The sequence below is a fragment of the Trachypithecus francoisi genome, unplaced genomic scaffold, assembly GCF_009764315.1.
Source record: "Trachypithecus francoisi isolate TF-2019V2 unplaced genomic scaffold, Tfra_2.0 Lachesis_group19, whole genome shotgun sequence".
Taxonomy (NCBI): Eukaryota; Metazoa; Chordata; class Mammalia; order Primates; family Cercopithecidae; genus Trachypithecus; species Trachypithecus francoisi.
This window is the reverse complement of record NW_022681464.1, coordinates 31,290,936-31,363,024: the sequence shown is the minus strand read 5'-3', so window position 1 is coordinate 31,363,024 and position 72,089 is coordinate 31,290,936. Positions and strand designations below refer to the sequence as shown.

Below are 72,089 nucleotides of genomic sequence, written 5' to 3'. Positions count from 1 at the left end.
TCTATGCATTTTACATATATCTACGTGTTTGTGAATCTAATAATATATATACACACTTAAAATTTTTTATACAAAGTCTTTTAACCTCTCTTTCATATTTTCCTTCTTGTTGACTCTGTCTGCTGCATTCTTGGTAATGTATTCATCTTGCTTTTCAAATTTCCATATTTTCTCTTCAGTCATTTTTAAGCTACACTTTTACCTATCTATTGATTTTTTTTTTTCAATTCCAATTCTATCTTTTGGAAACTCTACCTAGATCTTATAGAAATCTTTTGGTAATCTTTGATAATATCTTAATCATTGTAATTTTGAAAACATTAACAATGTTCTTTAAACACATACAACACCTTTAATTTCTTGTCACTGTCTTACTATTCCAATATCTGCAGGCTTGTGGGTCTGATCTATGGCTGCTGTTTCTGCTGTCTCTCACTGGTGGTAGCTTGTTTTCTTGTGTGTCTAGTGATTATGAACTCATGTTCCTTGCAATTTTATTTGTTCTTTGAGGTCTAAACTGTGTTTTTCCAGAGTCGATTTGTGAGTTCACCAACCAAGATTCTTCGAAGTAAATTTATAGCTGGATTTTTTTGGGTCCCAGCAGTATTGAATTGCAGCTCCAAATACGCATGAAAATGAGCTTATGGTTAGAAATTATTGGGGTGAGAATTTTCTTTTTCATGCTCTAACCAGACACAAGGCTGAGATATGGAAGTGTTCCCACCAGCCCCCTCTCAGAAACCTTTTTAAAAAATACATCCATCATGACCAACAGAGTGAAACCCCGTCTCTACTAAAAATACAAAAACTAGCCAATTGTGGTGGTGGGCACCTGTAATCCCAGCTACTCAGGAGGCTGAGGCAGGAGAATTGCTTGAACCTGGGAGATGGAGGTTGCAGTGAGCTGAGATCATGCCATTGCACTCCAGCCTGGGCAACAAGAGTGAAAGTCATTCTCAAAAAACCTCCCCCCAAACCCCCCAAAAAGCAAACAAACAAAAAAGCCCCCCAAAACACACCCATCAAGGGTACCACTTTTTCAGTCTTGACTTTAATATTGTCATGATATGACCTCTGTCTTGTCGGACTCCAGATGTTATTTCCTTTCTCACCACCTGTGAGTGGATAACCTCCCCAAGATTTAAATATCCGGCAATTGACATGCACCCACGAGGCAGACAGTGGTCTCAAGTTTGGTTTTCTCTTTGGATTTGGGATTTCCCATCATATATGGTTTTAAGAATTTCCCCTTCTTTCTCCCAGCTTAGCCATGCATTTAAAAGATGCTTTTTATTACAGCAAAATGTAAAATGTTGGGCACCAAATGACACCAGCAGCAGAATGAAAGACAATTCTTGGAATGGGAGAAAATATATAAATCACATATCTGAAAAGTGATTAATATTCAGAATATATAAAGAATTCCTAGAATTCAAGAACAACAAAACCCCAATATCACTCAAAAATGGGCAAAGGACTTGAATATTTTTCCAAAGAAGATATAGAAATGGCCAATAAGCATATGAAAAGATACCCAACATCAATAATCATTAGGAAATGCAAATCAAAACCATTGTGAGATACCACTTCATACCCATTAGGATGGCTAATAAGGAAACCCCAATAAATCACAAGTGTTGGTGAGGGTATGGAGAAATCAGAAACCAGTGTTGGCTAGAATGTAAAAGGATGCAGCTGCTATGGGAAATTTAATGGTGGTTCCTCAAAAAACAAAACATTACCATATGATCCAGCAATTCTACTTCGGGTTATATAACCAAAATAATTGAAAGCAAGGTCTCCAGCAGCTCTTGGTACACCCATGTTCATAGCAGCATTGTTCACAACAGCCAAAAGGTGGAAGTAACCCAGGTGTCCATCAACAGATGAATGGATAAATAAAATGACGTCTACGTTTACACAGTGAAATATTATTCGGTTTTGAGAAGGCAGAAAATTCTGTTGTATGCTACAACATGGATGAACCTTGAAAACACTATGCTAAGTGCCATAAACCACATAAACCAGTCACAAAAGGACAAATATGATTAGATTCCACATATGTGAGGTACCTAGAGTAATCAAATTCATAGAAATGGAAAGTAAAGTGGTGGCTGCCAGGGAAAGAGGAGGTAGGATATTGGGAGTTATTGTTTAATGCACACAGGGTTTCAATCTTGGATGATGAAAAAAGTTGTGGAGATCGACAGTGGCGATGGTTGCACAACAATGTAAATGTACTTAATGTCACTGAACAGTACATGAAAAAATAGTTAAAACAGTGAATTTTATTTTGCATGTATAAAAGAAAATCAGTGTTTGTTTGTTTGTTTGTTTTTGAGACAGAGTCTTGCTCTGTCACCCAGGCTAGAGAGCAGCGGTACAATCTTGGGTCACTACAATCTCTGCCTCCCGGGTTCAAGCGACTCTCGTCCCTCAGCCTCCCGAGTAGCTGAGACTACAGGTGTAATACCACCATGCCCAACTAACTTTTGTATTTTTTGGTGGAGATGGGGTTTCACTGTGTTGGTCAGGCTGGTCTCAAACTCCTTGCCTCAAGTGATCCACCTGCCTTGGCCTTTCAAAGTGCTGGGATTACAGGGATGAGGCATCATGCCCAGCCTCACTTTTCACTGTTCTGTTCTGAGACGTCTAGGAGTCCACAATGCTGGGATTAGAAATCCTCCTGGGACTCATTTGTCATTCACATCACGATGTCTACTGGGCAGTGAACTTCAGCTACATATGAATACCCAGCCAGATTCCAAGATTGTGGAAACCAAGATGACAGCCTAGGAATTCAATGTCCTGCATCACTGAGCAGCCCACGTTGTTCCTTTTCTTCAGTGACTATCCTAAATTAGTTATTTATTTTACATCGCATTATTTATAGGTTCCATTATGATCTTTGATAGCAGCAACAATCCAATTCTTCTTTGAGGAATAGATACACATTTCATGTCAGAAGAGCATGGATAAGCTTGTCAGAATAATTTGACTTGGAATTTTATCACCGTGTGTATGTGTGTATGTGTGTGTGTATATGTGTGTGTATGTGTGTGTGTGTTGGTGTGTGTGTATGTGCGTATGTGCGTGTGTGTATGTGTGTATGGTTGTGTGTGGGTGTGTGTGTATGTGTGCATGTGTGTATGGGGGTGTGTGGGTTTGGGTGTGTGTATGTGTGTGTGGGTGTGTGTATGTGTGTGGGTGTATGTGGGTGTGTGTGTCTGTGTGTATGTTGGGGGTGTGTGTGTATGTGTGTGGGTGTGTGTGGGTGTGTGTGGGGGTGTGTGTGTATGTGTGTGGGTGTATGTGGGTGTGTGTATGTATGTGTGTATGTGTGTGGATGTGTCTGTGTGTGTATGTATGTGTGTGGAGGTGTGTGTGGGGATGTGTGGGTGTGTCTGTGTGGGTGTGTATGTTGGGGGTGTGTGTGTATGGGTGTGTGTGTGGGGGTGGGTGTATGTGTGTGGGTGTGTGGGTGTGTGTGTCTGTGTATGTGTGTGTATGTTGGGGGTGTGTGTGTGTATGTGCATACGTGTGTGTATGGGAGTGTGTGGGGGTGTGTGTGGCGGTGTGGGTGTGTGTGGGTATGTGTGGGTGTGGGTGTGTGGGTGTATGTGTGTGGGTGTATGTGTGCGTGTGTGTGTGTATGTGTGTGGGTGTGTGGGTGTGGGTGTGTATGTGTGTGTGGATGTGTGTGGGTGTATGTGTGCGTGTGTGTGTGGGTGTGTGGGTGTATATGTGCGTGTGTGTGTGGGTGTGTGTGTGTGTGTATGTGTGGGGTGTGTGTGTATGTGTGTGTGTGTATGTGCGTGTGTGTGTGTGTGTGTGTGTGGGTGTGTGGGTGTGGGTGTGTGTATGTGTGTGTGGGTGTATGTGTGTGGGTGTATGCGTGTGTGTGTGTGTGTGTGGGTGTGTGGGTGTGTGGGTGTGGGTGTGTGTATGTGTGTGTGGGTGTATGTGTGTGGGGGTGTGTGTATGTGTGGGTGTGTGTATGTGTGTGTATGTGTGTGGGTGTGTGTGTATGTGTGTGGGTGTGTGTCTGTGTGTGTATGTGTGTGTGTATGTGTGTCTGTGTGTGTGTATGTTGGGTGGTGTGTGTGTATGGGTGGGTGCTTTATTCGTTCATTCAGTCATTGGTTTGTTCCACAAATATTTACTGTTATGTATTACACACTGTCTAGACATTGGGGACACAGAGGTGAATAAGACAAATTTTCTGCCCAAATTCTAATGGGGGAAGAGACGGGTACCTACATCAGCAAATAGATAAACAAGGTAGTATCAGGTAATAAGTCTGCAAAGAATACAAAACAGGATAATGAGACACAGTGTTTCGTGAGGAGGGGCTGTGTTGGCTAGGAGGTGCTCGGGAAAGGAGTCCCTGGGGATAATATTGAAACAGGAGCGTTCCCTGATCCCCCTCGCAGGACATACGACAGTGGTGTGGCTCGCCTATTTGACTGCTGCTGCTCAAAACCCCACAGAGGAGCGTGCAGACGGACAGGTGAAGGAGCTCAAGTGGGCGTGTGTTACAGTATGACCTTTTAGCTTTGCTGTCCGCGGATATCTTGAGGGTAAACCAGCTTAATGGACCCTGTGCCTTTCTGCAAGGGTAGAGGGCCAGTGTGACAGCTTTCTGTATCCCAAGCTCTTGTCCAGCATCCTGGAAAAATCGGGTCACACACGAACTTGAAGGATGAATGCAGGAGTTTTATTGAGTGGTGTGGGTGGTTCTCATCAGGATGGCTAGGGCCCAGAAGTTGGGAATGGAGTGGGAAGATAATATTCCCCTGGTGCCTGGCCATTCGGCTGCCGAACTCCTCTCCAACTGCCCCCAGCCGAATTCCTCTGGGTGTTCAGACGTTCCTCCTCCTCTCTCTTTCTCTGCCACGTCGCTCTGCCGTCCGTCTGCTTGTCTCCTCATCTCCTTGCCTGCTGGTCTGCTCTGGAGCCTGGGGTTCAGGGTTTATATGGGCATAGGATAGGGGGCATGGAGGGCCAAAAGGCAACTTTTTGGGAGTGAAAACAGGAATACCTGTTCTCATTCAGGGCAGTGGGTATCCAGGCTTGAGGGTGGGGCCTTTGCCTGGGAACGACCCTCTTCTACCCAGTATTTCCCTGTCTCCTGGCTGTATCAATATTTAGGTTGAGAGCTGACATGGATGACAAGGAAACTGAAAATAGCTGGGGAAAGAGCTTTTCACAAAGGGGGAATATCAAGGGCCCTGAATCTACCTGAGTTAGAATTAATTATCTAAATCTTATCAGAGATAACAAAAATCCGAGCGGGTAAGGACTAGATTGGTGAATATTACCCTTACTGTATGTGACTTCTTAAAAAATGTATTTCTGAAATGAAAATAGCCAGACATTCATTTAAATCAGTAGCAACTACCTTTCAACACTGAAATTAGGCAGCATCTCTGCCCCTCCCACCCCCGACCATTTCAGCAATGGGAGAATATTATTTTCACTACTTGCTCTATTGTGCGTATATTTAATAGGTAAACTATGAGGGTGATAACAGTTTTGCTTAGGACTTCATAGTAACGACTAAGAAAAACAACAGCATAGCTTTGTGTATGGATGATACAGCATTATAGCCTCTTTGCATAATTCAGGCTTTTTGAATTGTTGATGGGCTTGAACGTCCCAGTTTGGGTATAGCAATCAAATTTTCCATTTAATTGCAAAGTGTCACCTCTTTGTACGCTTTATAGACAAAAGTCACAGGTATAATCATACAGATAGCATATAGAAGCGTCAATCAACTTGCCCGTGCAGCTTTTCTTTCATTGGGGAACAATAGTAAACCTCGAATATGCTTGCAGTTTGGATTTCTGATTTATACACCACCCGATAGTACCCCATTTAATCTGTTCACCTGTGGTTGCTTTGTTCTGAATTTCATCGCTCTGTTGTTTTACACCCTCTCTTGCATACATTTTCAGAGAGAGGCTGAGGATTGCAAACCGTTGGTTTTGGGGAAGTTGGAATGCTGCCACTGTCTGAATTGCCTGAATAAAGAAAAGTAGGTCCTGTAATTATTTTATTTTCTCCCCAGCATGTGATTTGTGATTGATGACACATGCATAGGGAGCTTTCGCCATAGGCTGACTGATCCCTCTACTATGACATTAATGTCACTGTCACTGTGCTGGAAGTTATAGTTTGTTAGGGCAACTCTGGCATGGGGAAAGGAGCATGGACTTTTGAATGTGTTTGAAATAGCTACATGCTGACAGATGTCCCCACGTGCTTGCTGATGTCATCACTGGGGCTCCTAGAAAGCCCGGGAAATGAAAAGAAAGAAGAAAATGTTAGTTGAGGCTCCAGAAGGAGAGATGATGGAGGCATACAATAGAACATTTTGCAAAAAAGAAAATCCACGAATCTCTACAAATTTCCTTCAGGTCTAACTCCTGCCCCTCCCACCCCGCCCACCCCATACAGAAGCATTCAAGACACGAATTATTTAAATCTGAAGAAATTCGGTATTAAGAGAGCTATCCTTCCATGGTGCTCGTTTGAAAAGCAAAACAAATATACACACAAAAAACCCAAAGTAAATTAAGGTGGTCTTTTCCTTTCTTTTCATTAAAAAACGCATATCGCAGTGTTTACTTGGTAGACCAATTATTTTAAAAACTGGGTTTCAAGGAAAAAGTCACTTTCTGAGAGAGGCCATACATGACAGGTTCCGTTCCGCAGTGGATTAAAATGGTTTGTGAGGAGATGCTAACATAACTTCAACTACGGCAGTGTGAACACACCACTGTAATAATTCATTTAGAATGATGACACCTGAGACCTAATTTAAAAGTCCTAGATGAATACCAGTCTCACATTCAACCCTGAGGGCTGCCGCAAACATACGTAAGAAAGTCTAAGAACCATAGTGAGTCTAATTGAATTGGACTTAAACGGACCATTGAGATGGCCTCACTGAGCTCAGGGGAATTCACATTGTCTATACTGTATCAGAATCACAGCTTGAACTGAATAACTGGTTACATTCAATCATGTTACTGTAACTCATGCTTGAGGTAAAGGGGAAACCTTTTGCTATCAGCCAGGCTGGATGGAAAACAATTTCAAATCACTTTAAACCCAGTTGGCAACTACTTTGCCAATTATGGAATCCAGTGGGAAAGGTGTGTTCCAGGGCTCAGGACTAAATGATTTATGTCAGGCATCTGGGCCTCCCGAGGAATGCGGGAGAGTGTGCGGAGGAGGGGTGTGTGGCTAATTATTTCTCCTAAGAATACTTTAGTGAGGTAATTTGTGCCCGCAGATGAGCCACACTGCAGGCTGGATAAAAGGCAAGGTAAGCACAGACATTCCTAAGATCCCATTTAGAGATTGATAAAGAGGGAGCCTAAAGATTCAAATACACTTTCTCATCTCTTCGCTCTGAAACATTTGGAGATAAAAAATAGAAAGAGCAAACTTAGTTCTCGGCTCTAACAGGCAAGTTGTGATCAAAGTCTGTAATTTGTACTGCAGGTATTGCATTGGCTGCTTTCAAATGCTGACTTACTGGCACAGATGACATGCTATAATGCATCAGATGGATGAGTGTGAATCTGGGGTCCTTTATAATGACCCTGAGAAATGCCTTTTTTTGCTCCTAATTTATTTTAGATGACTGTGGCTGCAGAGATAAGAATTTCTATCCTACTCAATGCCTTCTAAAGAAGGATGTCGCCATTCTCTGGGATTCATGTATGAAGGTCTCCAGCTGAGAGATGATCCTGAAAGTTATCCCAAGAGTAATGAGTTCTCCTATCCCAACTCAAACAAATAAAAAGGATCATAGAATTCCACTATAGAAACTTACAGTAGAGGCGGATAGGTTTCTTGAGTAGTCTTTTCAGATCCTTTCATCATTGAACACATTTTAAAGGTATTTTGAGTAATCTGGAGGAGATTATGAGTGCTGTAATGATATTAAATCCAGCACTGGGGGGTCTATTTGAAACCTCATGCGAGTGTGTCTGTACAAGGCTGGCACTCCTGCTTTCTCGTCTTTCCTCTCTTCCAGCAGCTGCCTGCCATCATTACAGCTAATAGAGTGGGTTAAACTTTTGGGCTAGCTAGCGGCTCTGAGTGTCTCTCTAATGGTTTCCATTGTGTGCATCCTTGGAAAACACTTCTGACCAATGAACCCCTAACTGCAAATGACACAGGCAAGCTTCATTGAAAATGACACCACTGGAGGGAACCTTGCACTCATTTGGGATGTTTCCTCACTGGGGAAAGAAGGCCATTTCAGCAGTCACACCAAAGGGATGTTGTCATGTGGCATTTACTTTTCTAAGGCACAGAACAAAGCAGTGGGGGTCGTTTGTGCTCCTCCATGCTAACTATATGTTTAGCTGTGTGATGCCAAAATGAGAAGCCGCACATGTCCAGAGGGGAGAGCGAAATTGCAGTCTTCCCAGTCCATCCTCATACAGGGTGGGGAATGTGAACATCAGACAATCTAAACTAAATCAGGATCCGTGTCTGGAATCAGTCTTGTTTAAATGCACAGCTTGTGACAAATGGGAGTTAAGTACCACCAGAAAGGGAGTGTGGCATGGGAGGCTGTAAGATTGGTCATTGAGAGTGCTGCATTCGAATTCTTGTTTGCAACCAAATATGTTGCTTTGGATGAGTTTCCTCACTTTCTGAGTTTCTTTCAGTTTCCTCTGTAACATGAGGCAGGTAGAGCAGATGGTTTAATCCAATCCAACAATTGTTCATTGAGTGGTCGGTTTGTGTCAAGATTTGCGCTAGGCAATGGGGAGAGACTATGGGAATGAAACATGTACTGCCGACATCCTTTTGGATTTTAAAGTTTAACAAGTAAGACTAATATTAAAAGACGATTTTAAGATGACGCATTTTAGCAAGTGGGAAGCCTATAGTGCTATGGAAGGAAGTGAGAAAGTCTGAGCAGTCCGAGACAGCTTCTTGAGGAAAGTTGTTCAGGTGGAGCCTGAAGGATAAGGAGGTGTGGGTTGAACATGAAGGCTGAGGAGTAGCCAGCCAGAAAAAGATGGGAGTGTGATGAGGTAGAGGCGCATTTCAGATGAACTAAGCATTTGTGAAGGCTCGGCACAAGAAAGAGGTTGGGGCTGGATTTCAGAACATAAAAGAAAGAGTGAAAATGTGGGTCAGGATGAGGGTTGCACACAATGTAGTAAGCACGCATTTTGTCCTTGCACTGAGGGCCAGGACCACTAAAACAAATTCCACGGCAGAGTGGGAGTGAGGAGGCAGATATCTGAAGTTCCCTCCAGACCCAGCATTCTGGGGCTTTCCATATGGTTGTTTTGATCTCTCTAGGACCCACTAGAGGGATTTAATACTCAGGTACAGTCCAGAGAAGGGGACACAAGGCAGTGACCTCAGAAACTCACCTCCAGTCTACAGCTGGTTGAAGCCTCGTGTATAAAGGTGGATTTGCCCTTGCAGGTTGGATCTGGTGCCTTTGACCTCAGCCTCGAGATGAAGTCAGTCTTGCCCAGACTCTGGGTCGTGCTCTTTAGTTCTCTGTTAGACTCACCAGGGGCTTGGCAAAGAAATGAGAGGCTATGTTACATACCCAAGTCTCCTTGCCAAGGGAGAAAATGGGAAATGGAGCTCCTCAGAGCTTTGGCCTCTTCTTGATCACCTCTCTTATGGCAAGACTTTCTTTCATTTCTTTTTTTTTTTGTTTTTTGTTTTTGAGACGGAGTCTCTCTCTGTCACCCAGGCTGGAGTGCAGTGGCACAATCTCAGCTTACTACAACCTCCGCCTCCCGGGTTCAAGCAATTCCCCTGCCTCAACCTCCCAAGTAGCTGGGATTACAGGTGCCTGCCACCACGCCCAGCTAATGTTTTCGTATTTTTAGTAGACATGGGGTTTCACCATGTTGGCCAGGCTGGTTTCAAACTCCTGACCTCAAGTGATCCGCCCACCTCTGCCTCCCAAAGTGCTGGGATTACAGGCGTGAGCCACCGCGCCTCTGCCAAGACTTTCTTTTTTTAAGATATATTTTTATTTCAATAGTTTTTGGGGTATAAGTGTTTTTTGGCTACATGGATGAATTGTAGAGTGGTGAAATCTGAGATTTTAGTGTACCCGTCACCTGAGTAGTGTGAATTGTACCCAATGTGTAGTTTTTTAAATCCCTCACCCTAACCCCACCGTCCCCCTTCTGAGTCTCCATAGTCCATTATGCCAGTCTATATGCCTTCGTGTACCCATAGCTTAGCTCCCACTTCGAAGTTAGAACCCGTGGTATTTGGGTTTTCATTCCTCAGTTACTTCACTTGGAATAATGACCTCTAGTTCTATGCAAGTTGCTGCAAAAGACATTATTTCATTCTTTTTTTTTTTTATGGCTGAGTAGTATTCCATGGTGTATGTGTACCACATTTTCTTTATCCACTCATTGGTTGATGGGTGCTTAGGTTGGTCCCTTATCTTTGCAATTGTGAATTATAGGGCAAGACTTTCTGAGACTTCCCTTTGCTGTTACTCTATCTATCCGTGGGGGTGCAAAGGTATTTGGCAGCAACTAGAACTCATTCACAGGGAGTCCTCATAGCACCTAACATTAAGTGACACTGAATAGGGATGATAACATTAGGTGACACTTAATAGTGATGATAATCACTTATGGAGTCCACTAAGTAAAGACGTTTTGAATCCCTTCTCCCATTCAAAAATCTTGACAACAAATAAGGTGAGCAGATATGTTCACCTTACTGATGAGGACGAGGGCTTGGCAAAGTAGGTATGCTGTTCATATCACATGGCTAGTAAGTGGAAGAGTCAATATCGTCCACTCCTGGATTCAGAACTTTAAATAACCCCATGCTATCTTCTAGGGAAGCTTCTGCTGTGTGTTTGGGGGGTTCAGTGAGAGGAAGGTGAATTTTAATCTCCCGACATGCTCACTCCTTTTTCTGGCTTTGTGGGGGATGTAAGTGAATAACCCCAGTGCTGTGGTGCACTCGTTAATCTTGTAGCGAGACAGGTGGAATGTGGATCTGCAGGTGGCCTTAGTATGGCGGGGTAACTATGTGCATTCAACAGTCCCTACACAGGTCGTACCTACCAGCTCGCATTTGCTTCTGACATGTCTGGGCTGTGTGAATTGTCCTCCACCCCTCTGGAGAGATGGGCCCTGTGGCTGCTTTGGGAATCGTCCTTGCTTTTGGGAAGAATATCAGTTGCGTGTTCATTTAGATATGGCACTCCTTGTATTTGGAATCTATGCATTTTTTGTTCCCTGGTCTCCAAAGTTAATAGCAGAGGTGGTGATAACAAAAACCCATACTGTGTAGGATGGAAGGTCATAGGAAGAATAGCTTTAGCAAGAGTCAGACAAAGGTTCCGTTTTCCAGTTTTTGTGTGTATTCGCCTTTGGAAGGTACAGGCCCTGCTGAAGTGTTCTAGAAATAAAACAAAAATGGAGGGAAAACTTCTCAATATTCTGTTTCACAAAGAATTGTTGTTGCCATTTTCCTTTCAAGCAAATATACAAAAGTGAGTTGAAAGGAAATATCATCCAGAGTGTTAAAGCTTCTTTCAAGTTTTCAGTTCTTTGTGAGTTTTGTGCTAATGTTTTTCTGACAGAACAGAGCTCAAGAATGAAATATAGAAGAGGAGCTGTCCATTCAGACACGAAGTGATCAATTCTTGTGACATAGTAAGAGATTTAGATTTTTAAAAATCTGTCCAACAAGCTGGATGTGGTGGCTCGTGCCTGTAATCCCAACACTTTGGAAGGTTGAGGTGGTGGATCACCTGAGGTCAGGAGTTCAAGACCAGCCTGGCCAACATGGTGAAACCCCGTTTCTACTAAAAATACAAAAATTAGCCGAGTCTGGTGGCACGTGTCTGTAGTCCCAGCTACTCGGGAGGTTGAGGGAGGAGAATTGCTTGAACCCGGGAGGTGGAGGTTGCAGTGAGCCGCGATCATGCCATTGCATTCCAGTCGGGACAACAAGAGCAAAACTCTCTCTCAAAAAAAAAAAAAAAATCTGTCTAACAAAGATTAAATGTTTAATATTTTGGTGGAGTTAGTAGGATAACCATTTTTAGTGATAAATTATTTTAAAACTAGAAAAATTAATTTAGAAAAAAAAAAAAAGACATCCAGAGAATAACCAAGGGTTCAAGCAGCAATTTTGTGATAGGCCAATGTTGGATCAACAGTCAAATCTGATAGTGTGTTCCCCCGAATGTTTTAACCAGAATGACATTACTTGGAGGAATTAGTATTTTGAGTTATGTAAAAGAAAGCCCTGCCTATTTCGAGCTATGATAAGAGGCTCAGTTCTGTAAAACCAGAGAAGCATGGGACATGTTTCTGCTTTGGATTGTACATGTAATTATTGTCTTTGGATTCATGAATGGGACTGCCTCTATTCGTAGTGAGAAAATGCCAATTTCAGAGATTCAAAGTCTGCCAGTTTCTCTCACAGAAGTTTGCCACAGGGATTATTTTGTTTAGGAATATATATATATTCCTTTCTGAGATGTCCATTTGCTTTTACTAACAAAGATTAAATGTTTCATCTTTAATGTTTAATATATATATGGACTTTTGTTTAGGTATATATGGCATATACATATTTCTGTTTAAAGTTTGCTGAGAGATTAATTTGCCATTCTAATTCACTATTCCTTAGTAAAAATTGGTTAGTCAGATAATTTGAATGGCACATTATCAAGCAGAGAGAGGGGACTTGAGGGAGTGGGACAGTGACTTTGGGTGGGGGGGATGGAAGGGAAGGTGCCTGGGACAGAGCCTGGGACAGAGCCTCCTTCCTTCCCTCCGTCCCTCCTCCTCACTCCTTTCTTCCTCTCTGTCTCCTTCCTCTCCAGTCATGCATTCATCCAGTATTTATGAAATAAGTACCAGATATGATATTGGGCACTGAGAATGCAAGGATAACTAAATGAAAGTCTGGGCCCTCCATGCAGCTGCAGCCAGCCACTGTAGACGAGGAGAGAGAAAGACCATGTCACCAGCTGAGTGCTATGGTGGCCAGCAGAATCGGCCACCTCACCTGGACTTCCTGGGAGAGGGCTGCCTGTTCACATCATGAAGGTCAAATGCAAAGAGCCTGGCGTGCTTGGGTCGTCTCCTGGGAATGGCAGCCCAATAAGTGGGGTGAGTAGTGGAAGGAACTCCAAGGTTACATGTGCCTCCTCTCAAAAATGCCTACTGGCCTGGAAACAGGCCACCCTACAAGTGTTGGGTGTGATTCTGCCTCTCCCCAGCCGTGTGGCCTCAACCACATCTCATTACCTCTTGGGCCTCATTGCACCCATCTGTGCCTTGCAGGCCTTGGCTCAGATGCCCCGTCCTGGCATTCTTCATTTCTGCCTCAACACTTTAGAGTGGACACAGTGGAGTGAGCGCGTCTCCACACTCACGCTGCCTCAGAATCTAGTGTTATGATAACGTTTCTGGGAGGAGTTTGAAAATCTTGCTTGTTGAAACCCAGTTTCACAATTTTCTTGCTTCACTTTGCAAAGAGCCAGGGCATTTTATTTGCTACCCACTGCTTAATCGTGATAACTCACAGCACATTTAAGGTCTTATTGAGGAAGAAAAGGCTTTGATCACCGTTAACAACTCTTGGAAATCCCTCTATGTGCCTCTGCTAATTTTTACCTCTTTTAGTAGTGTTGATATGTTCAGTCGCCCCTGTCCCACCCACTTACACATCCTGCGTAGGGTTCCCCAGGCAGATGTTCACTGACTTAACTGTCTTAGAAGCTATTGTTAAAATAATGTCTGTGATATCAGTAGTGGTGGGTGTCCGAGTGCAGCTCATAAGGAAGGAACAGTGCTGTGAGCCCATGACTCAGGCCCTCATTCCGGGCCTGGAGCTTCCTTCCCCACCCTTTGCAGTGGAACAGTAGAGTGAGAACCCAGGCCTGTTTCTTGGCCTGAGGGTGTCAGTGAGATGACCCGGCTGGGGGCTGGGATGGGGAAGAGAGGAGCCATGCCTCACGTACTCTTGTGCTTCTTTCAGGAGTACAAGAGAGACTTTCCCTGTTGATCTCAAGCCAGAGGAGATCCTTGTTAGACCACAGCATGGCCTCTGTTCTTGTGTACAGCCTCACTCTGGGTCTGCTTTACACAGTGTGTCCTTTTTCTGTCTCCCAAGGAGTGAGATTCTGCCAGACTGGGGTGTTTTAAAATAGAGTGCCTTAGGCCATGCATGGTGGCTCATGCCTGCAAACCCAGCAGTTTTGGAGGCCACGTCGCGAGGATCATATGAAGCCAGGGGTTCAAGACCAGTCTGGACAATATAATGGGACCCTGTTTCTATAAAAAGTAAAAAAAAAAAAAAAAAAAAAATAAGCCAGGTGTGGTGGTGTGTGCCTGTAGTCCCAGTTATGTGGGAAGCTGAGTGAGGAACATTGCTTGGGCCTGGGAGTTTGAGGTTACAGTGAGCTATGATCACGCTGCCACACTCCAGCCTGGGTGACAGAGCAAGATCCTATGTCTAAATATATACATATTTACTCCCAGTTCCTAAGAAGAGGGGGCACACCATGCTGGTGGGAAGTGGGATCATAGGGGGGCACATGGGGAAGGACCAGGGGGGTCAGGAGGCAGATGGAGAGGGAGGAGCTGTTCACAGAGCCCTTCCTGTGATTTCCGTGGAAGGAATGGGCAAGAGAGGATAAGAAGGTTTTGGATAATTTTAGGCTAGCTTGAAGAATTTCAGTGGGCTCTGGGACATAGGGGCTGTCCGTCATTCCCTAGCTGTCTGGTACCTGGCTGTGGGGTGATTAAGGCAGGGGGTAGTGGCACAGAGTGTGAGAGCGGGTAGAGGAGGTGATGGGGCTTTAGCTCCAGATTGGTTGGTTTACATTGGAAAAGCTGCTCTCAGGAGGTTCGTTTACTCTCTCTAGGAACTGGCTAATCCTGGGAGGGGCAGTTTCTCCAAAGTCAGCAAGACCCCAGATGTGAAAACATGGGAATACAGAAAAGACGTGGTTGATACATGGGGACATTATCACCTAGGACCAGGCCAGCGTCCTCGAGGGCACCTATCTTCCCTTTCTTTCTTTCTTTTTTTTTTTTTTGAGACAGTCTCGCTCTGTTTCCCAGACTGGAGTGCAATGGCATCATCTCGGCTCACTGCAACCTCTGCCTCCAGGTTTCAAGCGATTCTCTTGCCTCAGCCTCCCGAGTAGCTAGGATTACAAGCATGCACCACCATGCCTGGCTAATTTTGTATTTTTAGTAGAGACGGGGTTTCGCCATGTTGGCCGGGCTGGTCTCAAACTCCTGACCTCAGATGATCCACCTGTCTTGGTCCCTCAAAGTGCTAGGATTACAGGCATGAGTCACCGCACCCCGCCATATCTTCCCTTTCCTTCCCCCTCTATGCACAATCCATCGTCAGAGAGCATTGACCCTACTTCAAATACACATACTAAACCTGTCCCCTTTCTTCCAGTTCCCCTGCTCCCACCTGGTCCAAGTCACTCGCATCTCTCATCTGGGTTACAGCAATACCTCCCAGCTGGTCTCTCTACTGCTACTCTCAGCCTTTCTTGTCAACCTTTACTCAGCAGCCTGAGAGATTTTATAAATCAGATCTTACCACTCTGTATACCATCTTGCTTAAAAGCATCCAGTGACTTACCACTGCATTTAGAATGGACGAACAGGCTCGGCTTGCTTTGCCCCCTGCCTCCTGCCTCTTCTGATCCCCCTGTGCTCCACAGCCGGCAGCACATCAGGCACCCCCACCTTCTCTTCTTGCCCCCATGGCTGGATCCTCATGCGTCAGGTCTCAGCCTAAATGGCCATCCTCATATAGACCAATCACTTCATCTAAATGCTATAGAAACACCCCTTCTAACATTTTTTAGTCGTCTGTTCATCACTAATTGTTATAATTAATTGACTGGTTTTGTCCCTGTTTACTGTCTGCATAGTTTAATTGACCAGTATAGAGGTTAAAAGCATAGTTCCAGGTTCAGAGTGTCATGACTGAAGTCTGACTGTATTATTTATTAACTCTGTGACTTTGGGTAGCTACTTATCCTCCTTGAATCTCAGAGTTTCCATCAGTAAAATGGGCTCAATAAGAGTACCCCCGCCATGGGACTGCTGTGAGAATAACATGAGATAATCCATGTAAAGTGCATAACACATGATGTTTTACAACAATGAGCTGTTATCATCATTGAGACACAACCTCCATGAAGAGAGAGAATGTTTCGTCTAGTTCACTGTTGCCTCCCCAACCCTTCACACTGCCTGGCACATGGAGGTACCCAATAAATACTTGTTGAATGAAAGAGTGGCCCTCGGCTGGGTGTGGTGGCTCACGCCTGTAATCCCAGCACTTTGGGAGGCCGAGGCAGGTGGATCACGAGATCAGGAGATCGAGACCACCCGGGCTAACATGGTGAAACCGCATCTCTACTAAAAATACAAAAATTAGTAGGGCATGGTGGTGGATGCCTGTAGTCCCAGCTGCTCGGGAGGCTGAGGCAGGAGAATGGTGTGAACCTGGGAGGCTGTGCTTGCAGTAAGACAAGACCGTGCTACTGCACTCCAGCCTGGGCGACAGAGCAAGACTCCGTCTCAAAAACAAAACAAACAAACAAAAAAACAAAAAACAAACAAACAAACAAAAGCAACAAAAAAGAAAGAGTGGCCCTCTTTGGCAGTGTCTGGCTCAAGTACAATACTACTGCATTATCCCAATGGGAAAACTTTCCCTCAGAGTGAGAGAGCCCAGAAAGGGCCATATCATCAGCAGGCATGTAGAGGTTGCATTTTCTGTCCTAGACAAGCCCCCATTCCAGCACGTGGGAGGCTTGATCTCCAGTTTTTGATCTGCCCCTGTGCATCTGTGTTCCCATAGAAGGTCACCTGACACCTTTTCTGGGTGGCAGCTTTCAGAGGAGCAAAGGAGGGACTGGAGCAGTTAACCTCTAAGAAACCTTCCAGCATGACGTATCTTTTTCCCTTTTTTTTGGGAAAAGAGTTTTATTGAGATATAGTTCACATACTATAAAATTCACCCATTTAAAGTGTACAGTTCACTGTTTTTACCATATTCACAGTGTGTGTAACTAGCAGCATAATGTTAGAATATTTTCAACACCCCAAAAAGAAATCTCATACTCGTTAGCAGTGACACCCCATTCCCTCCCCACAATATCCTTTCTCCAGCCCCAGGCAACCATGAATCTACCTTTTGTCTCTATTGATCTGCCTATGTGACACATTTTATAGCTATGGGGTCATACTATGTGTGGACTTTTGTGACTGGCTTCTTTTACTTAGCGTAATGTGTTCAGGATTCAACCATGTTGTAGCATGTATCAGTAATTTATTCCTTTTCACATATCAGTAATTCATTCATTTTTATTGTGGAGTAATACTCTATTGTATTGTACAATAATTTATTCACCCATCTACCAGTTGATGGGTATTTGGGTTGTTTTCTTATATAGATCATTATCAATAATATTGCTAGGAACATAATTCATGTGTAAGTTTTTGTGTGGATGTGTATTTCCATTTCTCTTGGAGATGAACCTAAGGATGGAATTGTTGCATCCTATTGTAACTCTAAGCTTAACATTCTGAGAAACTGTCAAGCTGTTTTCGACATGGTAGCACTGTTTTACATTCTCACCAGCAATTTATGAGGGTTTCAATTTCTCTACATCCTCACTGTTATGGTTTGAATATTTGTGTTTCCTCCAAAATTCATGTCGAAACTTAATTCCCAAAGCGACAATATTAGAAGGTGGAGACCTCTGGAGGTGATGAGGTCATGGGGGCTCCACCCTCATAAATTGGATTAGTGCCTTATAAAAAAGGCGTTCACCCCTTTTGCCCTTCTGCTTTTGGCCATGCTGTCAGGGGAAGATGCACTGATGGCTCTCACCGGGCACCAAATCTAGTGGTGTCTTGATCTTGGACTCCAGAACTGTGAGAAATAAATTTCTGTTCTTTGCATATTATACCTAGTCTTGGGTATTTTATTATAGCAGCATAAATGGAGTAAGACACTCCCCAACATTTCTTACTGTCTTTTTAATCATAGGGAGTGTAAAGTTGTGCCTTGCACTGTGGTTTTGATTTGCCTCTCTCTGATGGCCAATGATGTTGAGAATCTTTCTGTATGCTTATTGGTCAGTTGTTTACTTCTTTGGAGAAATGTCTATTTAAAATTTTTGCCCATCATTTTAATTGAGTTATTTATCTTCTTGGGTTGTAAGAATTCTTTGTATATTCTGGATGTAAGTCCCTTGTCAGATATATATTATAATCTGCAAAATTTGTCTCCCATTCTGTGGGTTGCCTTTTTACTTTTGATGGTATTATTTGAAACACACATATTTTAATTTTGATAAAGTCCGACTTACCTGTTTTTTCTTTTATTGCTTTTGCTATAAAATGTTTTCAAAGATCTCAGCATTTTAGTTTGTGTTAGAAAAAATGAATATGTGTACAAAATAAAAGAAATAACAAATAATAGAACAGGAAGAAAACAGCCTCCTTCGGCTGGGCACAGTGGCTCATACCTGTAATCCCAGCATTTTGGGAGGCCAAGGCAGGCAGATCACTTGAGGTCAGGAGTTTGAGACCAGCTTGGTGAACATGGTGAAACCTCGTCTCTACCAAAAATACAAAAATTAGCCAGGCGTGGTGGCAGGCGCCTGTAATCTTAGCTACTTGGGAGGCTGAGGGAGGAGCATTGCTTGAACCCAGGAGAGGCACATTGCAGTGAACTGAGATGGTGCCACTGCACTCCAGCCTGGGCCACAGAACAAGACTCCTTCTCAAAAAATAATAATAAAAAAAGGGGCCTCTTTCCAACCCCTGACCTCTAGTCCCTCAGTCTTCTCCCAACACACATTCGTATCTAATTCTTAAACACACACATGCGCACACACAGATAGAAGCATCATATGTATATAGTTGAAACTGTTCTTTCTCTTGTTTATTTATTGACATACCAATGTATCTTTCAGGTATTTAGCTCTAATTCATACATTAACACTTACTGTTCTAGAAAATGGTGGTATTGTGTTCAGTTGGATGTGGGTACCAACGTTGATTTAACCGCTCCGTTATGATGGACATTTTGGTTGTTTTATCTTTTGCTACTGATAATAATGCTGTGCTGAATAGACTTTTAGATTAGTTTTCACACTAATGTACCGAGAGTATCTCAGGGTGAATTTCTATAGCTGAATTTGTGGCGTCAAGGAGAGAGAGTACCCATTTAGACTCTACATGCATCAATAGTTTATTATTGAATTTTTGATCTTTGCTAGGATGAAAGGTTAAAAACATGTATTTTATTATAGTATTATTTATTTACTTTATTATGAGTTCAGTATCCTTCCATATTTCTTCTGTGAATGTTCTTTGCATGTTCTTCCCCCTTTATCTTTTTCTATAGAATTTTTCCTTTTCTTATTAATTCGTTCATTATATATGAAGATTATATATTAAAGACATTAGAGATTAGTCCATCTTGCAACTATTTTTTAATTTTCTTTTTAATAACCATGTTAACTATACATGTGCACAGGATTTTGTTATTTTTTTCCCTGCTAAATTTTGTTTTTTATGTAATCAAATTTTCTTTTTTTTTCTTTAATGAGCCTAGACTTTGCATCTTACTTAGAAAGGCCTACCTACTCTAAGTTGCTACAAAAGTCCACACGATTTTCTAGTATTCTTTATTATAATTTAATTTTAGACATCTTCTCACATCTCTGGGATATGCTTTACACATATACTGAGGCACTCCATTCCACAATCCACCCTATACCAAATAGTTATTGCAATAAGATGTTCCAATATTATTCAAAGAAATACTCTTATTATACCTTATATTTTCTTATCCATTTTGGTCCTTTTCTGAATACTTTTTTTTTTACATTGCCCTTTCTGTCACTCCTTAGAGAAAGCAGCAAGCTATCTTAATCATTATAGCTTTATAATAGATTTTAATCTCTGACGTAGCCAGTTTCCTTAATTATTCTTCTTTTTTAGAATTGTCATGATCATTCTTACAGGTTTATTTATCTACCTAAGAGCAAAATTTGTATATGTTGCAAATTTTAAATTACCTTTATGTGTATATATTTTTTGTTCCAATTAGAAATAGATTTTTTCTCATATTTTATTTGTTAATTGACTGAAGCTAATGATTTATGTGTATTAATTTTGTTATATGAATTTACTTTTAAAATGATTTCTAATCTTTTTAAATTTCTTTTTTGGATATTCTAGTCAGACAGTCATATAATCTACCAGTAATGGTTACTTGCTTCTTCTTTATCAATTGTTTATGTATGTAAGTTCTTACCCCTATCTGTTTCGGCTAATGTCGAGAGCAATGTTAATTAATAGTAGTTATAGGCCAGGTGCAGTGGCTCACATCTGTAATCCCAGGACTTTGGGAGACTGAGCTGGGAGAGCGTTAGGTCAGGAGATCCAGACCAGCCTGGGCAATATGGTGACACTGTCTCTACAAAAAAAAAAAAAAAAAAAGAAAAAGGAAAATTAGCTGGGCATGGTGGCACCTGCCTGTGGTCTCAGCTACTTGGGAGGCTGAGGCAGGAGGATCACTGGAGCCCAGAAGTTCAAGGTTTCAGTGAGCCACTGCAATCTGGCCTGGTCAACAGAGTGAGATACTATCTCTAAAAAAATAGTAGTGATAATTTTCATTTGCTCCTCCTTTACAAGAATTGTCTTTTGTTTTTCCCTACTATGTGTGATATTGCTTTCTGGCTAAAAATAAAACTATTATCTATCATACTAGACTACATTGTGCTATACTGGGCTGTCCCTGACATTTATGGGAGCTGGGGCAGGAGTCCAAATGGAGGCCAGCAAAAGAAATTTGTAAATATTTTAAAGTTGTTAAGCAAGCTAAAACTGTTAAGTGACAACTGTTTATCATGAAAAATATTCTTCATCAAGCTCTGAAGCCCAGATTCAAGTGTAGATGTCAGCACTTCTTAGGTCCTGTGCTGCAATGTAGCAGTGTGAAGAATTCAGGGCATTTTAGCCTGCTTTCTTTCTGATATCATGCCTAGCTCTGACCCAAATTCAGGGGCCTAACGCTCAGCTCATGTGCTAGGATTCCACAGCCAAACTTCTAAGCTGTATTTTCACCCACTTGTAAACAGTCACTCTTTGGTCATTGCCAGCACCTGGGGTGTGCACATTTTGGGAGTGTATTGTCTTCCCACTGGAATATGAACCCAGGGAAGAGAATGTGCTGCCCCAGAATTTGGCTTTAGAGACACTTGTTCGGGGAATTCTGTCATCCTGGGTAACCTGAGGGTGGTCCAGCAGTGGGGGTAGGCTCTAAAGCATGGGGCTCAGAGCCCAGGATATGAACACACAGCTGATATTAATCACTTTAAGGAAGTGATCTAACTATCCTATTCTTATTAGGAGATTTCACCAGTAATGGTTGCTGAATGTTTTCAAATTGGTCCTCAAATTGATACGATTATATACTTTTTTTCTTTTGTTCCATTAAAATGATTTATTATATTAATAGACTTCCTAACATTGAACCATCCTTGCATTACTAGCATAAATCTCATTTGGCTATTTAGACTTTGTAAAGCCATGTTTCAAAGGAATTTAATTGAAATATAACAAAGCTATCTCAAAATATAAAACAACAAAGGTATAACATACTTGAGAAGGTTATTTCAGTCAATTAAGAAGAAATATGCCATGGAGAATCTTGTTATATTTGCAGTGAGAGAGGCAGCAAACATTAGGAGATGAAGCCATTACAGGTTTTCATCTCTTGCTTACAAGGGCTCTGGGAACAAGCACCTCCTCCTTGTAAAAAGCCACTTGTAAAAATTAAATAATTACTTTTAGATGAAGGGGATATATATTACTTGCTAATGAAACATCTACTTGGTCACAGTTAGATTTTGAACAAGAAAACAAACTGGCTCCAATCTTACCCTATATTATATTCTCAGTTTAACTAGGAACCCACAAAAATTCTAAAAGTCAGTTCTGGCCTATTAACTTGTGACTTGCCATAGAGTCTTGGTAGCTCCATTTATTGTGCAAGACAAATATAATCAGCCTTAAGTCAGTGTAAAGTTTAATCACCACTTCATTTAACCTTTTCATTTACATGGTTGTTGCTGTTCTTGTCTTCAGTGATGTTCCAAACTATTAGTTTATTCAACATCTTCTTATCTATGTTTCCCCTATTGTTTTGGGAAGAATTAGGTTTCTGAGGATGACGAGAAATTAGGATGAAGCTGTTTGCTGATTTGCCTGGGAACACACTGTCTGGCATTTAGCTGATACCTAATAAATACTCATTGAACAGAAACATTTAAAAAATATTTTTCCCCATAAATATTTACTACATTTTTCCTACTTTAAACACAATGCCCCATAGCAAATGAAAATGCTGTAAACTTTATCTTTCTCAAGATAATTAAAGAAGGGATTGCCTCTCCCCTGGAGTGAGGAGAGGGTGTAAGCATGATTCTCTGGTGCCTGGTTCAGAATTACCTGGGTAGCTTTAAACACTTGAATTCCTAAGCCACACCCTAAGTGTACGACTGCATAAGATCTCTAGGGGTGGGACAGGGGACAACTGTATTTTAGAGAGTTTCCTCAAGTAAGTCTTTCTGCACATCCAAGTTTTTGGCTGGGGTGGGGGGGGGTCCCAGATTTAACCTTCAGGCTTAGGGGTACATACCAGTTACAGACTGGCTATGGCAGCTCCATGGCTCTAGAAGAAAACGCCAACCTAGCTTTCCAGCACTTCTTTTGTCTGTTTTCTTTAAGCAGTGAGACACTGGTGAAGGAAACACAAAATCTTTTTTTTTTTTTTTTTTTTGAGACGGAGTCTTGCTCTGCCACCCAGGCTGGAGTGCAGTGGCCGGATCTCAGCTCACTGCAAGCTCCGCCTCCCGGGCTTATGCCATTCTCCTGCCTCAGCCTCCCGAGTAGCTGGGACTACAGGCGCCCGCCTCGTCAGATAGTAATGAACTTCCTTCTATTTTATAATGAATAATCATGACATAGTAGACAGATAAATTGTTTACAATCAGTAGTTGTGTCATAGTGTCTAGCTGAGTACAGGTTCTGCAGGTGATAGCCGAACAGTATCTGGCTCTTTGCCTAAATTCATCCTCACTCCTATGTTAACATAATAAACACACAGGGAAGGTCAGGCTTACATCCGGAAGATCTCAATATAATTTGATTACCTTGAGCCAATGCTGGCCCCAAACCTAATCAGTACTATTACCAAATAACCTCAACTAAATCATTTACCCAAACAACAGTATAGGCAATAGAAATTTTACCCTGGCGTTATAGACACAGTACCATAAAGGAAAGATGAAAAAAGACCAACCAAGCACAAAACAGCAAGGACACACCCCTATACATTCTGCATAATGAATTAACTAGAGACAACTTCGCAAAGAGAACTAGAGCCAAATTCCCCGAAACCAGACAAGCTACCCAAAAACAGCTAAAAGAGCACACCCATCTATGTAGCAAAATAGTGGGAAGATTTATGGGTAGAGGTGACAAGCCTACCGAGCCTGGTGATAGCTGGTTATCCAAGATAGAATCTTAGTTCAACCTTAAGTTTACCTACAGAATCACCTAATCCCATTGTAAACTTGATTGTTAGTCTAAAGAGGGACAGCTCTTTAGACACTAGGAAAAAACCTTATGTAGAGAGTAAAAAATCCAATCTCCATAGTTGGCCCAAAAGCAGCCATGAATTAAGAAAGCGTTCAAGCTCAACATCAAAAAATCTAAAAAATCCCAAACATTCTACTGAACTCCTCATATCACATTGGATTAATCTATTATTTTATAGAAGCAATAATGCTAGTATAAGTAACATGAACAGCTTTCTCCACTGCATTAGCCTACATCAGACTGAAAAACTTCATCGATATGTAACAGTCTAATATTAACAAACACAAACAAAACCAATGTTACCCATATTGTTAACCCAACACAGGCATGCTTCTAAGGAAAGGTTAAAAAAAGTAAAAGGAACTCGGCAAACTTAACCCTGCCTGTTTACCAAAAACATCACCTCTAGCATTATCAGTATTAGAGGCACCGCCTGCCCAGTGACACATGTTTAACGACTGCAGTATTCTGACCATGCAAAGGTAGCATAATCACTTGTTCCTTAAATAGGGACTTGCATGAATGGCATCATGAGGGTTCGACTGTCTCTTACTTTTAGCCAGTGAAATTGACCTGCCTGTGAAGAGGCAGACATAAAATAATAAGACGAGAAGACCCTATGGAGCTTTAATTTACTAATGCAGTCAAAGCCATACAAATCTGCGGATTTTAAATTACTGCACCTGCATTAGAAATTTTGGTTGGGGTGACCTCGGAGCGTAACAACCTCCCAACAGCCTATGCTAAGGCTACACCAGCCAAAGCAAATCAGTATGCACAATTGACCCAATAACTTGACCAATGGCACAAGTTATCCTAGGGATAACAGCGCGATCCTCTTCCAGAGTCCATATCAACAATAGGGTTTATGACCTCGATGTTGGGTCAGGACATCCTAATGGTGCAGCAGCTATCAAGGGTTCGTTTGTTCGACGATTAAAGTCCTACGTGATCTGAGTTCAGACCGTAGCAATCCAGGTCGGTTTCTATCTATTCTATATTTCTCCCTGTACGAAAGGATAAGAGAAATAAGGCCCACTTCAAAAAGTGCCCTCTTTCCGTAGATCATCTAATCTCAATCTAATAGAACATTACACACCCAACCCAAGAGCAGGGTTTGTTAAGATGACAGAGCCCAGTAATTGCATAAAACTTAAAACTTTACAATCAGAGGTTCAACTCCTCTTATTAACACCATGCCTGTAACAAACCTTCTACTCCTTATTACACCTGTACTAGCCGCCATAGCATTCCTCACACTTATTGAATGAAAAATGCTAGCTACATACAACTATGTAAAGGACCTAACATTGTAGGTCCCTATGGATTACTGCAACCCTTTGCCGACGCAGTAAAACTCTTCACTAAACAACCCTTACAACCCTCAACATCTACTTTTATTCTGTACATCACCGCCCCAACCTTAGCCTTTTCCATTACCCTTCTCCTACGAACCCCCCTTCCTATACCTAATCCCCTAATCAACTTCAACCTGGGGCTTTTATTCATTCTAGCTACATCTAGCTTAGCTGTCTACTCCATTCTATGATCAGGGTGAGCATCAAACTCAAACTACGCACTAATCAGCACACTACGAGCCATCACCCAAACAATCTCATATGAAGTTAGCCTTGCTATTATTCTACTATCAGTCCTACTAATAAGCGGCTCATTTAATCTACACATACTTACCACAACACAAGAACACCTCTGACTTCTCCTACCATCATGGCCCTTAGCCATAATATGATTTATCTCCACATTAGCAGAAACTAACCGAGCCCCCTTTGATCTCACAGAGGGTGCCAGGGAAGGTCAGGTACTGTTTGTTCCCTGGTAGCAACATTCTACTGACATCCTACTTTTCGTGCTTGGAGGTGAGTTTATATGTATCAAGATTGTTGAATTTCTAGGAAAGAATGAATCTGAAGCCATGTGTAATTTATAAATACTAGAATATTAAAAGATCATTCTAAGATGGTAAAAGCTTTAAATACTGTAACATATGTAGACATAATTGAGTAATGAAAATTTTCAAAGTACTTGCTTCATTCTACATGCAGAACCATCATTTCATCCTAGAATGAGAGAAATACTGCATTTGTACTTCTCAGTTGTAACAGCTGAGCTGTTGCTTATGTTTATTTTCTAATGGGATGATGTTTAAAAGGCAAATAGAGGAGCCTGCTTTAATTGTTACAGTAAACTTATCTTTACTATCAATTGGAAAAATAATTTACTCTAAATGATATGATTTCTTAACATTTGTTATTGGAAGGAAGAAACAAACAGGAAGTAAATGAAATTAGGCTGTGGAGACAAGTAGGTTTCTGTACAGAGATGATGCTATTTTTGTAAATAACTTTTCTTTTTTTCAAGAAATTAATACATATTACTGAATAATTTTTGGAAAATATAGAAAAATATAGAAACATACAAAGCACAAAATGAAAATTGTTCTATTTCAGTTGTCTAACATACTAACTTGTTTTCAAGGGAAAGAAGAAAGTGGGAAAAAGATAATATGCATTTTTAGGGTACCTGCTGGGCATTGTGTTATTCAGATTTATATATGTCATCTCATTTAATTCACCCAACAACCTTATGTTATAGGAATTATCATCTCCATTTTCTAGACTATGAAATTTGAAGCTCTGAGACATGAATTAACTTGCTTGGGTTGAACCAGCTACTCACTGCAGAGCTAGTTTGTCTATCTTTAATGTTTGTGTTCTTTTTGCTAATCAGAGTGATTTGTTTTCAAGTCTATTCTGCTTAGCTTTGGCACTAAAATAGATTTTCTTTTTCGTACATATGAAAGTAGTTACTCAAAAATTGCACTTTGGTGTGTTAACTCTGATGGGTGAGTATGGTCCGAACAGGAGAATCCAGGATTTTTCACTGACAGTGACTTCAAAGATACTTCAAGGTAGGACTCCTTAGTGGGAAGAGAAAGGCTTGCACCAACCACTTTCTAAGGAAAAGAATGTAGAGTTATCTGACTTGACTCTGTTCTGTGCAGAACAGAATCAGTGCAGGGGTCAAATGCAGAGTTAGAGATGCAGGCAAAACTTGCCATTGTGTATGTGTGTTTTAAAAATAATTCCAGATGGGAAGCTAAAATGCTAAATATCATTTTCTGAAAATTAGTTTAAAAACTCATTTTCTTCTCTTCCCAAGTTGGTCCCAGGCAAAACTGCAGTTTTACATTTCCAGAGACATGCTGAAGTTAGGAGCAAGGCCATGTGGTATGGTGGCAGTGGGAAGAAGTAGGTTAGGGTAGGAGGCAGGTCCCTGGCACAGGTGTTTCCAATCTGTATGCTCTCATGCACATTGCCTGTGGGAGAGGAGCTATGCGGGAAAGTTCAACATGAGAATGCACAAAAGAATTGCCTGGCTTGGCCAATACAGACAACATTGCCTCTTACTCAGCTCTTGAATGCCTTGCCTCTTTCTCCTTGGTTTGCAGAGGAAGGCTGGCTCAGGGCAGGATGAATAGCTGAGGCAGGCCAGACTGTCTTGTGCAACTACTGCCTCCTAAAATGGCGCCCACCGGCTGTGAAGCCCCATCAACCTTGAACGTTTGGTGGGAGGTGATGGTGAGCGATGTCTGCCGCCCTGTCAATGCCAGGATCCTTCTTGTAGATGGAGATGAAGTCGGGGTACCCCTGGAAGTCCTTGGCCTCTTTCCTGGACTGTGTGGCAGAATGCAGGCTCACAAGGCCAGATGGCAAAGAGAGTGAAAGTTACTTTCAAGCACCCAGCCTTTATTTTTCTTGTATTTCTTTCTCTTTCCTCAATGCCTGAATGCCCTTACCATGCACTCTGATCAAAGCCTGTTTCTACTTCCCTTATATCAGTCTTTCCCCAAGATGGCTATTCATGCTTCTATGGAAGAGGAATGACTTGTATCTGGTATTTGAACAAATATTGTTTATTTGAATAGTTATATATAATTTAAAGTATTTACCAAATATTAAATAAAATCCAGATTTTTAATAGATATTTTTGGGAGAGTTGTTGTTTTAGGTACGATAAACAATAAGCTGCTATAACAAAGAGGTCCCCAAGATACAGTGTCTTAAATAAGAGTTCGTTTGTCTCCAATGTAGTTGTCTGGAGCTTGGATCCCTGGACTTATTTAGGAACCTGAATTCTTTCCGTTGTGTCATTTCATCATCCTCCATGGCGTTGCCCTCCTCTCAGAGACTGAAGCTGCTGCACGACCTTACTATTTCTAACTTGTTAGAAGGGCGAAAGAGGAGAAGTTCATGGCAAGGGATTTCCTTTTTTATTTTATTTATTTATTTATTTATTTATTTATTTGAGACTGGGTCTCACTCTGTCGCCCAAGCTGGAGTACAGTGGTGTGATCTCAGCTCACTGCAAGCTCTACCTCCTGGATTCATGCCATTCTCCTGTCTCAGCCTCCCTAGTAGCTGGGACTACAGGTGCCTGCCATCACACCTGGCTAATTTTTTGTACTTTTTAGTAGAGATGGGGTTTCACCGTGTTAGCCAGGGTGGTCTTCATCTCCTGACCTCATGATCTGCCCGCCTTGGCCTCCCAAAGTGCTGGGATTATAGGCATGAGCCACTGCGCCCGGCCAGGAATTCTTTTAAATAAATAGAAGTTTTATATTTTTGCTTCTGTTGACATTCTGTTCTCACCTGGCTGTACCATGCTGCAAGGGTTACTGGGTGGCTGTGTCCACAGCTAGAATTCAGTGGTATGGAGGTGCTCTCTTGACCCTAAAAGCAGCAGAATAAAAACTAGCGGCCAGATGGCAATCTCTGCCACATATTAAACATGAATTTGGAGAAAACTAATAGGTAGCAAATAGTACAAATTGTACACAGATGGTGTAGAGCAAAATTGCAAAGGAGGTAAGGGAATGACTGAGGCTCAGGAAATACTGCACATGAATGATGGATAAAGTTTAAAATCTTCCCTTGGTCAACAAAACAGAAGACTAAGTGAAGTGTAGTGGAAAGCGGATTGGGCTTGTGTCAAGCGATGTAAGTTCAAGCTTTCCTCACTTCCCTGGGCTGTGTGTTCTGGGTCTGCCACTAACCTAATTTTAAATTTGGGTTAATCATAATTTCTTTTTGTAGCATAATCTGCAAGAAAAGTTATTGGATGAATGCTGAGGCTCTTTTCATACTTAAAATTCTTGTGAATTTCTCATTGTAGAGCTTCATCTTCAATAATTTATAAGACAGGACATTTTTGGATGGATTAGAGGGGTAGGCATCCCTGAACCCGAGAAATCTCTAATCTTGGTGGATTGTTTCTCTCTCTTTCTCTCTTTCTCTCTCACACACACACACGGACACGTGCACGTACACACACAGTGGTGAAGTGGGCTTAGCACTTGTGAATTGATGCCCACAAAACCACATACTCAGCCCACTCCTCTCTGCCCAATCCCCAGCTCCAATGTGATACCAAAGGGGTGGCCCTCCTGGGACAGTTACTATAATTGCTGACAACATATGATCTATAATCTTCTCCTAGGCTTGGTTACTGAGGAATTCTGGGCTCTGTTTTTATTCTCCTCTTGGGAGGTGTGTGACCATTTTCCTTTTGCTGGTCAGCAATTAGAGGCTCCTGACAATGTCATCGGCCAAAATGTGCTCCCCAGAGGGAAGGATAATCCCCTATATTTGGCAGTGAAGTTTCTCTTGATCTAGGCTTCCAGTGGCTTTTGATTCTCCTTTCTTTCCTGTTTTTGGGGATTTTTTTTTTTCAAATAGACATTGAATAGTGAAAAGTTCGGATTTCTGTAAAACCTTGAAAGCAATACACAGGAAACAAATTGTTAAATTCAAGAAACACATGATAAATTCTTACTATGCTGGGCACTATTCTAGGTATAGGGAGATAAAGAGAAAAGACATCGTCCCTGCCCTAAGTTGCTCATGAATCTTTCCATGATACTTTAGGGATAACCTGCCTTGAGACAGCAAAATTGACCAGTGACATTTTTCAAAGTGTTTTATGGCACTCTTGACTTCCAGAGAAACTTGACAAGGATCTAGGGACTACTCTACAAATGAAATTAAAACTTTAAATGTCTTTATGAACTTGTGAATGTTTTTCTAAATTATAAGGATGATAAAGAAAGAATTTCTGAACCTAATTCCTTTCTACTGTTCTTGCTCATGAAACTTCAACCAACAATGAGTGAGGATCACACAGGAAATTGAGTATAAATGTTGCCGTCCATAGTGATACATTTTTCATTCAACTTTCTTTATCATTCAGAGGAAAAAAGGAAAAAAGAATGTCCATGACGTTCAAAATTTTATCCTCAAGCTTTTTTTTAACCATAGTTTTATTTGATTATTTTTCTGATAATCACAATAACAATAATAAATGTAAATGAGGCAGTTTTTTTCATTTGTCATGAGTGTGGACTCTGCAGCCAGATTATCTGGGTTTGAATCCTAACCTTGTGATTTACTAGTCATGTGGCCTGTGGCCTGGAGGAAGTTACATAAAGTCTCTGTGCCTCAGTTTTTCCATCTGTAACATTGGGTCAATCATTATACCTACCTCCTTACATTATTATGAGAAAAATAAGTCTGTATTTTTAAAGTATTTAGAACAATTCCTGGCATGTACTAAATAATTAGAAGTGTTTACTAAACAAATAAATGAATATAAAATTCAAATCCTCTTAAAACAAATTATTGACTGTAAGATGGTATTGATTTCTTACTATGTTATATGTGTATATCCGTTTATACTTAACTTTTTATCTCTTGATCAAGTTAGTGCAATTTAATTACTTTAATATATAAATGTGATTAAAAGTTTTACAAAACCACTGGACTAGGTGCTTTTCAAAAATATATTTCAGGTCAATAATTTGATCATTCTCTGAATGTAGTAAAATTCCATGGGATCCTTTTTTTTTTTTGTGGTTTTAAGGAGTGGAGAGTTTAATAGGCAAGAAGGAACAAGACAGAAGGAAGAAGCTCCCCCATACAGAGACTGAGGGAGGGAGGCTGCAAAGCTGAAAGAGGAGGTCCCCTGATGGGATCTTTTAAAATTAGATCAGAGGCATTCTGTTTATAAATCTTACTCATGACTGTGAAGCAGGCTGTTTTCCTTGTCCACTGTTTTTCTCTCTCCCTCTTACTGATAGAATGCAGCTAGCATTTCCGTATGAAAATGCCGTATAAACTTTGTCGGCGAATTCATGAATGCCTAAAAGATTTTACATTCCAAAAGGGGAGGAACAAACTCTATCACTATAGTACGTGGTAGAGAGAGACAAACCAGCCTGGCCAACGTGTTGAAACCCCATCTCTACTAAAAAAAAATACAAAAACATTTAGCCAGGCGTGGTGGCACATGCCTGTAATCCCAGCTACTTGGGAGGCAGAGGCAGAAGAATTGCTTGAACCCAGGAGACAGAGGCTGTAGTGGGCCGAGATTACGCCAGTGCACCCCAACCTGGGTGACAGAGTGAGCCTCTGTCTCTAAAAAAAAAAAAAAGAAAAGAAAAGAAAAATGAAAAGAGAGTGATAAGGACTGCAGAGACACCAGTGAAAGACTGTAGTATTTGAAAAGAGAGAGAAATTATTTCCAAATGAAGAGCTTCATTGAAAGGTGGTATTTAAGGTAGGGCTTTAACGGAGAATTTATCTATGTTGATGTGGCAGGAAGGAACATGCGGAGATCAATTCTGGACTCACCCAGTTGGAGATGCCTGTAGGATATTCAAATGGAGGGGACATGAGGGGCCTGAGAGAAGTCACGGCAGGCATAAGCTGTCGGCATCACCTGCCTAGAGGTAGCAGGTGAGGCATGCGAGTGGAGGCGAATAGATAGGAGGCTGTTTAATGCTTCTCTCCAGCTTGTAGTATCCCTTCCCTCCCTTCTTCTCCATCTCAATCCTGGCATCCATATTCTCTCACTATTCTCAGATTCTTTCAGTGCAGATATCATAGATTTCTTAACTCATTTTCATGAAGGTGTCAATGATGCAATGCTTTATCTTTGCATGTTGAAAAAGAATGCTAGCAGAGGGCAGTGCTTAACTCAAAATTTAGCAAACACAACTTAATGCTAGAATTTTAGACCATGTAGTATTTTGTTCAGGGAGGAGGTTTGGGGTACAGGGTGGAGTACATGCCTTCCTGTTGTAGTTCAGAATACACCTAGTAAAGAACCCAATACTGTCATCCCTCGGTATCCATGGGATTGGTTCCAGGAAGCTTGAAGATGGATGCCAGAATTCATGGATGCTCAAGCCCCAATATAAAATGGTGTCATATTTCCATATCACCTACACACATCCTCCCATATACTTTTTTTTTTTTTTTTTTTTTTTGAGACGGAGTCTCGCTCTGTCGCCCAGGCTGGAGTGCAGTGGCCGAATCTCAGCTCACTGCCAACTCCGCCTCCTGGGTTTACGCCATTCTCCTGCCTCAGCCTCCCGATCCTCCCATATACTTTAAGTCATCTTTAGATTACTTATAATACCTAATACAACATAAACACTATGTAAATAGTTGTTACACTGTATTGTTCGGGGAATAATGACTAGAAAAAACTGTACATGTCCAGACAGCGGCAACCATCCATTTTGTTTTGAGTATTTTCCATCCACGGTTGGTTGAGTCCATGGATGCACACTGTATCCGTGCAGGCCGTCTGTATCTTGTTTCTGTGAATGATGTGCTGGTTGGGAATGTTAATTCCATCTGCAGTAGAGAAGACAAAATTCCCCTCTGTCTTGCTATCTGGCTTCCACCCAGAAGCCCTTTTCTGCTGTCTTGAGTCACCTTTCCCCCACTGTGAAGCTCCATGGCCAGGTCTTTCCGAAAACTGTAGCTACACAGCGCTGCCCTGCTTTCCTAGTCTAACAGGAAAAACCTGCTGATGAACATGCCTGCAGTAGTAGAATCTGGGACCCCAAATCACAAAGGCCCCCTCTATTTTGCTTTTCTCCCTTTTCCTATGCTGCTTCTGCTTCTCTTTTTAAATTTACTTTTTTAAAAAAATAACTTTTTTTTTTTTTTTTTTTCTTTTGACTGAGTCTCTGTTGCCCAGGCTGGAGTGCACTGGCACGATATCAGCTCACTGCAGCCTCCGCTTCCCAGGTTCAAGTGAGTCTCCTGCCTCAGCCTCCCGAGTAGCTGGATAATTTTTGTAGTTTTAGTAGAGATGATGTTTCACCATGTTTACCAGGCTGGTCTCAAACTCCCAACCTCAAGTGGTCTGTCCACCTTGGCTTCCCAAAGTGCTGGGATTGCAGGTGTGAGCCACAGCACCTGGCCAACTTTTCAATTTTTAGTTTTTATGGATACATAGTAGATGTGTATATTTATGGGGTATATGGGATATTTTGACACAAGCATACAATGTGTAATAATCACATCAGAGTAAATGGAGTATCTATCACCTCAAATATTTATTCTTTGTGTTACAATCTAATTATACTCTTTTAGTTACTTTTAAATATACAATTAAATTATTTTTGACTATAGTCACCCTGTTATGCTATCAAATACTAGATCTTATTCATTCCTTCTAACTATTTTTTTGTACCCATTAACTATTCTGCCCCACCACCCCACTACCCTTCCCAGCCTCTGGGAACGTCTACTCTGCGTGAGTTCAGCTGTTTTAATTTTACCTCCCACAAATAATTGAGAACATGTGAAGTCTGTCTTTCTGTGCCTGGCTTATTTCACTTAACATAATGAGCCCCAGTTGCATCCAAGTTGTTGCCTTTCTCTTCCTTTTTCTCTGGCGTTTACTTACTCGTTCCCTGTCTATCTGTGACTATAGCATACAAAGAACTGACAGATATTTAAGACATGATTTCTGCTTAAGGAGTTTATGATGTATCAGATATGGTGGTCATTAATGTTTTACCAAAGAGGTCTGGTTCTTTGCTTTTCTATATAATGATAGGATCATTTAGTAACCAGGTTGTCTTCATTTCACTCTCGAGGAAATAATGTTCAGAACATGTCAGTAGCTTGTCTACTGTCACACTGCTTTGGGTTTGTCCGTCTGATGCTACAATGTGCTCTTTCTACTGCGCCATACTGTGTTTAGAGCGGATGGGTGTGTCGACAGGTCAGGTTTCAGGGAAGGGCATTCCAGGTGAAGAGGTGGGACGGGAAAACACCAGATATGTTTTCAAACCTGTTAGGCAGTTCAACTCATCAAATAGCAGAAAAGGCTGTGTTTCAGGAGGCGGCAGGAGGTGAGGCTGAGGTGTAGCCAGCCTCAAATGCCAGGATGAGGAATTTGGAATTGCTTCCATTTCTACCGACATGTTTTCACAAATAGGTCATATCACGTTCCCATTTGTATTTTTGACTTCCTGAAGAATTTTCCTCTCTGTTAAAGATGACCAAGATAAACATGGTCTAAAGTGGCAGAATGAGGGGTTTAGGTGAGACGGTCACTCACCTGCTGAGGACTATGCATGATTCTAGGTGCTGGAGCCACCACATTAGACAACACAACACCTGTCCTCTTAGAGTCGGGATTCCAGAGATACCAGGAAAATGGTGATTAATCCGTGGAATAGCTCATGGGAGAGAATTCAGCATGCCCCTCTCTGGAGGACAGATGCTCATATATCTTGAGGAGTTTAATCATGAGGTTGTCTTACTGTAGAAAATAGAGAAGGAGATGGGATTGAGAAGGCAATTTTTGTAAGTGGAAGGTTGGAAGAAAAGGCTTTGCAATTCCAGGAATGTAATGAATTCGTATTCTATTGTCATTAAGGAGGGAGACTAAACCGGCGGGGGATTTTTTTTTTTTTTAAAGCTTCTTCGAGAAGAAACAGCGTGGAGTAACTGAAAATCATGCAATTAGATGAAGCAGGAGTTTTGGCATCTTGCTTGAAGCCTGCTGAGCTGGAAGCCCTGTGACTGAAGGTCAAGGAGAGTGTGCAAGCAGATATGGATTAATAAACACACTGGAGTGTCTTACTGAGATAGTAATATTTGGATTATAAAACACTTTTAAAAACTATTTGAGCCCATGATTAATTGGGGCTCACAAATTTTAAGCAGTGAAATGTGTTTTACTGCAATTGCTATTAAGAACTCCTATCAGCTATCCGATTCCTTGATTTCCCTAGTGAATTTTATAATCTAAATTAAACAGAGAATGGTATAAATTTTCCCTTTTTTTGGGTAGCTGATTAAAACCAATATCATCTCAATTTACTGTTACATAGTAGTTATATCTGACTCTATGGAACAATTAATTATGTATCTGATTACTTCCAATATTTTTATGAATTGATCATAAGCCAATTTGAAAACTTACTGATCTAAAATAAGTTCAGTAATAACAGAATATACTGCCTGAAAGAATTATTAATAAAATAAATCAGGATGCATAGAAATTGGCATCTCTCCCTGTATAAATTATATTGTCATGAGACTGTGAATCATTGCTTATCACATATTTCTAACTCCACGTTCTGTGGTAGTGGTTTCATCACCAGTTCATAAGTATGCCAGAATAAGGGAAACTATTTTCTCAACAGATTTTTTTCTTAAACCATTTTCAAAAAAACACAGAACAGAAACAAGAGAACGAAGAGATTCATATTTTATACAATTGTAGAACTGCCCAAAAATGCTACTCTAGTTTGATGACAATAGCTTTAGTTTCTGAATAAGCATATATGCTATTTCAGGTGTAATAGAAGTTTGCAAATGGAGATTTTCTCAAGTTTTTCAAAAGAAAAATGCTTGCACACAAATAGCACAGGCAACTCATCATGCAAGACTTGAGATGGAGAAAAAAATGACAAAGAATATTTTCATTCCCTATAAGCACAGCTGTCTAGTCACATTACAGAACAGAAACTGAATGGAGGAGGGAAAACCAAAGAGTGCTTTGGGATGTTCATGCTGTCACAATCCCGGGAATAAAGTGAAACTTTCTCAGGAGAAGCAGGGCTGTTTTCTGAAGGTCCAAGGAAGAATTTTTATTCTATATGTGAGTCAGTTGGATTAACTTTATGGAGTGTCTGTGACAAACCACAGATCAGTGGGAGAGGTGATGGGTTTGGCGGGGATGTGATGTGGAATTCTCCCTCTGTCCCTTAGTCTCACCCTCTAGAAAGTCCAAGATCCTTGTTCTGTTGCTGGTACGGGGAAAGGGCTGCTGTTTTCCATCTCCCACCCGCTGTATAAATATACAACGGAACAATGGACTGTCCTGAACTTCACTGTGCTTTACTGGTTCTAGTCAGTTTCTTCCTGGGAGTCGGGTTGTAACCCTGAAGACCACATGGCGCTTGAGCAGTCCAGATTCTGTTGCTTGACAGTGATCTGTACAGATGGCAGCTATCCCTCCCGACTAGTTCTTGAAGGTTTCTCCTTTTCAAGCATGATCCTTGTGTTGTGTGACAGTTACTGCCTCTCTCTGTGCACATCTATCTCCCTCACCTTCTTACGATGTCCATATATTGCTGTGTTTACTTGATCAAGGGATCTGAATTCATGATGGTGACTGGCATCAGGCAGTACATCTAAATAATGCAATGTTACCCAGCACTGGAAGGAGGCTGGGGTCAGCCAGAAGAATGCTGAAAACAGGAATAAGCTTAGGAGGCCAAGGAATGTGTTCCTAGGTGGGCAGGAGGACACAAAGTTCCTGATAATGGCGTGGAAACCAGGAACCTGCCTTTAAGAGGATAGGAAGTCTATTGGGTTTGGAAGGCTGGCCAAGGATGAGCAATCTCTACCCAGAACACATAAAGATAGTACACAGCTGGACACAGGTCAACAGAGGGCTTTGATGTTTAGAGAACAGATGTTTAAAAGAGTCGTGCAAGGAATGTTCACAGAAGAAAGCAGGTATTGTTATGGACGCTGAGGGAGTAGAACATTTGGGTAAGGCAGAGGACTGGAAGTGGGTTTTCTGTGGTGTGGAAATAACTTCTTTGTACCCACATATGAGCCCCAAAATAAGAAGAGATCCCGCCTTCAAAATACTGACTTCTTACTCATCTTACATATTACAGGGTGCTCTTTTGATTACTTTTTAAAATTCAATTTTTTCTAAGAAAGTATTGTTTAGATAACACATAGCCTTAAGATGAGTAAAATGTATAAAACTCTTAATGGAATTTTACATGCTTGCAGATATTATTTAATGGAATTTTATGTACATACATAATTTATTGTATATTTATTTATATGATTTAATATATAATATATAATTTTATATATGAATAATAAAATTTAACATATATTGATTTAACATAATTTAGTGATCATTCTTAGACGTATTCATTTATTTTAAAAGAAGTGTCAGCCCATCTATGTACCAGACACTGTTCTAAGAAGGACACAGAATTATAACAAAGGAGACAAGATTTCTGTCCCTGCAGGGAAGACAAGGTCTCTGAAGATGAGCTCTATGGAGAAAAATCAAGCAGGTAAAGAGAGTAGTTTTAGATACAAGCTTTGGATGATGTTGTAAAAGTCTTTAAAAGACCACTTTAAAAGCCATGCAGTCAAAGGTTATGTTGTGGAGTTCACAAATATACACCCACAATATGAATGAGACATTATACCAAATGTTATACCTATTTTTATATCAAGGGACACTTGTGACTTATATTAACATTTCCTAAGATCACATGAAATATGGACTAAAAAATGCTCAGCCAGGTTAGATGACTCAGGAGGGTGTTCTCATGGTGAGAACATCAACGTAGAAGATATATGTAAAGAGCTCAGATAGAATTGTTTGATGGTATGTGAATGGAAATGAGTCATGTTTCCACCGGCGTATTTTATATATTGTGATCTTCAAGTTTTCCTGTGAACATAAATTAATAAATTAAACATTGACATAGAAGTGTACATTTTCTATATCAATTACATCCCTAAAATTTTGTACATTGAAGTTGGCCCCAAACCTTTTCTTTTGGATCTTTTCACTGGGAAACCAGGCAGTCACCTTACTTCGGGGATTGTTTTATATTTGGACGTGGTAAATAGCCTGGCCTGTGGCTGGGTGATGGATGTCAAGTGCGCCTCTCAAACCTGCTGCACAGAATTTAGCAAGAAGCAGGTGCTTGAGAGCTGTTTGTTGAATGCTGGCTGAAGTTTCTGTCCCTGACGTTGATATGGTTTGGATCTGTGTCCCCGCGTAAATCTGATGATCAATTGTAATCCCCATTGTTGCAGGTGGGGCCTGGTGGGAGGTGATTGGATCATGAGAGTGGTCTGGTGGGAGGTGATTGGATCATGGGGTGGTCTGGTGAAAGGTGATTGGGTCGTGGGGTTGTTTTCTCATGGTTTAACCTCATACCCCTTGGTGCTGTCATCATGATAGTGAGTGAGTGAATTCTCCTCAGATCTGGTTGTTCAAAAGTGTGTAGCACTCCCTTCTCTTGCTCTTGCTTCTACTCTGGCCACGTGAGGTGTGTGCTATCATGATTGTAAGTTTCCTGAGACCTCCCCAGAAGCAGAAGCCGCTATGCCTCTTGTACAGCCTGGGGAACTGTGAGTCAATTAAACCTCTGTTCTTTATAAATTACCCAATCTCAGGTATTTCTTTCTAGCAATGTGAAGACAGACTCATACAAACACGTATGCTGGCTTCTGAGCAGTCAAACTGCAAACCTGAGGAGTGGACAGAACATTCTCTGCTTTGTGTGGATTTGAACATGTGAAGCAGAGTAGAACTATATTACCTAAAGGAAGCCTTTGGCCTATTGCTCAAGCTGGGTAGATGATGTAAATGAGACTCGAGTCTTTATATACTTTACTTCCTGATAATACTCTCCTATAGGCAGGGCGTGCGTCACCCAAAATTAGGGTGGAGAGGCCCTGCAATGTGATTGAGGGATGTCAAAACGCCTCTCAGACTTCATATATCTTCCTAGCCAGCTTGCCAAAGTGCCAACGATTTCCACCAATAGATGTCTTAGAGCAAAGTTGAGGCCTAGCCCTCTCCTGCCCTTCATGCTTTGAACTCCACTGTGGCAGAGCTCTTATTAAAAAGGCAGACATGATGGTCAAAGGGGAGGCACATGAACCCAGTAACACTTAGATGTTAGTTATTTTACCAGGTTAGCTGGTGGTAACCTAGGCAAGGCCTACTGCAATGGGGCAATGAGTGAATTAAGTTTGAGTGGACCTGAATGGGGCCATTTCTGGAGAGCTCTAGGAAGCTAAGGGCAGATGGAGGACCCCAGAACATTTGGAGGAAGCAGTGGGAGATGGAATTTTAAGATGACTTCCAAGGACTTTCCTTTGTGTCATCTCCTCCTGATGAGTGTGAGTGGAACCTGTGAATGAGATGAGATTCATTCCTGTCTATGTTCCGTTGTATGGTAGAAGGAAGGTTGCAAATGTAATGAAGCTTCCGAATCAGTTGACCTTGAGAGGGAGATTATCATGGTGGGCTTGACCTAATTACATGAGCCCCTTACAACTGGGTCTAGAGGTCAGAGATGAGGGAAATTGGAGATTCAGAGCATGAGCAGATCCTGCGTGCCATAGCTGGCTTGATAGGTGGAAGGGGCCCCAGGGGAAGGGGTATGGATAGACATTAAAGAGATGAGGGCTGACACTCTGTTGATAGTCAGCAAGGAAACAGGGACTTCAGTCCTTCAATTAGGAGAAACTGAATTCTGCAAACAATGGGAAAGAGTTTGAATGCAGATTTTTCCCCAGAGCTTCCAGCCAAGGACCTAGCCAGCAGGACACCTTGATTGCAGACTTGTGAGACTTTGAGCTGAGAACCTAGTGAGCTCAGGGTCTCACAAGGCTGCAATCAAGGTGTCCTGCTGGCTAGGTCCTTGACTGGATGTCTGACCCATGAAACTTTGGGTCAATAAATGGGTGTTGCATGTGAGGAGTCGGGGAGTGCATCAGGAAGAATAGCTCATGGATGCTGGGCTTAAAACTTGGGTACCAGGATGATCTGTGCAGTAAACCACCATGGCACACGTTTACCTATGTAACAAATCTGCACATCTTGCACATGTACCCCTGAAATTGAAATAAAAGTTGAAGAAGAAAGAAAAATAAATAAATAAATGGGTTTTGTTTCAAGCCACTAAATGTGTGGTCATTTTTTATGCAGCAATATAAAATGAATACATTCTGTGAATGTCACAGTTTTTCTGGATGTGTGTATTGCTGTTGAATTACTTTCCTCCTTATGAGACAGGTTGGTGGATGGGTAACTTTTAGAGAAGCTCCTTATATGTTATGGCTGGGGAACCTGAGAGCTGTGGGGTGCCCTTTCCCCTTTCACCTTTCTTCACAATAGCTGTATACCAGCTATAATATTGTAAAATAGGCGTGAGGTTTTTTTTTCCCCATTTGGTTTTGCATGCTGTAGGGATTCCAGCACTCCTGCTTCTTGTGGCAAGGCCAAATATAGACAATAAATAGCATGTTTTGAAGCACCTCATACTGCTCTTTTGTCAATGTCTTGCCCTGTTTGCAGAGATCACACTCTTCCTCATTCCAGCTCTCTTGTCCTGGGTTTGGATCTGGGGCTTTCCATTCTCACCCTGAGAAAGCACCCCCCAATAAAGACGACATCACCACTGTGTCAGAGCACGGCCCCTTCCCACACAGGTGTGAGCTGTGGTTTCTCTCCCATTATGGCCCCCATGTGACTCCCAGGGGCAGTCTCTACCCCGGGGGACTTGCACCAGACAGTCTCTCGAACCTGTGCATTCCCCAACAGCCGTAGTAGAGTGGCAGTGGTCCAATAGTCTTTCCAGGCTTGAGTGAGTGGGAGACACCCGTGGGCCTGGCAGCACATTTGTTATCAAATCAATGCAGGCTCAGGTTGGGGGCACAGAGGTTAGGTGACCACCCAAGGTGATCCTGGGGACTCAGCCCCTGAGTTCTATGGAAGCCCCGGTGGACATTCAATCCATGTTAATTGATAATAGTGACGGATCCGGATTTAACTCTCCCAAAATGTGGATCCCAGTGTGGATGAAACACGAAAACCGTGTATTGAGATTTATGCTCAAGTGATTCAATCAATGAGGCCATTGAGGTCACTCAAAAATGGAGTTTTAGAAATCAGTTGATTCAAGGGCTGCTTTGGACCGTGGCTCAGTCTTAGGCTCTCTCAGTCATATCTTTCTCTTTGAGGAGAGAAATGAGAATGAGCCTGATTATCTGTTCCACTGTGTTGTTGAGCACTGTGATGGTTAATATTGAGTGTCAACTTGATTGGATTGAAGGATGCAAAGTATTGATCCTGGGTGTGTCTGTAAGCATGTTGCCAAAGAAAATTAACATTTGAGTCAGTGAGCTGGGAAAGGCAGAATCACCCTTAATCTGGGTGAGCTGCCAGCATGGCTGGAATATAAAGCAGGCAGAAAGCACGAAAAGACTAGACTGGCCTAGCCTCCCAGCCTGCATCTTTCTCCTGTGCTGGATGTTTCCTGCTCTCGAATATCGGACTCCAAGTTCTTCAGTTTTGAGACTTGGACTGGTTCTCCTTGCTCTCCTCAGCTTGCAGACAGCCTCCTGTGGGACCTTATGATCATGTGAGTTAATACTTAGTACACCTCCCCCCTTTATATATCTATCTATCCTATTAATTCTGTCCATTTAGAGAACCATGACTAATAAAAGCACCATTGTCCACAACTCAGGAAGCTGATTCTTTTCTGAGGCTCTCATTCTAGGCCATTGTCCTCTGTGTGATGGTTTTGTCATTATATTTACAAGCACACATGCGTGCACGTGACACACACACACACACACACACACACACACACATAGATTACACCGACTGGGAGTAATGACATCCATAAACTGTCCACTTTATTTTGTAGTTAAACTTACATCATACAGTACAAGGAATAATTAAAAGGACACAAGATTTACTCAGGCAGGGAGGAGGCATCTTTGTTTTTGCTTGTGTGTCTGCAGGTTTGTCTACTGAGGTTATGCTCTGTTGGTGGTTCCACTTCCATGGCCAAGCTGAGCTTGGCTCTTAGCTGCAAGTTGGGCTGAGGTTTGCTTTGCTTCATGAGTCTTCATTCGAGGGCCCTGGCAGAAGAGGCAGCAGTGATCTGATGGGCGATGCTCTTCTCAGGGCAATGCCAGACAGGCAAGAGCACATGTGGAGCCATGCTGCCTCTAAGGCCAGGCTTGGAACTGGTGCTGTTGTGTCTGCCTACATTTCATTAGATAAAGTGAGTTAGGGGCCTGCACTCCACGTAGAGGTGTGGGGAAGTATAATTCCACCTTGGAAGAGGAAGGCAGGGAGTAAATATTCTTGATCCTCAACCCACTTTACCTCAGGGGATCAGCTGAATGTATGTGTATGTAATATATTCTGTTGTTTTAAACACAGAGGCACCCACCTGCGTGGTGAGATCTCTGAAGTGCTGAAGGACTTCAATGCTTGGACATTTAACATATATGGACCATGTTCAACTATTTTAGCACGAGAGCTTTCCCTGTATTTATTTTTTCTGGTCTTCTGGCCTCTCCACATTCATTCAGGTCACTCGCTGTTAAAAAAAGAGACAAGATAGTGTTTCAAAGAAAAATGTTCTGTATGAAATATTTAAACCTGGTTAAGACTACCAGCAAGATGGAGTTGAATGTTTTATGTGATAACTGGTGCTCAAATCTTGGTTCCCTTCAGGGAGGAGGGGAGGAGCAGGGGTGGTCAACTCAGGCCCGGTGCTTATGATTCAGTTGCCCAGAGGAATTTTCCACCCAAAGTCAAACACCCACGCTGAGATGTTGGGTTCTCTTGGTTTATGCAACAAGAAGAACTAGAGTTTCTAGTACCCATCACTCTGAAAAAAGAATCAAGAGAAGAGGGTGCAGGCAGGGATGTGTTACTGTTTTTTGAGGATCTTACCTGTACTAGAGACTGTGGTTGCTCTTTTATATGTGAGGGTAACTACGGCTTAGATAAGTAACTTATCTAAGTTCTCATGGCTAGAGAGAAGTGAGCCAGGCAGGATTCAGCTTCCAAAAGCCTATCCTCTTGGCACGACACTGTATTTGGATGGAATGGCATTTCTTTCCATACCTCAGTGATGGGAAGCTCATTTCTTATAGGGCAGGTTACAGAGAGAGAGCTCAAGATTGTAGCAGTGACCTAAAACTGACCTTTGGGCTCTTTACAACTTCTACTGGTACTGAACAGCAATCTCTTGTTTCTGGCAGTTCTTTAAAATTTCCTCCTTAGTCTTCTCCAGGTGAGTTTCTTCAGTTCCTTTTCACATGACACAGTGTTCAGTTTTAATCACCCTTGGTTATCCTTTTTCAGATGAACTCTAGCTTCTTGTAAGTGAAAAAGAATGAAAGAAAAAGCCAGAAGAATTCTCAAAAAGACAGGCAAGCCCACCTGCTTTATCTTGGTGCAACAAGGGCAGGTGATTTTCTGGTGTGGGTTCTGGCCCGGAAGTATAGGCAGCCCCTTGTCCATTACACTGCATGGACATTCACCCTTGGGCAGAGGCTGTGTTGTGTCCACGGGGTATTGGGCTCCAGACCTGGTTTGGATGTGCAATAGAGTTGAAACCATAGAGTTGGCTATCACCTGCTTCTCTACAGTTATTTATTAGCCAGATATTTATTACACCACTTAAAGAAGAGACACAGGAAGGGGAGGATAAACTGAGAGAGGACCCAAAGTGCTCAAGTTCCCCATATCTCATTCCCTCCCTCTCTGATGGTAGATGACAGGAGATCATCACCAATTTGCCCTTGAATAGCCCAAGGTTATAGAATAAGCTGTCTGCACCTCTAAAGAATCATGGTGTGGATTAAATAAACAGATGTGGATAGCAGTGGATTTATGAATACATCTTGATAGGTATGGATTTGTGAATAAATATGAAGAATATGAAACACAAAGATAATTGAAAGGAAGATAAATAGTGTGCTTCAAAGAAATGCACCAAGGAAATGGACTTGAACACACAGAAATCTCTGTGGCTTGATTCTCAGTATAAAGCAACTCATATCTTGTTTGGGGAAGAACTTTTCCCATTCTCTCGGTGTCTTAACCAAAGCCACATCTTTCCTTGGTGCTTTGTGGAGCAGATCTACTTAAGCAAGTAAGTGCTTTGAGTGCAGACCTCTCCGTATTTATTACCATGTCCAGGCTGGAAGAAGAAGTTGAGTTTTAGAACTCAGCTGGCACTGTCACTACCTGAAAAGGGGATTTTGGCAAAGCCCCATGTTATAGATGAAATTGTGTACCCCCCAACTTCAATTGTCCTTATCCCCAGTACCTCAGAATGTGACCATTTGGAGACAGGTTCTTCAAAGAGGTGTGAAGTTAAAATGAGGCCATTAGTCTGGACCTTAATCCAATATGACTGGTGTTCCTATAAGAAGAGGGGATTTGGCCACAGACACACATAGAAGGACAATGATGCGAAGAGACACAGTGGCTGCTTTCAGAAGACCCAGGGCTCCCTTTGGCCAGACATCCCTGTGAAAGAATGCAGGTTTGGGGGTATCCGCTGGTGGGGAGGGAGAACGAAATAAATGCAAATTCCTACCAAGAGGATACCTTTCTTCCCCATTGGAGAGGATGGCCAATGACAAGCCAAGGAGAGAGACCTGGAACAGATCCTGTCTTCACTGCCCTCAGAAGAAACCAATCCTTCCTGACACATTGATTTCAAACGTCTAGCTTCCAGACCCGGGAGATAATACATTCCTTTTGTTTAAGCCACCCAGTTGATGGTGTTACGTTAGCCCCAGCAAACAAATACCCCCCATTCAGAAAGACATATTGTATGCCAGATAAGAGGAGGAAGAGGAAGAAAGGGAGAAAAGAATGAGTTGGGGAGAGCTTGATGGTCTCAAGGTACGTGTGGGTAGTGGCCAAGTTTGGGAGGGGAAGAGGGATCATTGTTGGCAGGTCCTGCATGAGATCACTGCAGTGAGTGTTTATTGCAAATAAATTTAAAAATCAATTATCAGCCCAAACTTAAAAATAATTCTAAAATTGAGGTCATTTTCATTCTTAAAAAAAAATTTAGTGGGAATGTTGCAGTCCACAAAGCATGGGTATGCCAATAGGGAAGAAAGGTATCTTCTTGGTAGGAATTTGCATTTTTTTTGGTCCTCCCTCCCCACCAGCGGATACCCCCAACCCTGCATTCTTTCACAGGGATGTCTGGCTGAAGGGAGCCCTGGGACCTCTGAAAGCAGCCACTGTGAATTCCTTTAGCTAGGGATTTGATCGGGCTGTTTTCGTTCTGCTTTCTATTAAGATGAACTGCCAGTGTGTGTTATGTCCAGACAACCACCTTGTGGAAACCCAGAGAAAGCTGCAAAATAGAAACGAGGTAATCTCCTTGAAGTGGCTTGTCAGGGCCTTCTCAGGTCAGCAGGGAGGAGCCGAGCGCCACAGCGTCCTTGAGATCTGAGTGGGGTTGCGAGAGTGCCCGGTGCCTGCCTCCTCACACCCTTGGAAATCACAAAGAGTCTTTATGTCCACTGCAGCCTGTGAATCAGCTTTCATCATTGGCACCAAAGACCCGCCACTCTCAGGTAACAAAGGACACGAAGATCAATCCCGAGGGAGAAGACTCCAGTTCCAGAATGTCCCTTTGTCCAGAAACAGCTGTGTGGAATTCACGACTATCCAAGGATGGAAAGATCACAGGATCTCTTTCTTTCATTGTCTACTTGTTCGTCTGGGCACCACACTGTGCTTCTACCATCTACGGAGCTGCCCACCACCGTGAAGGCATGAGGCCTTAGGTTAAAGATTTATTCTTTTCTGCAGAGGCTCAAGGCGGCTGTTAACTCTCTCCTTGCCTTTGTTTCATTAAAAAAATTTATATTAATATCATTTGGAAATCTACAGACATAAGAGTATATACATCACATATGGACAATTTGAAGAGCAGTAAAGCAACTGACACCTGTGTACCCGTCTTTAACTTTAAGAAATAAATTCTCCTTCTTCTTTCAGGGGCATTGTAGTAATACCAGTGGAACCTTGTTTCTCTTTGGGATACTGTCTTTTGACATGGCTGTGTTATCCTATCAGGCTAGGAGGCTCAGAGGGTATAAGAATAATTAACTTGAGTGTTGGCCTCTGTCCTCCTACTGATGTACCAAATATTAGCAAACAAAGGAATAGCACTGCAGTAAATCACTTTGCTTGTCAATGTAGCTCAATTAGAAAAAAAACTGTTTCAAAGTTTGTAGACAGTAACCACGTAGATAAACCTCTATCCATCCATCTACTCATCAATTCATCTGTCTGTCCATCTACCCAATATTTGATTCATTTGTAACCCATTGTTCATCAATCAAATATTTACTGTGTGCCTACTGTGTACTAAACACTCAACAGACCCAAAAGGAGTGGGAGGAGAATGGGTATAGGGTCAGGAGCAGAGCTGTCTTCTAGCCTGTCTTCCTTCTCCCCATTCGAGCATCCTTGACCTTTTCCTTAGTGATGCGGGAAATAAAATGATGCCTTTGTCCCAGGTGTCAATATTACAAGGACATTCTACGACTTCTTGGCTCTAACCAATTAGGGACGGTTTGCCTTCTAGATTCTCAGCTCTTCAACTTTACCCTGAACCCGACTCTCAATCTAGTATAAGCTCAAAAGGACCGTAGAACCTTAACCCACCTTGTGCCAGGATGTACTCTGGTGTTCTCTGGGGGTGACATGAATGTCATAGTTGAGAAGGAGCCCTACTTTCAGCTGGGCCTCGTTGGGAAATTGTATAAACTAGTGTTGATCTACAGAGTGACAGCTCTGGGAAATGAGACTTTCAGCAGATCTTCTGCCACTGTGGAACTTCGGGGTGGGAGCAGGTACATCTCATGGGACAAGGAGAGTGGATTGGGTATAATAAACTCAGGTTTCCTTAATTTACTTGTTCTTCTCCAGGAAAAAAGGATGGGATCACATGTATTGATATATGTGTTATGTGCCTGGCACTGAGCTACGTTTGATAGAATTTTGTCTTCACAAAACCCTCCTAAGGAGATGTTCTTATCCCCATTTTATGGAGGAAGAAACTGAGGCTTTGAGAGAGTAAGTGGCTTGCCCAAGGCTTCACAGTCCAGAAGAGATGAGGCTGATAGTTGAAGATGTCCTTTGTTTACAACACTGTTCAACCTCTTCTGTTCAACATGAGTCAAATGCTAAAGGGCCAACAGCACTGCACTAAAATGTGCTGCAAGTCATCCCAGTCAACGCAACCCATGCCTGCCGCAGAGACACCTGCTGCCCCCTGGTACCTGAAACTCTCTACTGCTCTGGGAGGGAACAGGGCTGATTCAGGACACAATGGCAAACTGATCATTTTTCATTTTCTTATAGCCCCCGTTACTGACCTCCTCTTCCTTTTCAATATTTCCACCTCTTTGGGGTATCCAATGCCCCAGTGTAGAGAAGCAGCCTGACACAATGGGGTGTCTACGGGTTTGGGATGGAACCGCGGCTCTGCAACCAACTGGGAGACCTCAGGTAAGCTTCAGTTGCCTCATCTATAAAAACGGCAGCAATGGGGTCTATGTTGCATTGGTAGTCTAGCCATAGAAACTGGCATACACAGCAGAAACTCATCAAATGGGACTCAGTTTTTCTTAGCTTGATCTGCCTACAGCGTTGCTTCATGACCTTGACCTCTCGTCCAGTGTTCACAGTTGTATCCAGGGCTTGTTTATCACACCTCTCCTCCAATCTTGATTAGCTTTCCTAAGGCATTTGTGACGATTAAAAGTGGAATGGGGCCGGGGGCAGTGGCTCAACCTGTAATCCCAGCACTTTGGGAGGCCGAGGCAGGCAGATCACTTGAGATCAGAAGTTTGAGACCGGCCTGGCCAACACAGTGAAACCCCATCTCTACTAAAAATACAAACATTAACTGGGTGTGGTCGTGTGCACCGGTAGCGCCACATACTTGGGAGGCTGAGGCAAGGGAATCACTTGAACTTGGGAAGTGGAGGTTGCAGTGAGCTGAGTTCGTGCCATTGCACTCCAGCCTTGGCAACAGAGTGAGACTCCATCTTTAAAAAAAAAAAAAAAAAAAGGAATAGGTAGCTCTTTCTGGACATATCTTTGTATCTTTGCATTTGTTTTTGTAGAAATAGCAACTTAGCCCAAAGAATGAATCTCTGCTGGTGATACTTAAAGCAAAATGATGGTCCACTGTAGAAGATATTTCTGAGCAAGTATTTACTGATTCCTAAAATCTTGATGACGAACTCCTTGATGCTCTTCAACATAATCCATTCTGTCTTCTGTAGCTGGCTCTACATGTGATAATGTTGGTGAAAGTTGGAGAAACACATTACCAAACGTATTACCATTTTGAACGTAGAACTGATTTAGTCTCTAAACTCTCTCCCTGATTGTATTGTTTGTATCTGTCATTGTATTACCAGGAATTCTTAGACCTAAACCTCACTAGTATAATTAAAACCATCAAACTAGGGAATTATCAGACTGGGGGCTGATTTCTTGGTGAAATGTCATGTACTTAACCGTTGCTGATCTCTTGTAGCTAACTGTTCACCTCACCTCCACCCGCATGGTTATTATGACCAAATTGCAGTGCATGACCAAATTACAGATTACTGTGTTAGGGCAAATATGACACATCTCATTTAATGTTTATCTTAGTGTGAGACCAACCAACCTCTAAACACACAGAATCTAGATCAATTTCTTTTAAATGAGCACATAGTAATTTTTGTCTAATCAGTCTGGAAGAAATATAAATGTCTGCAATTGCTTTGGAAATTAACCCCACACATGTGGACATGTGCATGGCCACACACATACATACACACCAAGCACCATCAAAGGTTACAATCTCTGAATTTTCATGATAATCTTAAAATTGGCTAGGACTTTAGCAATTATTTAATCTGAAGAGTGAAGAAGAGGAGGTTTGGGGAGGGGAAGGAAAGCCTGAGTTTGCCCCGCTAGTTAGTGACACTCTGTCTAGTTTTTCCCCGTGTCCAGTGACACATACGTTCTTCCTCCTTTCCCCTCTTCCCTTAAGTTTGATGCACTTTTCTAGACATTTTCTACAAACTACACAACTGGCTCCCCCACTTTCTTTAGGTCTCTGGTCTCCCTTTGCCCCCAACATAAAGTGGCGTCCTAACCCTCAGGACTCCCTAGTCTCCAAGCATTTACTCCCAGCTTCCAGCTTCGGGGTTTACTACCTGACGGCTCCAACTCGAATGTAAGCTTCATGAGAGAAAGGACTTTGTTTTGTTCACTGAAAAGTCTGTGCCACCGACAACCATGCAGGGTGCACAATAGGTGCTCAGTAAATATCTGTTGAATGAATAGGTGGGCATCAACCGGTGAGAGGCAGATACTGCAGAAACGAAGGTGAGCAAAAGGCCTCTGCCCTCATGGAGCATTTAGCCTAGTGAAGGAGCCTTGCACTGGCAATCACGTGGGTGTGATACACTCTATGAGAGGAATTACAAGAGGTCACAGAAGTGCACAACAAGGGGTTTTGACTGGGTCCTGGGGTGCTTAGGACAATAGTGGGAAAAGCCCATGCATACACTGTGTTTGTGTCGTGATTACTGAATCAGACTTATAGAACACATTCATCCCTAGTATATTCGAATGATGTTTTGTCAAATACAAGTTGATTAGGTTGCTGTGTGACTACCTTAGTCTCCAAATAGGCTGTGTTTGGTGATTTAAGAGCTTAGTGGTGATGGGATGATCCTTTAGATAAGATTGTATAGAGATACATATTCTAAGCATGGAATCCACCCTTGATCCACTGGATATTTTTTGAATGAATTTATTCCAATGGGAAGGCAGCACTCAATTTTTCGGTATCTCCCTGGGGAAATTCATTTGGGAGAGAAGACTACTAAATGAAGTTAGACTACTAAGTGAATTTTGTCTACCAAGGATCTACCAGAGAGACCACATGATGTCGCTGTTGCTTAAATATATACGAAAACTCTTTTGTGAGGATTAATTTATAAAGGAAGTTTCAGGAAGATGGAAAACTGCTGTTCCAATAAGAGAAACACTTTTATACACATAAAAGGCATTTTTAAACAAACAAACAAAAAAACCCAGCTAACTTATATCCCAAAGCCTCCTTTTACATTTTCATTTATTATTATTTTTCCTTTACTCAGCAATATCAAAACTGTCTTGGTCTTACCTGACAATTTCTTCTGAAGAATTTAGAGTGCCATTATGTCTAAGTAGCTCATATAATTAAAACTTGAGGAATTTTAAAATATAAATGTTTCATTGAAACATTGTAAAATTCAGAAGAATAAAAATGACATGTTGTGAACAGAGGATTAGAATTACTTCACTTTCTGCACCTGAGACCCTCTCAAAAAATGATCACCTATAAACAGATTACATCCACCTACATTCCTCAAATCAACATGATTTACTTAATATCAGTCTATTGTCCACTTTTAAAAACTTTTTCTCTCCTTTTTCTTTTCTTTCTCTCTTACTTCCTTCTTACTTCTCAGAGAAATTTTTGTTTCTTTTATCATTTCATGGATTTATTTTGTGATTTTTAGTTCATTCATTTCTCAAACATTTACTGCATACCTGTTATGTGTAAGATCATGTTCTAGGTATTGTAAAAGACAGAAAGTAGGTGAACATATCATTTCCATATATAAGACTCTTACAGTTGTAAGATTGAGGACAAATTCAGAAAAATAACAGAATGAATCTTCATTGCATGTCAGACCCTCTACCAAGTTTTTAACATGTTATCTCACTTAAATCTCATGATATCTCTTGTTAACTGCATTTTACAGGTGGGAAGACTGAGATTTAGGAAGGATCAATAATTTGTCTAAGGTTAAACAGCTTGTGTATGTGGGGGCTGAGAATCGAATCTCCGTACATTTGGCCACAGAGCTTGTGATATGCTTTTTTAGACTTGCAGTAGTATCAGGCAAAATAAGGCAAGTGTTAAAAATAGAGGTTCAAAGTGCAATGGGAATTCATCTCTGGGGAGATTTTATGGAGGAAGTGGCATTTGAGATTGGCTTTCAAGGATGAATAGTATTTCCCCTGGTAGAGATGAGAAGGGACTCTCTACCAAACAAAGGTTTAGTTCTAGCTCATGGTATATTTACAAGCTAAACCGACAAGGGTCTTGGTTTTCACACATTGACTCAGGGACCCAAGCTGAAGGGCTACTGTCTTATAGTTGCACACTCTGGAACATAAGCAGAAGAGAAAATGATGCATGAAAGTTGTATTGCCTCTCATGTCACTCTGCTCACATTTCACTGGCTAAAACTAGTCATATGGTCCTGGTTAACTGCAAGAGGGCTGGGAAATGTAGGGAACAGATGGAATATTCATGAACATGCTGTCTCTTCCCTATTATTGTCCTGCCTCCCTGGAAATATGGAAAATATGCATTATTATCCAGATTTAATCAGTAGGTAGACTTGGGTACAGAAAGATTGAGTGACTCACTCAGGATCACGTGGTCACCCTGGTCATAGCTACCAAGAGCAGGTAGCATAGACAGATACTGACATGGCATTATTCCAGGAGCCTCCCTGCTATCCCCCACTGCCATGTCTTATTTCCTCCAATGATTGGTTGGAAAAGATGGAATTCCTACAATTTGAAATGATTTTCTTTGGCTTAAGCCCTCAGTACTTTACAGCTCAAAACAGCCTTTAGAGAAATGCCATATTGAGCCTGACACATTGAAGCCCCTTTTGGAATGACGGGATGTGGGTGGTGGTTTCTAGCACAAATAAAGAAATAAAATAAGCAAGCAAATAAAATTTTAAAATGGCGGTCATTCTCACTTTAAGCCTGGTGTTTCCCAACCTCTTCCGGTGGAAGATCAACTTACAGGAGGGCATGTTTCTCTCATCCACTGTCTATACTCCTGTGACTAGCCTATCGGCAGCACCTGGAAGACCATCTAAAGAATGAGACCTTTGTTGTCTGTGGTGAAAGGAGAATTTGCCTGTTGCAAGTGACGTACCACACAACTCTCTTCCAAACAGCAAGGTGCTTACCCATGTGGAAAAAAAAAAAAAAAAAAGAAACAACCAGATTTGGTTATTGTTGGAGCCACATGGTTCAGAGATATCCTTTGTCGGAGCCACATGGTTCAGAGATATCCTTGTTAATGACAGCTGCACAGCTGGATAATTAATCAAAGTATGAAGCGAATGTAACGCAGCCTAATGCCCACAGCTCCATCCAGTCTCCGCGGGATCAGGCCATCATCTGTTTACTCTCCTTTGGAATGGCTTGAGAGTATTCAATTATTCAGTAGCTCCCCTCCTTGCTGTGATGGGATATATGGTTTTTAATTGGCACCAGGGCCTTTCTGCTCCTATGAACTTTGCTAGTCACTTGTGTGATTCCAGTCCCTGGAAGCATGAATGTTTATGTTTATCTAGAGCTGGGCTCAAACAATGCACCTGGAAGTACTGACCAGCTTTTAAAAAGCAGTTCTGCCAAGTGATTGGTGGCAAAATCATGACAAAATCTGCATTTCCATTTTGTCCTTTTTCTTCCTACCCATGTTGTCCTTGCCATAGAGCATTGGATAAAAAGTCTATCTGTAGCATGAACTTTCTCTGCCATTAGAGTTAATTTTGTAAGTGTTGTCTTTTCCTTAGGAGAGATTTGGGGTTTTAATATTAGGCTGGTGCATAAATATTTGTCCATTATAGTGTGTTTCTTTGAAGTGCTTTCTGGAATAGCAATTTTATATTTCTAATATATACACACAATGTTTTTTCAAACTTGAGAGAGATTATTACAATTGTACAGACACATTTATTAAGACATAGATTAGCAACTATTTTAGGGCCTTTGAACATAACGTTACAATGAAATCTTATTAAGTGGGCTGCTTCTACTGTTTTTACCTCTAAATATTTGCCCGCTGTAGTGGGATTTTTCTCCTTGAGACGCAAATTTTTCCAACCTTCTGTGTTAATTAACTCAGAATGTTCTTTCCCCGGCTGGGGCCCTGCACAGCTCTGCTAGTCAAGATTCCTAACACTTGCCTGCCAACACTTAGCGTTGCTTCACTGCCTGATCATTTCGAGAGTAATAACTTATCACAAGTCCAACTCCTCAGTTGGTTTTCCAAGCCCTATTTAATCTGACCTTCGCAAAGGACCCTGCCTTTTATCTTGCCACCTCCCTACAGACATCTTTTCAGTTGATCTCCTTCTAGGTGCTTTGTAATCAAAGTGAGATTTTCAGACAGCAGCATCAGTCCTACCCAGGGGCTTACTAATATGCAGAAACTCAGGAGTCATCCAGCTGTGGGCAGAAGGAGAAGCTGCGTTTCCCAGATCATTCCTGCACACATCAGTTTGAGAAACCCTGCCCAAGACATAGAATCTGCAATTTTGCTTCTGTGTCTTTGCTTATACTGTTCAATGCTGTCTCTTCTTCCATGCAGTTCGGTAAATTTTTTTTTTTTTTTTTTGAGATGGAGTCTCACTTTATCACCCAGGCTGGAGTGCAGCGGCGCGATCTCAGCTCACTGAACCTCCACCTCCCGGGTTCAAGTGATTCTCCTGCCTCACCCTCCCGAGTAGCTGGGATTACAGGAACCCACCACCACACCTGGCTAATTTTTGTATTTTTATTAGAGACAGGTTTCACCATGTTGGCCAGGATGGGCTCAAACGCCTGACCTCAAATAATCTGCCTGGCTTGGCCTCCCACAGTGCTGGGATTACAGGTGTGAGCCACCACACCCAGCCCACTTACATAAATTTCATTCATCTTTTTGGGGCCAGCCAGTTGCACTCTCACTGTCTTCCTTAAACCTTGTCATGATGCATTTTAAATTGAGTCTTAATTGGGAGTTAGTTTTTAAAGACAGGTCATTAGACAAAAAATTATAGAGTCAAAAGTACCCTTGCTTGGAGATTAAAGTTGCCTGTCAAATATAGCACAGATGAATTAGTGTATCTTATGCTGCCTGTTGGTAAGTTCCTCTGTGGTCAAATTTTCCTCCCCTGTCAGAATATTTTGCCATTTCTTTGGTTGAATACCAGCTTGGCTGAATGGCTTGTGTTTAGGTACTCTGTGATCCAGAGAAGTATGTCTCCCCCACTTCCAAGCTGATATAGCTGATTTTTGTTAATTTACATAAGAAGTAACTCCCCTGAAATCAGGCCTGATGTGTTCCCACTTGTGTTTGTTTGTTTGTTTGAGATGGAGTTTCACTCTTGTTACCCAGGCTGGAGTGCAATGGTACAATCTTGGCTCACTGCAACCTCTGCCTCCCAGGTTCAAGCAATTCTCCTGCCTCAGCCTCCTGAGTAGCTGGGATTACAGGCATGCACCACCACGCCTGACTAATTTTGTATTTTTAGTAGAGACGGGGTTTCTCCATATTGGTCAGGCTAGTCTTGAACTCCTGACCTCAGGTGATCCACCCGCCTGGGCCTCCCAAAGTGCTGGGATTACAGGTGTGAGCCTCCGTGCACGGCTTCCCACTTGTGTTTCTATTGCCATGTCGAACTGGATCTGGTCAGAGCAAATGAATTATTGGGACTATTTCAAAAATATGTTTTGGATTTTTTGAATTAATTATGAATCATTCCCTTTTCATTAAAGGAAGAATCCCAGACATTTAATGCATTTTTTTAAAGTAGAAAAAAAAGAAAAGCATTTTCTAACTCCCCACAAGTCTTAATTAGAATGGCAAAGAACAGGGAAACAAAACAAGAAGAATGAGAATGAAAAGGAGGAGAAGAGGAATGAAGAGAAAGAACCTCCATACAAAGTTTAAATAGTAGAAAGATACATTTTAAGTAGGTTAATGTTGCCTGTTATGGACCAAATTGTGTCCCTCAATTCATATGATGAAGCCCTAACCCCCAAAGTGATTCCACCTGGAGATAGGGCCTTTAAGGAGGTAATTAGGTTAAATCAGTTTATAAAGGTGGGGCCCTAATCCGATAGGACTGGTGTCCTGATAGAGGAAGAGGAAGAAACCATGGAGTTCTCCCTGTCTTTCTCTCTGTACGAGTGCACAGAGGACAAGACTGTGTGAATACACAGTAAGAAGGCAGCTATCTGCAAGGAAGAGAGGCTGCACTAGAAACCAACCTTGCCGGCACCTTAATCTTGGACTTGTAGCCTCCAGAATGTGAAAAAATAAATGTTTGAGCTTCCTAGTCTACGGTTTTTGTCATGGCAGCCGAAGATGACTAATACATGGCCTATTCAAGATCATTGTCCTAAGGACAGGATAGATTGATGTTTTAGCCTGAAGTCTCATTATTTTGGCTGTCACAAAGCTAGAACTAAAGTAATATGATTCCTCGTGCAGCTGTTGGTCAGTCCATCTCAGCAATTGCTTCCTACTTGATGACGCTTGTGAGATGAACAGAGTAAAATTGTTTATTCTTATAACTAGATTCTAACCAAAAGCTGCAGCCTCCAAATATTTCCCAATGCATCTAGGATTTTCAAATGAATTACCTAATTTGTGAAAAAAGGTGAGACTGAAACTGAAGTTAGTTTGCTATGGTAATGTCACTGCAGAAATCTGGTGGGAATTTTAAATAGTGGTAGTGTTACTTCTTTAGCTAATAAAACATTCTTCCAGTAGATCAGAGCAGTAAAGGTGGGAATGTCTTTTTCTCTAATATAGGCTTCTCAACGTGGTGTTAAGTGCAAAACTTACATTCTCTCTTTTTCCTTTAATGGAGAAAAAAAGACGGTAGGAGGTGGAATTCAGAGTGCTAAAATTGAGGCATGAGAGAAGTGGAAGATGTAGATATTATGGTGCTTCTTCTCTAATGAGGAATCACACCCAACATTCAGGATTCATGAAGAGAACTAGCTGAGGAACTTGACATGAGCTTATGTTTGGTGCGTGTGCCTCCTAATGCTTTGTATTTCATCATATTCTGTATCTAATATCCATAATATTCTACATCTAATATCCATGGCTCTGAAATGTCTTGACAAATATTTCATTAATGTTATTTTATGGTAGGATTGGGATGCTCGGGGAGTACATAGAACTGGGGGTCTTGAATTTGGTCTCTCTACATTCTATTTTTTCTTCCTTGGTTTGCAGTGTGTTTACGTAGACATATTGCTGGGGAAAATCACTTAAAACATGTAAATACATTTGTTAAGTATAACATTTCATTACCCCTAGCTTCTTCCTTGGAAATTTTAAGACTCCAGCATTTATTGTTTCAATGGCATGAGTCTTACTGGGGTCACATGACCAAGTGGAAGGAGCTTTGTGAAAGTCAGGAAGTTTGGGTTTCAATTCCATTTCCACTTCTAATCTTACGTGTCACCTTAGCTGAGCCATGGTGCCCAGATGTGTGATCAGACATTATTTTGGATATTTGTGTAGAGTGTTTTGAGATGAGATTAACATTTAGATTGGTAGACTTTGAGTAAAAAGCCTGCCCTTCCTGATGGGGTTGACCTCACGCTATGAGTTGAAGGCTTGAATAGAACAGAAGACTGACCCTCCTCCCAGTAAGAAGAAATTCTGTCAGCAGACAGCATTTGGGCTTGAGTCATAGCACTGGCTCTTTTCTGGGTCTTCAGCCTGATATCCTTTGAACTTGAACTATAGCATCGACTCTTCCCTGGGTCTCCAGCCTGCCAGCCCACCCTGAAGATTTCGGACTTGCCAGCCTTCATAATCACATGAGCCAATTCCTTAAAATGAATCTCTTTATATGTAAATAGAGGGAGAGAGAAACAGCACATTGTCTTGGTGCTGCTTCTCTGCAGAACCTGACTCGATGAAATCCTGGCTCTGGCCCTTCTCCTCTCTGAGGCCCACGTTTGCAATCTGTAAAGGGAGGAAGTAGAACTGCATTGCTTCTAAGGCCCCTTAGAAATTAAAAATTGCAGGATGCAAACACCTGCTAGTTTTGACATGTACAATATTTACAAAGAGTAATGAAAGCAAATTCCAGAGAAGTACTAGATAAAAATGTGGAAACACTTCCTTATTCCCTGACTTTTGCTTAACATTTAGAACAGTTTGGTCAGTCTCTGCTACGGTAAAATACACGTGTCTCGGCATTGTCCCCAAACACAAAATGTGGCTGGGTTCTGCTGCCAAGTCTGTCCTCCCCTGTCACAGTCCTGTCCTCCTTCCCAAACACCACCACCCTGCCAGCATCATCATCCCTGTTATGGGCACCGGCATCTTTCAGGTGAGGCTTGGACCTCCCAATTCCTGGGCCAGGCACCAAGAGAAGTGGAATGTCAGCTGACTCAGACCCCAGTTGGCATCCAGAGATGAGCGGCTGGGCACCAGCTATGCCATAACTACTGCTGTTTGCTTAGGGTGTGATAATTTATTTGACTCTTAATCATTCTTCCTGACATCAAAACTAACACAGATGAGTGCACATTAGCACTAAAAAGAAAATAAAAGTCACCTATTATAGCACCTACAGATAATTACTATTCACATTTTATTGCATCATATTCCTTTTGAATCCAGGTAATAATACAATTTAGTCTTCCTTGTCCTCCCTCTTGAGGGTCATCTTATGCTAATGTACTTTGAGGAAGGAAGGTTTCTTCATTTCTAGTCCAGTTAGGGTCACCAAGTATAAGTGTGCAAGTTGTGCACTGCACAATCTGGAAGGCAATTCTTGCTTTCACTGTTGAGCCGTGAGGTCTGTAGTGACTCTGCCACAAGCTTTTACCTTCAGTGGATTTCCCTGAGGGCTTGCAGTTAATGGAGGGGGCCTTAGATAATAGCCCTGCCCAGAACAGAGAACAAGTTACAGTGGAAGATTAGACATGCCTGATCTTAAATATTCCTGGGCCATCTTGAACAAGGGAATATTCACAGGCTGCTTCTTCCTTTGGCCTAAAGTTCTCATCACATTCCTGAAACTTGCTCCTATCCACAAATCATTCCTCCTCAGCCAGAACTCTCAAATCTCTCCTGGGGAGGAAGTTCTAAAATCCTGCTTACTTTGTTGTATGGAACATTTAAATTCTTCTCTTAATCCTATCTTTTCAGATCATGTGCAGGGTGCCTTTCTTTCCATATCCAAAGGAAGTCTCAGAAACATGTTATCTTAAAAGATCAGTTATATCCCTAGGAAGCTTCCCTACCCACTGACAGATGTGTAGATGGATGCTTAAATGAAGAGATGGTGATGCTCTTCATTTTCTTTGTTGGTTTTCATGTTTCTCTGGTGTTTGCATTTTCACTGATGGCAGAAAGATAACAAACTTGGCCTGAAACACTGTTTGGGACCTATGTTATGCCAAGTGTCAGGTTCCAGCCCAAGCTGAGGACTAAGGAGAGTGGATGGACGAATGGCAGGTAGTTGGAAAAAACCTCGAGGAATTGTAGTTTCCACATGGCTTTTACTATCTCTTTGGGTGCGAGCAAGCCTGAGCATGAGTGGTGGGCACAAGCAAGCCATGGGTGCAAATCTAGGCGTGAGCTGTATGTACAGCATCAGCAAGGTAATTATATCTTTTACAGACAACAGTGGCTTCAAGCCAAGCACAAGCTCATGTGGGTGATCACCTAATGAGCCTCATGTGGCATGCTTACATAATGTGCAGAGTTGTGTGCCTGCGCTCCAAACCTGCTGAGTCAAGCTGTGCTGAAAGGCCACCTCTGCCTATTCCTGATTACAGAGCAGGAATATGTACCTTACAGGGTACATAAATATTGAGGTTTAAAGTTCTTACTGCAACTTTCTCTCTTCTTAAAGATTTGCCCCCCTTCTTCTCCACAATATGGCATCTAAATCTTCCTAGCCATTGGGGAAGATCCACAGACTCTGTTCAAAGATGCTTGTTGTCTTTCCTGGCTTGCTGCTGGGCTTAGCTCTGGGGTCCAAGCTGACATCACGCAGGGCTACTTTTCTGGGCTTGATTGGGGGTCCATCTCCTGTGTCAAGGGGTCTATCTCCTGCAGGCTCTGCGCCACAACAGATCCTCTGAGTCCTGGCTATGGATTGTCCAGAAGATGGCCTGGGTTTCCCACTCCTCAGCCTCTACTCTGGGGACCCTTTCAGCCACCATCTGCCTCCTCTGCTGGAAGCACGCAGGAACAGCTGGAACATTCCTTCCACGTCAGCCTGAAGCCAGAACAACCCCAGGTCCTGTCTTCTGCTCTCACTCTGTATGTCACACTGCTATTTCAGCACTGCTGGCACTCCCTGGGTGGGCACCAGGGAGACTAGGGCTGCCAGAGTTAGCAAAAACAAACACAGGATTCCCAGTTAAATTAGAATTTCAGAGAAACGATAAATACAATTTTAGTATTATTTAGTACATAATATTTGGGACATACTTACACTAAAAAAGTATTTGTAGTTTATCCAAAAATAAAAATTAACTATGAATCCTGCATTTTATCTGACAACCCTACATGGCACACGGGCACAACATCTCTTTATTTTATTTTTTTGCTTTCCCTCCTCATTACCTTTGGATGGAATGAAGGTCTCTAGTAGCCCTATAGTCTGATGAGTCCCTGTGGATTTTATCCCCCAATTTGAGATGCTGCATTTTAAAGCTAAGCTTATTTATAAATTAGGATTATATTAGGAATACAGATTTTTTATCTACTTCTTTCTCCTTTATCATAGTCATTTTTTTCAAGAACATAATTTTTAATGGCTGATGGACACATGTGGCTTGATTTTGACTGGATTTCTGATATATTGAGTTAGAAGTATTTCTTGAGTAGCTCCTAAGTACCAAAGTGTTGTTTTTTTCTTGTCTTTTTTTTTTCTCTTTTGAGACAGAGTCTCCTTCTCTCACCCAGCCTGGAGTGCAGCGGTGTAATCATGGCTCACTGCAGTTTTGATTTCCCAGGCTCAAGAGATCCTCCTGCCTCAGCCTCCCAAGCAGCCTGGACTACAGGCACATGTTACCATGTCCAGCTAATTTTTAAAAAATGTCTTTTATAGAGATGGGGTCTCACTGTTTTGACCAGGCTGGGTTTGAACTCCTTGCCCTCAAGCAATCCTCCTAGCTTGGCCTCTCAAAGTGTTGGGATTATAGGTGTGAGCCACCATGTCCAGGCAAAGTATTGTATTGGTGCTGGGGATATAGTGGTGAAAAAGTCAGAAATGTGTCTACTTTCATAAATTTACATGCCAGTCAGGAAGACATATACTAGACATACTAAGTTTTTTTTTTTTTTTTTTTGAGGCGGAGTCTTGCTCTGTCACCCAGGCTGGAGTGCAGTGGCCAGATCTCAGCTCACTGTAAGCTCCGCCTCCCGGGTTTACGCCATTCTCCTGCCTCAGCCTCCCGAGTAGCTGGGACTACAGACGCCCGCCACCTCGCCCGGCTAGTTTTTTGTATTTTTTAGTAGAGACTGGGTTTCACTGTGTTAGCCAGGATGGTCTCGATCTCCTGACCTCGTGATCCGCCCGTCTCGGCCTCCCAAAGTGCTGGGATTACAGGCTTGAGCCACCGTGCCCGGCCAGACATACTAAGTTTTAAGTGTTCTCACCACAAAAATGTATGTAAGTAATACATATGTGAATTCACTTGATTTAGTCATTCCATAATGTATACATATATCAAAGCATCATGTTGTACACCATAAATATAAACAATTGTCAGTTAATAAGACAAAGTAGGCATACTAAGTAAATAAAGTTAATTCAACTCATGATGCCTGCTATGGGGATCACGAAAAAGTGAGTGACTGTATGGGGTTGAGTGATCCTGACTGGGCCAATAAGAATCCTTCCCTGGGCTAAGAAAAAGACCCTGGCCATCTCTTTGACAAAATTTAAGACCTGACAGTGACCATGTTCACTGCTACGTGAAGACACCAGTGGTGAGAGAGAGAGTGTTATCATGCAGGTAGAAGTGGTAATGAGAGGCAAGGAGCCTTGGAGGCATTCGAGTCCTTGGGTTCAGATGCTCCTGATTTCTGCCTTCATCCTTGCCTTTCTGGTTTGTTTGTTCGGCCCTTCCTGGAATCCTATGAGCCAATAAATTCTAGTTTTGCTTTAAGCTAGTATGGTTTGAGTTCTATCATGAGCAGCCTAGAGTTCTAATACTAAAAGGGAGCTCACGAGAGATAATAATTTACAAGAAATAGTCACATACAGGCCCACTGTTGGGTTCTCTGCTACAGGGGTCTCCAACCCCTGAGCTGCGGACAACATCAGTCTGCAGCCTGTTAAGAACCAGGTGGCACAGCAGGTGGTGAGCAGCAGGCGAGTGAGCATGACTGGCTGAGCTCCGCCTCCTGTCAGATCAGTGGCCGCATTAGATTCTCATAGGAGCACAAACCCGGTTGTGAACTGCACATGCAAGGGACTAGGTTGTGTGCTCCTTATGAGAATCTAAAGCTTGACGATCTGGGTAGAACAGTTGCATCCTGAAACCACACCCCACCCCATCCATGGAAAAATTGTCTTCCATGAAACTGGTGTCAAAAAGGTTGAGGATCACTGATCTACTAGATCAGCTCTCTGCCTATCTCCTACTTGGCTAAAGACAGCTTATCTTCATCTCCCTGAATGTTTCTCCCTCTCTGCACATCATTCTTAATCCAAAGGGATTCCCAGATTCAGAGAAATGAGTGTTTCCTTCCCTCCTGTATAAGGTTTACCTCCCTGGTTTCTCTATATTTTGGGCCTCAGACTGACCTCTTCCTAAAGTGCTTGCCCCCATGGATGTTCATTCCATTCAGAGAGGGTCACATGCCCAACCACAGGGATATCCTCTGGTCCCATGGCATTAACAGAACAAGTGCACAACAATCTGACATCAACTTCCCCAAAGCTGGATTATTCAGTGCAAAATGATGCCATATGGGAGACTTTCATGTCAAGCCAACCCAAGCTCAATATCATTTCAGTTTTCTCCTCCTCATGAGTTAAAAAACCATGGTGTGCACAACAATGTGAGCATGGGAGAGAGGGACAGTTGCAATGGGAGGCACAGTTTTCCCACAGAAACATCTTTCCAAAGGATGTTTACGACCTCAGGCTGGACACAGAAGCCTGTATGGCTACAAACACAGCTGCGTAGTGCTAATTGCTCTAAGCTCACAAAGCTTCTGAACACCACTGAACTCCTCAGAAGCCTGAGCCCATTGAACTTTGAACCTGAGTCCAGAGCCCCAAACTGAAGTCATTGAGCTTTTGTGAATCCTGAGTCCTAGAGCCTTTCTGAACACCAGGGTTTTTCTCAGTTCTGAAAACACCTGAGACTGGTGGTAGAGGGTGGAAGGATCCATTATAAGCCCCAACGACTGGGCTCTGCAGTCCTGGATGGATTCTTTTCTTCCTGCTCTTCCATCTCCTAGGAGTTGAATCCATTGTTCCTCCACCGGTAGGCTGAGAACCACTCCAGTTTCTGAGGCATTCCCAACTAAGACGATACACAGGGCAATAACTATTGTCACCTAACTATCTCTACTCTTGTCCAGTAGGGTTTGAATGAAGGCCACCTTCCTGGTACCTGGTAGCTCAGACAGAACTACTGGGTCCCTTGTGTAAATTACCGCCAGCTTCTCCTTCCCTGTTACTCCTGCTGTAATCCAACAACATGATCAAGTAAAGAAAAAGGGTTTATGTTGAGCCTGTGAATTTGGAAAGCTGATGACTGCACTCCATAGAGTCTGCTATTGTTTACATGAGTGGTTTTTGATTTGGTGGGAAGACAGAAAGAGGTCAAGCCCACATCTGAAGTTAATGCAGTGTGAAAGGGAGGGACATGGGCAGCGGATACAGGTGATGTGTTGATCCATAACCTGAAAAGAAATGGAAGGAAATTCAGTTTATCATATATGGAATCAATGTATTATTGGGATTTCCATACTTCTTAAGATCTAGATGCTCTGGCCTCAACTCCCATTTCATACTTATAAAAAGTCTGATGTCTACCCAAGATTCCTATGGCTTCCTAATCACCTTTGTCTTCAAGCTCCTACTGCACAAGTCTCCTTGCTGCCAACTAGACACAGGATTTGGGCTTTAGCAGCAAACCTGGGACACCCAGTTGCACCCATCTCTGCTTCCCACCCCAGCCCTAGGCCTCAGCTTCTGTCCAGTGTCCCATCCTGTGTGTCCTAGGATTTAGGTCTCATCCTGGACCTCTTCCCCTTGACACAGACCTTCATTCTCTATCTAAGCCTGTCCTTGTTTCCTCTTTGAGCTTGGCCCTTGTACTTTGTAATTGCTGGCTGAGAATCTGTGGAATACAGAGAACGTGCCACGAAGAATAGCATCAGCTTTCCAAATTCCCAGGCTCAGCATAAACCATCTTTTTTGACATATTCATGTTGCTGGATCAATTTTTAAAAAGACAATTAAAATAAAGAATCAAAAAGATTTAAAACAAATAGTAAACCTCCATGCTTTTGACATAGGGCTAAGACCTATTCTTCATGGTTTTGCTCTTTGGAGTTTTTCACAGTTTTCTACGGCTAAATCACACCTGTGATGCAGTGTGTGTGCATTCCAGCTATTTTGGCCTTTTTCTTTTTCTTTCTTTTGTTTCTTCTTTTGTTAGTGGGAAGATAATTTAAGACTTTCAAAGAAGTTTGGGTTCAGAATGTTTTTGATTTTTATTATTTTTTCATCTTTTACAAGCATCTTTCCTTATGCTTTTTTGACACCAAGTTTTTGGTTATTTGTATTAACAAGTCTTTCCATAGAGTTCAACTTAGTCTTTACAGAAACACTAGTGCTACTATTTTCCTACTCATAAGTCACGTGGCATACATGTACATGCTATAAACAGGTTTAGGGAAAATTACACTGACTCTTGCTAGGTGTTTAGCTACTACAGTGTAGCCTCACGGCCTTTGGGCTTCAGTGTGCCATGGGCATTGTATAGAATGCTTTATAGAGGACAGTCAGCCAGGAGGGGGATGGTTTAAAGAGTTTTGGCTAGGTCTAACCCTAGCCTGGGTTTCCCATTGCTGTGTTGCTCTCCTGATTTCCAGACGTCTGATGTCAATAACCCTGGAGGCCCCTCCATCTGATTTCTTGACTTCTGCTGAATGGCATCCACAGGCCTGGCCATTTCCTGGACTTCCCTTCTCCATTTCCAGCTTTCCCTTCTCTGGGGACTGCTGCTAACCTCAAGGCAGAGCCTTCTCTCTCTGGGCTGAGTGCTTGCAGGGCCAGCTGTAGGAGGGTCCTGATTAGGGAGTGCCACCCTCTTTCTCTTCATTGCAGTCTACTATGGCTTACATGAGTTGTTTCTGATTTGGTGGGAGGACAGAAAGAAGCAGAGTCAATATGTGAATTGAAAACTGTGTGAAAGAAGGGATATGGGCAGCAGATATAGGTGATGCATTGATCCATAACCTGCACTAATCAGTGGAAGCAGAAGCCTGGAGACAAATGTGGTTAAGAACCCACGGGAATCCTGAGTAGACTTTGGACTTTTTACAAGTGTGAAATGGGAGTGAGGCCATGGCATCTAGATCTTAAGAAGTATGGAAATCCTAATATCTTGATTACATTTTTGATAAACTGAATCGCTTTTCAAAACATACTCTTTTTCCTGGTGTTATCACTTTAACTCAGGCCTAGAGACTTTAATCACAAAATAATGTGAATTATGTTCTATCTCCTCATTTACCCTAAATTATTATATCTTTTCTTCCCGGTTAACTAAGAATAACAATCCATCCAGAATTAAACCGCAATCAGTGACAAAGCAGTTAGAATCAAATTGTGTTCATGGGTTTCTTTTTCTTTATTAGTTCTTTAGCTTCCATGAAACTGCCCCCATAAGAAAAGCATTCATGTTTGGAGAAGGAACATGAAGTAGGCATGCCTGCAGTTTGTGACCAGCCTGGGCTCATGTCTTTGGAAGTGCCCCACAGTCCTGGCTTGAAGAGGAGGCTTCCTGACTTGCCTCTGCCAGATGGCCCAGATCCCCTAACCTGATTGGACAGGGGGTAGATCCCTGACTCACGCTGAGCCAGTCAGATTCTTTTTCTCAAAATACTGAACGGTGAAACTCAAAAGCCTCTCAGTAGTGATGATCCCTAGAATGGAAGGTCTTGGAAGTCCAGGGACCTGGACAGCCATGATACTTCCCTCATGAGAACAAGAGAGATGACCGGCCTAGAGAGAAAGACAATCATGAAGACAGGCAGTAGAGATCAAGGAACAGCACTAGCAATAAAGCAGAGGAGAATCTGTATGGTAGAGAGTGGAGCAGTGTGGAATTTTACAGAAAAAAATATTTTCTTGTCAAAATGAGGGAGGCAATAAAACAAGAGTCAACTAGGTGAGCAATTAGGGTACAAACTAAAAATGTGTCCTTAGGAGGCAAGCATGTGGATAAGGGCAGCATTATTATAAAATATTTAACTATGTAAGGTAAAAATGTCATTTGATTATTTTTGAAATTGGATATCACATTAAAAAAATAACAAAATAAACTTTAAACAAAGCCTTGCATGCAAACTATAGAGTCGCTAAGTGAATTCTAGAAAGGAGTATCTAGCACAGAGACCCTCCAGTGCTGCAGAGACCAGACCTCACTCATGCCCATGACCTCTGGTTAAACTCCTTAGCATGGCTTCATGAGCTCCACCACTTGGACCAAGCCTTCCCCTCCAGCCTCACTACCTACTCTCCCTTTCTGGGCACTATACACTCAGCTCATCCTGGCATACTTGCCATTTTTTTTTTCTTTTAAAAAACAGAGTCTTACTCTGTTGCTCAGGTTGGAGTGCAGTGGCATGGTCATAGCTCACTGCATACTTGAACTCCTGGTCTTAAGAGATTCTCCCACCTCAGTCAAACAATGAGAATACACAGACACAGGGAGGGAAACATCACACACTGGGCCTGTCGTGGGGGTGGGGGTAAGGGAAGGGAGAGCATTAGGACAAATACCTAATGCATGTGGGGCTTAAAACCTAGATGAAGGGTTGACAGGTACAGCAAATCACCACGGCACATGTATACCTACCTAACAAACCTGCACATTCTGCACATGTATCCTGAAACTTAAAGCCAAAAAAACAGAGAGATTCTCCTACTCAGCCTCCTGACTAGCTGGGACTACAGGTGCACACAACCATGCCTGGCTACTTTTTAAAATTTTTTGTAGAGAAGGGGTTTCACTGTGTTGTCCAGGCTGGTCTTGAACTCCTGGGCTCAGGTGATCCTCCCGTCTCAACCTCCCAAAGTGTTGGGAGCTACTAGGCCCAGTCATTGCCATTTCTTGAATATGCCACATGCATTTTGTCCTAGAAGATGGTCTTGACATAGATGAAGTTCAAGGCTGTAGTTAAGTGGTAACAGAAAAATACATTCTGAATTGCCCTGAGCCAAAGGCTAATGGCTGGATTCTAGGGTGGGCTCGATTGGGAGACAGAAGTGATTAACTGAACAAGGAGATCCAAGTCTCAAGAATGACACCAGGCTAAAAGCACAAGTGTGCCCCATTGAACCTTAAGGTACTTTACTTTACATAACAGCACATACATTTCTTTGCTTCATTTTTCTGTGTATAATCTGCATAATACTTGGGTGATATGTTTTTAAAAATACACAAGAATAATTAATTTCTGGCTGTTGGCTTAACGTTTGCTCTGAGCCAAGACTGGAATATCTATGGTTCTCCTGTCTGTTAGTTGTCCTGGGTCATTTTTGTCACTGTCTGATCATTTCCACCAGCTTGGCCTTCACTTCTACCTAGGATGCTGGTGTTAATTACCTTTTCCCCACATCTGTTTACTCACTCTGAGTTCCTAGATGGTTCTAAATAGCTTCTCTTTCAAAGAGCTCCTCCCACACCTGGCCTGCTGTGAGATGGAGATGGACAAGCTGGGCAGCTCTCTCTTCTTCTATTTGAGAAGGTCTCAACAGCCATTTAAAAGGGAAGCTGCATATCCAATTTCTAATGTGCTCCATAAGAGGTATCCTCTCTGGGTGAATGTAACAACCTGAGTTCTCAGCCTTTAAACAAATCAAATGAGAATCTTAAACAGATCTCCCTGCAATGAGGATTAATAAGCACTGCTTCCCATTTCTAAGTAACCAGTTATTTGTCAAACACTAACATTTGTAATATTTTGTCCAATTAAAGTTTTGTTCCAGAAACATATTTTAAAAATCTGCAGATCGTAACACTGAGATTGACTTGAAAATGAACACGTATTTTCAAAGCAAGAAGAGGCTGAAAGAAAATGATTTACCCTAGAATCCATTGAATCCACAGTGAATCATGTAGTACCTTGTGTCAATTGTCTCATTGTTTTTCCTTTGTTTGTTTGTTCAGTACCTCCCAAGTGCCTTCTGGGCATTAGGGATTCCTTCTGAAACTACTGGTGGTAAAAATAATAATAGCAATATAAAAAGGTAATATTTGTTGGGTTCTTATTATGTGCTAGGCACTGGACTAATCATTGTAGATGCATGATAGCAATTTATCCTCACAGCTGTATATTAGAGATGAGAAAGCTCCATTACCTGCGCACAACTTATGTAATATGATTCAAGGTCACACAGTTAGGACATGGAGGAGCTGGTGTATGACTCCAGAATTCTTAGATTCTGCCAGTGTACACACATGGATAGGACCAACTCACTGCCCGAAACAGGTCCAAAACCCTTCAACACTGAGCCTGGCCCACCTGGCTGGGTCTCAGCCACAGCCTCAGCAGCATGTCACTTCCTCCAGCACCTGTGAAGTACTTAGGGAAGGGTGTATCTGCAGAACAAAACTCTCCTGCTTGTTCTGAGTTAGAGAGGTCATTAAACTCTGGGTCCTAACCCTGATTATGTAGTTAAAAATATATGTCGATGTCTTAGCCAATTTGGATGGCTATTCCAGAATACCACAGGCATGGTGGCTTACAAGCAACATAAAAGTATTTCTCACAGTTCTGGAGGCTGGGAAGTCCAAGATCAAGGCACCAACAGACTTGGTGTATAGTGAGGGATGTTTCCTGGCTCATATATGGCTCATGCCTCATTGTGTCTTCATTTGGTGGCAGGGTGAGGGAGCTCTTTGGGGTCTCTTTTGTAAGGGCCCTAATCCCATGCATGAGGGTTCCACCCTCATGACCTAATCATTTCCCAAAGGCCTCACCTCCAAATACTGTCACCTTGGGAATTAAGGTGCAGCATGTGAATTTGATGGGGGAGGAGGCACAAATATTCAGTCTCTTGTAGTTGAATTAACTGAAAAGTAGCGTGACTTTATCCTTGTAAAAATTTCCAGATGAATTTTATTTTATTTTATTTTTTTGAGGCAGAGTCTTGCTCTGTGGCCCAGGCTGATGGAGTGCAGTGGTACAATCTCAACTCACTGCAACCTCCGCCTCCCAGGTTCAAGTGATTCCTCTGCCTCAGCCTCCTGAGTACTGAGTAGCTGGGATTACAGGTATCTGCCACTATGCCTAGCTAATTTTTGTATTTTTAGTAGAGACAGGGTTTCGCCATTTTGGCCAGGCTGGTCTTAAACTCCTCAAGTGAACCTCAAATAATCTGCCTGCCTCGGCCTCCAAAAGTGCTGGGATTACAGGAATGAGCCATCACACTCAGCCAAATTTCATTTATTTGCTAAGCCACCTCCCCTTATTCTTATCCTGTGAAATAATACCAGCTCTTATACACTTAGCATCTGAAGACAGAGACTACTAATACCCTTAAAAAGCAGAGGGCTGCTAGCCATGGAGATCATTTTCTGCTTCTATTAAAATTCTCACTTTACTCAATTCATTGAATTTGGAGACAAAGATGAAGTCAACCTATCAAGGTGATGGGTTGTCAAAAAATACTGAAACCATGGCTGATTTTCCATATATTGAGCCAGATTTAGACATTCTTGTGTCTCCTCCTTGAAGTTAATTAGGCATTTCCACCTATTCATTTCTTCCTTAAAAATCTTTCATACTTAGAAAAAAAGTTAATGAGTCATGAGCAGAGTGCCCATCCCCAAAGAGCGCTTGGGGACTATGCCTTGATAGAGAACGTGCATTGACTTGGCGAGGGAGGTACTTTGAGAGGACTGAATCTATTTCCAGTAAATCATGAATGACACACCAGGTGACAGTTTGAGGATCATATTAATTTATTTAGCAAAGCAAAGCAAAGTCTGGATCTAAATTTGGAAATGGAACAATTAAACATATAGGATCATAAGGACAAATTTTGATGAATTATCCAAAGAAAGCTGTAAAGGGTGATGGGGAGGTTTCCTCAACTTTCTGTGCCTGGGATTGTTTAAGGGAGCTCACTTTTCTCATACGAAGACTCTCACTGTTGCAGGAACATTACTGCAGTCTTAGGCACCACATCTTTGTTCAGGTCAGAAGGAAGGGCTCCAGTGATGCCTGTCTCTTTATTAGGAGAGCAAAATCCACATTGCCTTCCACTTATGTCTTACTGACCAGAAGTTCTATGCCCCCTGAGCTCCAAGAGAAGCTTGGAAATGAGTGTGTAGCTTTTCAGTCACTCTAATGGAAGTAGGAAGGGAGAGGGGGGTTGGGAATGGAGTTTTTGTATGCCATGAAGAGTGCCTGCCACATTTTCCTCCTTTATTCTCTATGCCTACTCATGCTAAGCTCAATGCTCAGCACGAGTCTCACCTCCTCCAGGAAGCCAAGCTCTGTTTTTGCTGTAGCCTAATGAGCTTTCTTCAAACCTTGAACTCAGCTCTTGTTTTCCTATGTCTAGGTCTTCTCTCCTCAACCAACAGAAACATCCTGAAAGCAGAATCTGCTCATAAGTCTTTGCATATCTCGCAGTGTTCACTGTGAAGCTTTGCACATAGTATTAACAGATACTCAGCAAAAATTGTATTAGAATGATAGAGTGTATCTTTTCTCACTGTGAAATACTAAGCAAAATTTCATAAGCATGAAGAATATAAAACAATTCCCCATCAAACCCTAACCCATCCTCTAAAACCCACCTGAAATACCACTTAGTCCATGAAGCCATCCTTAATCCCCCTTGCCAGTCCTGAACTGTCTCCCTTTGAATTTTTATGCTATGTAAACAAAAGACGGTCTAATGCTCTACTTATTTCCATTCCCTTCTTAAAGAATTTATTCTAGAGTGGGCAGTCATATGTAACTTTGCCTCCTTGACCCCTGCTGAGTTGATTACAATGGACAGTGGACCCATATTCGGGCCAATCATATCATTTTTCCTGGGATATATAATTGAAAACAGAGACTGGGTCATTAAGATGGTGCTGGGTTACTGGTACTAATAAGACCATGTAGAGTTGCATTCAGTGTGGGTGCCATGACAGCTCACACTTCTCACAAATATTGATTGATGGAAGGCCTAGTAAGTGCCCATTATTGTATGGGGCAATAGGGGAAAAATCAGCTCAAACACCTGCCCTCATGGATCCTCTATTCTAGTTGCAGGGCTTCATTTTAGCTATATTCAGGCAGAATTACAGAAGAGCAGAAACTAGGAAGCTAAGAGCAAGACAATCTGCAGCAAAGAGAATTGAGCGGTTGACAAGAGACTCTGCAGCTTCTGAAAGACAGACTTGGAGAGCTGGAGATTTGAGCTCGTATAGTTCCCATGGGGCCTAACTATGCTTCCACCTCTATTGCTATTGTTGCTGCTATTACTGGCTAATATCTTGTAAGTACTCACTACGTTCCGAGCACTAGGCAAATTTCTTGATGTACATCTAATAGTTTCAATACCCTTATGGTCCAGACACTTGCATTATTTCCATTTTATGAGCGAAGGCTCTGAGATGGTAGGTGAGTTACTTGAGAATACCAGCCAGTATATGACATAACAGGAACTTGAATTACAGACCATACTGTTTGCAAATTGGTCTCATCTTGTTACTCTGTATTCCTAAAATATCCTGGTCATAAACTAGCATTACTGTGTGTCTGCTCCTTCCAATCAACAGGTAACTTAGATAGCTTGCTATGTTTAACTTAGACTGAAGGCAGGTAGATAGAGTAGTTCTCTATTTTTCTGTCGTTCTACAAAAAGAATTGTAGCAAAAATAAGCCCCATTTTGAAAATGTTCGAAGTTAGACATTTGTGTCAGTGTTTTGGTTTGAATATTCATTTATTGAGTTGTATGACTAAAATTAGTGGTTTCCCTCTTTGTGGGCACCTGAGCCCTGGCCAGAGGGGTTGCGTTGGGAGGGGGCTGGCAAGAGAGTTTAGACAAGGAGGGTGTAAATACATAGGCGTGTCATGAATTGTCTGTAAACCGAGTAAATAATATATCCTGCACGCATGTGAACCATGTGTTCTAAACGGAGAAGTAGTTAATATCTATAAAACAAGGATTCCTGTACAACAATTACTGAACCCATACTAGCTTTTTGTCAGATATTTTCTATATCAACAGACACTATAAATGAGGGATATATGAGTCTGTCCTTTTTCTAAAATTAAGAGTAAATCCTCATAATTAGAAGTTGAGCATCACTACAGTAAATTATATTAAAAGGGTATCAAGCCTTTATAATGGTCCAGATAGAGCATTGAGAATCAACCAGTTAGTTTTACCAGACGCGTCTTGCTTTTTTGGCTTTGTGTGAGTGTTCTTGAGTCACCAAGTCTGGTGCCTTACTCATTTCAGTTTGTCAAATGGGTAAAACAAAACTTACCTCTGTATATGGTATTAATAAACGAGCATTGTTGAGCTTCTGTAGAGAGCAGTAGTTGTGGAGTAAATGTTATGGCATAATTGAAATTATGTCTTTTAACTCCCTAAGCAACAGAACTCCCTCCCCACCTGCTTAAAAGTTGGAGTTATTATTCACATTCTATTTAAAAATAGCACAGAATCTGCAGCAGGATGGGCGTGGAAGTTGTCTGGAGCTTTAATCACTAATGATCTCATCTTCAAATGGTCAGTGATAATAAACAAGAAGGAGGGATTTCCAAGGGAGCAGAGCATTAATAAGGTAAGATTTTAAAATTAATTTTTCAAGTTAATTAAAATGTCCAAAAGCACAATAAAACTACAGAAAATCTGGCAAGGGAATGGCAGCAGGACTGATTAATGCAAGTCAACTGTCTTCTGAGGGTAATAGTAATAATGATGAGATTATGGATATGGAAGAACCTGCTAAAAAGAAATGTGATGCATGTAGAATACAAACTGCATCCCAGTTACTATTTTATGGTGCACAATGGATCTTATTAAGGAGGAATAGCGGCAAGAATTACCACTGAATTGCTCAATAAAAGTATTGTGTAATTAACAGTGTTGGAGCAGCAGCTGGAGTGATGCCTCCCATTGACGTTTCATATTCTCCATTTATTTTCAGTTTGCTAAGGGGGTGTAGGTTCTAACTAAGACTGTTTGTTTATTTCATCATGAAATAGTAAACATTTGTCAAGCAGGGCACTAAGCTAAGAGACATGAGGCTGTGAGGATGAGTAAGGCACTGCTTTGGCCCTCAGGGGG

General features: G+C 41.9%; 1 long non-coding RNA gene across 1 annotated transcript; it reads left to right on the top strand.

Annotated features, from left to right (window-relative positions):
* Positions 1 to 24,572: 24,572 nt before the first annotated feature.
* LOC117064042 lies at positions 24,573 to 42,839 on the top strand. Its single transcript, XR_004429232.1, has 3 exons — positions 24,573 to 24,780; positions 41,906 to 41,910; positions 42,830 to 42,839. It is a non-coding gene; the product is annotated as an uncharacterized LOC117064042 (long non-coding RNA).
* Positions 42,840 to 72,089: the final 29,250 nt, after the last annotated feature.